Source organism: Physella acuta, unplaced genomic scaffold (genome assembly GCF_028476545.2).
Source record: "Physella acuta isolate Inbredline_101_S28 unplaced genomic scaffold, ASM2847654v3 ptg000580l, whole genome shotgun sequence".
In the NCBI taxonomy this organism is placed as follows: domain Eukaryota; kingdom Metazoa; phylum Mollusca; class Gastropoda; family Physidae; genus Physella; species Physella acuta.
Window position 1 is genome coordinate 501,952 of NW_026732099.1, and position 72,089 is coordinate 574,040.

The following is a 72,089-nucleotide window of genomic DNA, read 5'->3' on the forward strand; positions in this document are numbered from 1 at the left end:
CTCAAATGAGTTAAAGAAAACGACCAAATCTGTTTCATCAAATTTAGGAACTAATTTCCCAAATTTGGCAATCACTTGCCCCACCGACAACTTTTTTGGATCTACCAGGGAAGTGACATCACTAACTTTACCAAATTCTACTTCCAACCTCCTCTTATCTAAAGCAAGTTTAGCCTCTAACTCCTGTTCTTTTAAAGCCTTCTCTAAAGCAACTTTCTCCTCACGGAGTAACACTCCAGCCAACAAACTTTCATCAAATACCCCTTCATTAATAAAATGAACAACAATTTTATCTCTCAACACCTCTGATTTCTGCGTAACAGAATAATCCAATTTCAATTCCTTAACAACACTAACCAAAACTTTCCTACTCAACTTCTCTACCTCCTCAACAGTGGGATTAGATAAGAAAGACTCCATAACACTAACTTCAAAATCACAACAAGCCTAGATTCTCTAAATTAACACGGCCCAACGCTGTGTTATGAGCTTGACCTCCTATCGTGACACGTCTGGCTTATGACCTAGATACCTCTAGCCTTGCGCGCGTTATAATAACACGGCTTCTCTGGATAGAAAAACAACTAAATCCAACTAAACTTAGTGTTTAACTGATATAACCAACAACTAGAACGACAGATTAAATGCCGGCGAGACCCCACTTTGTAACGGACACCTATCTACCAGCCAGATAGAAGGTGAACGCCCCCGGATTCTTTTTTGGGGTTATATGCAAATGACTTAAAGCCTAAATGAATGGACATTAACTCAACAACACACTAGGGCTCGATTTCTATGTCTAGGGAAAACTAGTGATACTATTGAAGTTAACAACTCATTCAATCTGCATACAACCTTTAATAAGCGAACAGTTGTGGCAGATCACAAGGTTAAACAAGATAAAATATTTAGTTTAGAAAATAACAAAACCCAACTTACAAAGCGTAAGAAAAAATACTATCACAGATTCTAACACTGTATAAAAATAGCCACAGGTCACACAACACTGCTATAGCATCAAGAAATCACTTGGCGACAAGTAATATAATATTAGAACACTTTAACAACTTAGGAATGCATAGCACACTCAGGACTTAAGATCTCTCACGTTCAAATGGTCAGAATCTATTGCCGGACAAAATGGACGGCCTGGTCCTAATGGACCGCTTGATCAAGGTGGACTGCCTCGTGTCGCCTGTGGGCGATCTAGTTAAAGACTTAGGCGACAGGGGAGGTTACCCTCAACTCATGTGGCCATTGGTTGGTGTGGTCATCTGGTCTGAATCAATCAATCAGATCTTGATGGAAAATTTCTACGTCTTAGACACTCTTAGCAAGACAGTGGAAAAAACCCGGTTGTTACACCATCAATCCATATATGGTATTAACACAATGTCAAAATAAAACATGACGAGACCTAAGTAGGTCACATCCCGTACCTGCCCAAGACACAAGAGGCAGATGGAGTAGAGTTTATCTTGGATTGCGTAGCCTAGCGGTAGGGAGCAAGGCTGCTAACCCGAAAGTCTCGTGTTCGAGTCCGTGATCAATTCAGTAGAACATCACTGAGTCCACCCAGCTCCGATGGGTACCTAACTCAAGTTAGGGAAAGCAAGCCGGCTGGGTATAGTGCTGACCAAACTATCTTTCACAGGTCCTTGAAACTCATTGAGATTGAAACCTATCAAAACCATGATTTCGTCATGTGGTTTGTTTCATTAATTTAATTTAACTTCAGCTTAAGTCTACATACAAAAAGTCATTTGTTATGAGTAGGATTAATGACTAACAGCGGAAAATCGATTATACATATAAATGTACAAACAACATCCACGACAGACAACGTAAGTATAAACGTAGTGTAATCTATAAAACGAAATCTAAAAACACAACACAATTTTTTAGGTTGGGCTGCATTAAAAGTATTTCTACACTCACCAAAAATCAATGAGTTCCACTTTAGCTCTATAATTAGCATTACCATTTCCATAACATAATAAGACGTTTACACTAGTTATAAGAATTTTTTTTTTACCTTTATTTGAAATTAACTAGATTCTTTTTAACGTTTATTTACACTACCAAATTAGTCATAATATTCTATACAGCCCATTAAAGCAATAACTATGAAAACGTTAGGTATCACATACACTCTTGACTATTATAACATACACTGTATGAATTGGACTTACCCTTATTAATATCACATATCACACGTTAGATTTTAGAATGTGTGACAGATTTCGGTATATTATCTAAATTTAAGTTTACATATACATTATATATTATTTATTACTTAAATTTGTATCAGTTTTTTTTCTATGCATTTAAAAGCATTAATTTTCTCATTATGGAATTTTTTTAGTTTTTCGTATTTTATTTTCTCTTCTTTCTTAATTATTGATATTATCTACAAAGAATTCATCGCATTACGAATCACCCACTGCAGTAGCGAATTAAAGGAGGGGGCTGAAAGGACTGCAGTCGGGGGCCCCCGATTCCTAGGGGTCCACAAATTTGATGGATAACTGTTGGTTTTCACTATAAAAAATAAACGTTTTGTGTTTACATCAGAAGCTTTAATCATGTTGTTTTCAAAATACATACACACACTTAATTATAAAACACAATCTGCATACTTATTATACAATAACACATTTTTCAATTTTAGAGCTAGAGATTTCCTGGTTTGTATTATATCCCATAGAATAATCAAGCTGCTGATTCTCCTTTCATGCACCCTCTAGACCAACGGTTCCTATCTGAGGCACTGAACTCGGCCAGCGTTATATGTGCATTCATCGAGCCATATTGAATAGCAACAAAAAAAGAGATGATTTTTTTTTCTAATTCAAATCATTGTTAGGCCTATAGATCAGCCGCCCATCAAAATAACTGCCTTCCATGAACAAAACATTCCAAATTAATTTTCACACAAAAAACACATAATAATAAATATTTACCGCTAAACAGCACGACACGCCAGACGAGGATTGCTCAACTTGGCATCGCATATCATGCAGTTAGGACCCTTACTGCCATCAAGTTCTGTTATACATGTGAATTTATTTTGTATGTATTCGTCCGAACTTTTTGTTTCTGTCTCGACATATTTAAAATGAGGAGATTAAAGTAAAGAAATCACACATTTTTACCATCATGAAAGCCAGACGTCGACTACTTTTGTCACTACTGGAATACTTCAATGTATACGCAAGCATACACCACTTCCAGAACTGTTAAAATAGAAGGAATAAAAGTTTAATGATAGTGAAGTTGTATAAAAATGTTTGATCAATTTTAGAAAAAGAAATTATGCCGTGCATTGTTAAGATAAGGACACGTCCAGTTCTACAACTCTATTTGCCTGTTCTTAAGTTTAAAAACAAAAAAAAATTAAAGGAAGATAATTGGGTTAAACTCTGAATTATACACTTATATGAATTAATTTTATGTTAGTATTTTTTAAAGAAAAAAAAGAAAAATCCAAGATTGCCACCTTTCTGTTACAGTCACGAGACTTGCGAAGCATACCATAAAAAGAAGCACGATTTTGAAGCGTATGATACGCCGTGGGTCGGCTCGTAACATATAAATATGTAATTAATAACCACATTAAAGATCGAAACAATTGAGAGAATATAACAATGGTTTTTTTTCGTGGATATTCATTCTTTATACATTTTACTGATGCACAACATCAGCCGTGCATCAACATCACTTTAAAGAACAAAATATTAAAATTAATTTGTATACAAAAACACAAATAATAATGAATATTTATTGCACATCATTATGACATCTGCTAATGCCTTTTAGATTACTGATCAGAAATGCGCGGCTTTACCTTACATTCAATTAGCGTTGTGTTCTTGTATTTTCAAATTCCATGCATGTGTTTGTTCTCAAAGTTTTGCCGTTGGTAGTCTAGATTTGCATTGCAAATCATGCTGTTAGGACCCAACTCCCATCAAATTATGTTATAAACGTGAAGACCAAACGGGCTAAACCACAGATCCCCAACTTATTTTTAATTTTTCGGTTAGTGTTCTTTTTGTGTAGTACAAGTGCATATTTATTTTTATAAAGATATGAAAGCGAAAACCCATCTCAATACCGCAATATTTAGGTTTGTAAAAACACGCCACAATGAAAAAATACCGGATGTCCAATGTTTACCCCGCGAAAAAACCACAGTTGTCCAAGTTTTCCTATACCAGCCGATGAGAATCAAGGGGAAAAACAACACATGTCATAAGGTAGCACATAAACTGGACTAAAGTGATTTTACATAATTCTCAGTTTGAGTTCATTCCTATATTGAATATGATTGACACATAGCCAGTTTTAATCTAAATGAATGAATTCATAAAAAATTTTAACGACTACCAGAGAAACCCTGAGTAAGCAGCAGACAAAAGCCATAGCGTGATTCAGAATGTGAAACCAACGTGAAATTATGAAATTGACCATCTGATTATTTAATACTACAGGTCCATTGCTATTAGTATTAGAATAATAAATGGTTTTTAACACATAGTGTGTGACTTTCGGTGTCCGGTAAAAAAAAACCTGGACTAAAATCCCCTGGACAAACCCCCCCCCCCCCCCCGACAAAAAACCCTGGATATAAACCCCCCGCGACATGAACCCCCTGGACAAAAACCCCCCGCGATATAAACCCCCCCGGACAAAAACCCCCCGCTATATAAACCCCCTGGACAAAAAAAACCCGAATTAAGGTTTATATAAGGAAAAATCAAAGATGATGAGAACCAAAATTAATATATAAATACAAAACAAACATAAGAAAAAAACTGTTATATTTTTATTATAACTTTAAAAAGACAGATTGTGAGCGATGCTTTGCAAATACTCAATAATGGTGGACTCATTAAAATTTTTAACAACAGTTGAAATTCGAGAGCTGCTATAAATATACAGTTTTTTCTGTTTTGGTAAACAGTGACCTGAATTAATCTGTGTACAATAAACCTCTTGGAGCGATTGTTCCTTTTTAATAAGTCTATGAATTTTTAAATTTTTGTGTAGCAGCATCCCATATTCGACTGGAAACTTCTGTGCCAGCCTTCAACTGAGTTGTTTGTTTTTGGCATATGGTCTTCTGCACCGTGTGTGCATGTTCCACATATCAAGTGAAAACATAGGTTGTCTCAGACATCGACGTGGTCCTGTATTTTTCTGTATATACTAGGCATGCTGCCCAGCTTCGCTTAGGCTTTCGAAAACATTGAGAATTTGAATGCTTAAAATTCGCCCATCAGTAGTAAACGCAGGGGGGGGGGGGGGGCATTTTCAGCAAAGTGGCGCCTTTTTTTTTAAATTTTTTAAACTCAAAGTTTTAAACAATGATTTTTGTTAAAAAATTATTTTTGGTCGGCACATCTATGTAAATCACAAGATTTCTTTTCATGCAGCGATTAAGCAGAATTGTACTATTCTAGTAGCGTCTACGTTTACAACACGTATTAACAGCTGAATCAAGTTTGTCATTCTAAAAATAACCATTACGATGCATTGCAATTTAAAAAAAACCCTACGGGTAGTACCACTTGGCAAGAGGGTTGTTAAGTTTAAGGCAACTGTATAATGTATTTGCTTAAGAATAATTGATCTAGAAAATATTATACATAAATTATACATAAATTATACATAAATCTTCACACATAATTACTTTATATATACTGTTTTAATCGTGTAATTAATTTAAAAAAAATTACAATACAGACACAAATACAACTGATGTGGCACCTCTATTTAAATTTACTTATGGGCAAACTGCGTAGCGGTGGGGACATTTTGACAAGGTCAACAACGTCATCACGATGAAGTAGTAGTATTATGACAGTTTGGGCGATAGTGATTATGATTACAAATTATATAAAATAGTTACAACCCCCCTCCCCCCCCCCCCATGGACCCCTCTGTAAAAAGTGTCATAATACCACGGCTACTTATTTAAATCTATTTCTGAATCAGTATATATGTGTAATTGAATATGTATATTTAAAACAGTCATCTAAAAACTGACGCTATGTTCACTCTGTTCACCACACACACACACACCTCACCATCTGAATTGTGTAGAGCAACATTAATGTCACACCTAGGTAGGATAATTGACCTAAAGTGACCGGACAGTGGTGAATGAAGTTGACCCCCCCCCTCAACCTACCCCGAACTGATCTGTTAAGTACATTTGGGAAAACGCGTAACTATGTACCAAAGTACCATGCCGCCAGAATCATAGTTTTTGAATCAGGTAAAACTCTGTGAATATTCTTTTTGCAATTACCAGTGAAAGGTGTGTAATCAATACAGTGATCTAACCCATACCTGATCACTATGTTAAAAAATGATCTTTAAAGAACACAAAAAAGCAGTAGTTAATTAAATGATGTATTATCTGAACTATAAGACCGATAATTTTGTTAAATGTAAGCTATTATTCCGGATGTTTTTCCTTAATATTTACAGCGTATTTTTATACCAACTCTGATTTAAAAACCTTTCATTATGCTATAATACTTTAGCATTATGATGCCGATATATTTAATTCTGAATGTAGACAAAAAAAATGTGGAAAAAAAAAGAATACTGTTTAACAACTATATTACATTCTAAAGTAATTCTTGATAAATATGTAGATATATACATATTTATATTAAGAGCTTGATTATTTCCCCTATTTTGCTTGCCTTAATTAATGTCCCAGGAATTATTATGTAATTTTTTTTTACAAGAATTACAAAACAGATTGTGTTGCGTTTATTGTTTTTGGTTTTAGTGTATATATATATATATATATACATATATATATATATATATATATATATATATATATATATATATATATATATATTGTTTACATTGGTACATTTTTTGATTTGTCGGCCTACATTGTGTCTTCTTCTTCTTCTTCGTTCTTAATTATTAGTGTTGAAGGGGATCGAGATTTATCTGCCAGTGAACTCAAGACTGTTCGAATGTATCAATCATGAGCTCCAACACAATTAAGCGTTACGTGTCAACTGGTTTTCCGCTATTGAGCCCATTGACTCCGATTTCAGCCTGCTATTCTTTTTGGATTTGCTTCCATAGCCTTTGTCCAACCAGGAACTACAAGGCAGCAGTTGTTTAATTTTGGAGTTGTCTCTCCTAGAAGAGTGGCTGTCCCCAGCTAACAAGCCTCATCTGCCCGAGGGTTCGAACTCGAGACTTTTCGGTTTAGCAACCATGAGCTTTACCGACTCGACCACGCCGACCCCCTACATTGTGTGTTTTTTTTCTTACTTCTTCAAGTGCTACTTACAATCTATTTTACATCATAGTGAAGTAATGACATACAGCTAGTAATTTATATATATATATATATATATATATATATATATATATATATATATATATATATATATATATATATATATATATATTTAATACACGTACATAGAACGTGTCAAAAATTCGGCGTCTTTTTTTTTGCTCATTTCGCTCCCCCTACAACGAAAACCTGGATACGCCTCTGTCGCCCATATAAGGCGCCGGTCAGTCGAGGTCAGTTTTGACCCCCTCATCGTAGACTTTTCGGCCAACCGGCCCCCTTGTTTTGTCGCCCCAAGGCAAGATCCTGCCGAATTTGAAGCGCCTGCGGCGCCGGGAAGTGCCATGTCGGGCACCCGACAACTTAGCTTTATATATTATAGAGATTAGCAAATTGCATAGATAAACAAAGATTTAAATAAAGTAATTAAGGCCTGAAATACTTTAGTATAGAAATATATTATTTGAATAGATTCTAGATCTAGGTAGAGTCTAAATCTGTGTAAGTTTAGTTTTTTCCGTAGAATCTCTAGATCTAGATGATCTAGAATCTCTAGATCTTGAATTGTATTGTATAAATTAAATAGCGTACGTAGATCTAAATAATATTTGAATGAAATAGTTCATTTTTTTTAAATTCTAAACTCGGAAGATGACGTTATTAGTTTAGTTGTTTTTTTGTTTTTTTTAAAATACTTTTATTTGCAATTTATAACAAGTACATCAACATCAAATTCTTACATAATTTCGAACATCAAATGATATATAAATACAATATATTACAATAGTAATATTTCTTTCTTACTTGTAGCCTGCTTTCATTCATTTAAGATGGTTTACATATACATAGATGTAATACAAAACGTCTAAATATAAAGAAAAAATTAACAATTAAAAATCAAGCTGAAACTGAGAATGCAAATGTGTAATTAAAATTAAATGATGATTCAAGGGATTTTTTTTTCTCGGCGTGGTGGGCTGAGGGGACGAGGGGGGGGGGGGGGGGGGAGAGGGGGGAATTTGTTTTTTTTTTTTAAAGTAGAGCTGAAATGAATTAGGGATTACAGAGAATTAAAATGATACAAATTTTAAGCAATCGGAAAAGTTATGTTATTACAATGAGACACGTAAAAGCAAACACTCTTCTCTTTCAAACATCTGTATCTATACAGTCCTCAATTAGTTTTTTTTCCTTTTTATTTTTTTTTTGTTTTATTAATTCAATTGTTTTAAACCTTTAAATCAGTAATAATTATTTATTTGATAGATTTTACACAGCATCAAAGACATGAACATCAATTGCATATATAATAATCAAATGGAGAAAATAAAATGGCATAAGAGCTAGACTAAAATAAGGTGTGCAAACTAGGTTTCTCTTGACTGCTTAGTTTACTGTGCTTTGTCCTTAGCTGAGGAGTCAAAAGTTCACATTGTAGTCGCCCATGGACAGAAATAGAAACGACCTTGGGAGAAGTGTCTCTGCAGTACACATACTGATCCATCATTCCAAAACTTTCCATGACATAAAATTGACCCTTGGCAAAGAGATCACGCTACCTTGAAAAATCCGCCAGTTCGGTTGAGTGTGGGGAAGTGTGTGTGTGGGGGGGGGGGGAGGGGGGGGGTGAGGTGTGTATCTCTTTCTACCATTCAGGTTGTGCACTTTTAAAAACCTGGGAAACAGAAGACTGTTCTAATGTTAATTTACTTGAGGGCTGATCGAGTGATGTTTAGCTTGAGACTGTCGATATTAATTATGCATCTAGTTTATTTGCTTCTTCTGTAGTTCAAATGTTAGTTTCCTGTAAAAGTAGGATGTCAATATTGTGTTTATTTATTATGTTGTTTATATAATGTGTTTGTCCCTAGCCCCCCTGATGTTCAATGCTGCCAGAGTTAGCATGAATTATTTGGGGTTTTCTTTCGAACATCTGTTTCTGGAGGGCTGGATGGTGGTGGTCTTTTAACGCCAAACTTTCCAGCCGCTGGTTTGCTATCCCGTTGGGCCCTGGTCAAGACCCTTTGAGGTGGCTTTACTGTAGGTAATTGAGTTTTACTTGAACTGATTGCTTGACTATATGACAGTTGACCTGATACCTTTGTTGCTGATATACTTTGTGAGCTTTTAATTTTCTCTAGCGGTTTCGTTATGTTTTCTGAACTAGTGTTATCTTGAAGAATATCATTTATTGTTTCGTCGACAGCCTCCAAATTTTCTTGATTCCCATCTTTTTGAGACCCTGTTACTATGGAATTTCTGATCGCTATTGTCTCCATGGCTTCGGCCTCTATGGTGGTTTCTGTTACGCTTTCGTTAACTTGCTGTGATGCTGCAGTAGTATGATGTGCTTCAGTTTGGCCATCTACTCCAAAGGCATCTTCTACCTCTCTATGCCTTGCTTCTTTAAGCATTTCATTTTGTCTTTCTCCGTCAACATCATAACTGTCCCAATGCTTTAAGAATTTTCTATTGTTACTTAGATGCTCCCTAACTTCTTCTTTATCATTTGCATCCCAAGGCTCAATTGCCCTGTACTGTCCATCTACTAGCTGGACGCCGTCAAGAGCGCGAGTCCTCAAATGCTCACACATTTTAGGCAGGTGTCTGTGTTGCAGTGGCAACATTGAACCCTCCTCCCATTGAGGATTATAAGGACTCTGCTCTCCTTGTTGGCCTCATTTGTAAGTATAATATAGTGTGGCACACTCTCCACATCTTCTTTCTCCAGAGAGATGGTGAATTGGACCACATTTGATTGGTCTATTCTCTTAAATGTTATTAGTTTAGTGCTCTTTTAAAGTAAACAATAAGCGACATCATTGTTAAATGCGTTCTTGTCCAAAGTATAAACTCTTTTCCGGTTGCATAATTAAAAATTGTTTTTCTACATTCGAATACGCCTTTATTTTTTATTTTTCTTCTTTAAATAAAATTGTGGTTATACATTTAAAACATCTAACATATTATTTTCAACAAAAGTCCGTATAAAGTTCTTCATATATCGCTGCAGATTCTGATGTGATATCCGGCGAAAATATTTTGCGGACAGACACAGAGAGAGAGAGAGAGAGAGAGAGAGAGAGAGAGAGTGAGAGAGAGAGTGTGAGAGAGCGAAGAGTTGCGCACCTGGGCTATTATATATTAGGATTGTGGCTAAGATGGAAGAAACATCCTTTTACCTCACAATATGGAAATACCCTTTCAAAATTTTTATCACAGCCATTTCAAAGTCAATCATAATAGAAATTGGTTGCAAGTTTATGTTTAAGACCGTTAGCTGCTGTAAGGTGTTATCGGTCCCCGATCTTTGATCAAATACAACTAAGGTCACTCCTTGATTTCGAATAGCATTTTTTTAGGTAGAAGCTATTTTCTTAGGTGATAAAAAATTAAATTAATTTAATGTAATTTTTATTTATTTTTTGGTTCACATTATCGTTATTATTTCTTTATATAAACCTCAGTCCGGGGGTTATTATCCGGGCGGTTTATAACGAGGGGCGTTTTGTCCAGGGGGGTTTATGTCGCGGGGGTTTTTGTCCATGGGGTTTATGTCCCGGGGGGTTTTGTCCAGTGGGTTTATGTCGGGGGGGGGGGGGGGGGGTAATGTCCAGGGGGTTTAATTTATTTTTTGATTTCCTCTCTTAGGCTTGCACATACCACGTCCAGATCTGTTAAAATAGAAAGAAACATGTTTTATTATAATGATGTTATAATTAAAAATGTTTTATTATAATGATGTGTTTAATTAAAAATGTTTGATTATTTGAGAAAAAAAAAATTTAGCACCCGCACTGTAGAGATACGAACACGTCCAGTTGTACAACTCTAGGTGTCTGTACTTAAGTGCTGCTAATGAAATATTTTAATCTGTTTCGTTGAGATTCTGATGTTCTGCCATTTTTTGCACAGTTTTTTTACGAGACTGCACTATATTTACAACAATTTCTTTACACGTGTTATATTAGCGTGTAGATCATTGCCTAACATGCTAGTGTGTAGCTACATAATATTACGTTTGAGTCTTTTTAATGTTCTCTTCTATTTCGTTCTGTATTTTAATTTTGGAAGGGATCCCCTATAACACAATTAAGTATACGTGTCAACTGTTTATGCGCTATTGAGGCGATTTCAACCTGATTTTCGTTTCCGAATTTCTTCTATAGCCTTTGTCCAAGCAAGAACAAACTGCAAGGCAGCAGTTGTTTGATTTTGGAGTTGACTCTCCTAGAAGAGTTGCTGTTCTCAGCTATGAAGCCTCATCTGCACGAGGGTTCGAAATCGAGACTTCGGTTTAGCAACCATGTGTTTTACCGACTCGACCACGATGGCCCCTTTTTAAAGTAGAAATGTATTTAAATAATAACATTTCGACTTTAAAATATAAGAAATCTCACGCATTAGCATTATTTTAGTTTTTTGTGCACAGGGAGGTTTTTTATGTTTTTTTAACATATGGAGGCATTTTTAATAAATCAAGTTTGAAATGTAATAATAGTAGGCCTAATCGACTGTGTGATCCATAAAGGCGGTTAAGTTCTGAATGAATTTTTAAAATATGTGTTCCAAAAAAATTAAAGAAAGCAAATTAAATCAATACTTCAGTATCACTATTTGTTTATAAGATAAAGTTAAACAAGAGGAATAACGATCAATGCATGCACAAAAATGTGACTTAAGTACTTTTAGCACTGAACTCTTAAAGTAAACTTGAATAATTTTAAACAATGAAAAAAATGCTGCTTACATATAACTGCATTGATAATGCCCGCAACAATCAGCATTTTTGGTGCAATTAAAATTTGTCGTACCACACGAACAGCTGTTTGGGGAGAAGTAAACATTGGGTGAGATATGTTTAGATAGTTAACCAGAATGTAATTTGGAAGTCGGTAAATTTGTGATTGTGTGCTCATGCGTGTATCATTCTTTATAGTAAAGTGGAGAAAATCAAGTTAGATTTGCGCGTAAAATGTTGATATTTTCTCACAATTGTTTAAACATGAAAATACATTAATTTAATATTTAAACTAAAACAAGTTTAAAAACAAAAACTTTTTCAAGGAAGATACTCGTGTTTAACTCTGAATGATACATTTATATAAATTAATTTGATTAAAGTTTTTTTTAATGAAAAAATAAGATTGCCCACCTTTCTGATACAACCATGAGACTTGCGAGGCATACCATAAAAAGAAGCAACAGTTTCATTTTCATGAGCTACAACAAACTGAAGAATAGAATTGTATAGTGTTATTTTAAAAACGAAGATGAATAATTCTGAGCTAATCACCTTCTCTTACTTTATCACTAGGCTACATAATCATTCAATCATAAAAATAATAATGCATTAGATATGAAATTACTTTATAATTATCCATAAAACTCTAAACAAATACACTTTAATTTTAAAGTACGTTATCCTTGGAAAATTATATGAATTTGAAAAAAGTGAGTTAGGGCAAAATAAAACCGTAAAATATATAAAGTTAAATAATATTGTTCACTTGCTTTAAAGCAAACAGTTCGAGTTGTATTGTAGGCATGTCATGGAATATTTTATCTGTAGTCAAGCATTAGAATATTAAACGTGAGCAATTTCTATTGGTTGTTGTAAACAAGCTTAGTCATCAATACAATATGTTCACACGTATGCAATCAGTGATAATCGGATAACAAATTACACTGTGTATGTAGACCTAAGCTGAATTAAATTAACTTCAAGATGTCAAAGTTTTAGAAACGTGCTATTTGTTAAGCTATGTGAGAGGTTAGAGCAGTCCGATTCAATACAATATTTGAATCCTACTACCATATGGAGATATTTAACCGAGGGCAAGCATTATGCAATTATTCATCCAGACAACACATGTGACGACTAATGAACATGATGAAAATATGTTACTTCTTATTTTATATTTATTCTCGTACAGGAATCATGTACACTCTTTCACCGAGACGAAGAAAATCAGTTAGATCACCCACAATACCCAGCAACCAGTCTCTACACAAATACGCCACTATCACACTATGCGTTCAACCAGGGGCGTAGCGAGGGGGGGGGGCGGGGGTGCGGACCGCACCGGGTGACACCATTTAGGGGGGTGACACCAAGGCAAAAAATAGCAAAATATATAGAGAAAAACTCGAGGGGGGGGGTGCAAATCGAAAGTTTGAGAGGGGGGTGCAAATCAAAAACTTGAGGGGGGGGGGGGTGCAAATCGAAAGTTTGAAGGGGGAGGTGCAAATCGAAAATTTGAAAGTTTGTCCCTGGGAAGGGTCTCTATGCCTCTGGGGGGGGGGATGACACCATTAAGTGCCGCACCGGGTGACACCCGACCTCGCTACGCCACTGCGTTCAACATACCTTTCGTACCAACATTGACTCCTAACATGATCACCAACCTTAAACGTTCTTAAATGTCTACCGACGTTCATTTTAGATCTATATAGATTCGCCTTATCTTCTATGGATGCTTTAGCTATCTCACATGACCCAATGATTTGATGTCTCAAATGTATGACTCGTTCGTATGTCATTCAGGCACTTCTTTGGGGATGGTATGGGGGTGTAAATGTCAGTTTAATCCCAAAAAGCACGAAATTTGCCGAGTAATTTCTTATGTGAACTGGGATCCCCAAATCAGAGAGTATTGTATCAGGGAATCTAGTTCCTGAAAACACCTGTATTCAAAACAGTTCACAATGTCACCATAAGTTGTATTTTTGAGAGTGAATGAATCAGGCTATCTCGTAGCAAGATCGACAACGGTCAAGACAAACCTATGTCCCCTTGCAGACTTTGGTTGTTACGGTCCAATGATATCTGTTGCTATCTTTTCGAATGGCCTGCAAAACAAATGAGTTGTCTGTATAGGTGCCAACTGGGGCGTTCTAGTTTTATTCATGCAGACCCTAAAATATTGTATGTATCCTGATATATCCCTATCGGTTATAGGCCAATAAATTGCTGACTGAATTCTCTGCTTTTTTTCCCTCTTACCCATGTGTCCAGCAAGACACAGATCGTGAGCCTGACTGAGTATGAGGTTTCTTTATCTGTGTGATATCACCAGTTGTTTGCAGCGTTATATCTGTTACAACAAATACATGTTTTGTGGTTTTAGAAAAAGTTCTAGAGTTTTTCTTAGCTAGTCATTCCTCTGTTCCTCTTGAAATTGTGTAGGGGTCCACAGACCAGCATTATTCAATGATTCCTGGACGGTTGATGATCCTTCTATTATCTTTATCTCACTTATGCCACTAATAATAACCATGGCTCCCACCTCCTTTATAATTTCCTTCCTAGTTTGTTCCCTAGTATGTACCATGTTTATGTGATGTCTAGTCAGCCAGTCTGAAATCTGGTTATCAGATGGGTCAGATATTCCTTTTATGTTCCCCGGAATAAAATCACATGGTCCTTTAGTGAAAATTGCAGCCCTAAAACTACCCGGAAAGTAAGATGTCTTAATATTGATAACTGCGATGGACCACGAGTGAACGATTCCCCCACACCCTTCTACTCTTCCCTTGTATAATGAAGCGATTGCACAAGATTCCTTCTAACTCCACAAACCTTGAGTGTCTTAACAATTATATCCCCTACCCAGCACTGTATAGTACCTAATCTAGTATTTGTACTACTGTTTAAAACCAATGAGTCATCTACCACTATTTAGGGGATTAAAACCCCTGGAGGAAATACCCCCCTTACTACTTGGACAGTCTCTTAAAGTTAATAAAAACATGACACCCAAAGCATTGAATGGTCATGTCAATGTTTACCTCCCTATATATGCAGTTTACAGTTGTGTGTTACCATCTCCAAAATACCATCTGTCCCTGTTAATATTCTTAGTTTTTATGATGCTGGATTTTCCTAATGAGTCTTTTAGGGTGAGACTCCTGATAGTTCTGACATAGGTCTGTCACAGTATCCAGTTTTCGTTCTTTTAGATAACTAAACACACCTTTGCCCACTGAAGTTAGGACTTTATTAACCTAGATAAATTCTTTCAAGTTTTGCACAGTAGGCTCCAGCCGGGATGATTTGAACCACTTATTAACAGCTGTCTTGATGTTGTTGCTGTATATTTTAAAGTCCTCATTATTCTCAGGGAGTAAAACTTGAAATTTAATTCAATAATGTCTGTTTCAGGGTCGGATCGTTCTTCATTTCATCCTTGTTTAGGTAATGACATGCATCCAGATCTTCTCCCTATACAACTACGCAGGCTAAAGAGATAATCAGACTCGTTTTGCATTCTCACACTTCTTATCTTAACAGTCGTGCTTCACAACAATAACATATAAATATGTAATCAATAACCACACTTAAATCAAAATAATTTAGAGAACACCAAAAAGTTTCTTTTGTGGATATTTATTCTTTATAAAGCGCTCGAATAAGCTGACTGCAAGGTGGAAATAAATCTGCATTCTTGCACTGATCATTAATGTGTATGCACGTTGTTAGACCTGTAAAAATAAGCTGGCTAACCTCCCCCACCCAACCCTCTATTCTAAATAAAGTTGAAATTATTCACAAAAGGTGTATTTAGTTAAAGAACACACCAACACGATAAATCACCGTTTTTGTTTATGCAATGTTAAATATTAGAAGCTACACACCATGTCCTACTTAATTAAAAATCATAGCTAAAAACACAAACAATGAATTAAAAATACGGAAATTTCTACATTAAACTATACCTATATATTGTTGATACCAGCGACGAAATTAATTTACAATCACATGACCTTTTACATTTAACAGATAAAATTATTCAATTGTTCTAAAAAGATTTAAAAAATATCGTTAGTTCATTTTTAAAGTACCCACTGTCAGATAAGACAAAAAAAATGAACTAAGCAATGAGAAAAAAATTAGACTACAAAAATAAAGCGATGTTTAGTTTATTGGACCAAAAAATTACTTGGAGGTCTAATCATTGAACGGAGTTATAACTTTATTAAAAACTATTTACTGAAGAAATACTATAAAAACGTGTCTAATAATTGAACGGAGTTATAACTTAATAACAACTATTTACTGGAGAAATTCTATAAAAACTTAAATGACAAACTTATTTATTAAGTAGCTACATGATTTTCATTTTTCCTACTGAACGTTCAATCCTCTAAAACTTGCTACCGTCAATTTAGAAAAGCGTATCGATGCGTTGTTAAGGAAGAAAATGACAATTTTCTGCGAACGGTTCTAGAGTTGCTATAGTGTGTTTTGTCGAGCTCGGCATTTTTTGTATATGCTCATACATAATAAACAACTTTAGTGCTTTAACAGAAAAAGGGACCATTTTTCTGAAAATGCTAGTAAAAATTGAATTCGTTTTACCACTAATTTATATTTTTTGCTCTACATGAATGGATTAAGGTAAAGAAATCACACATTTTACCATCATGACAGTCGCAGGTCGACTACTTGGCCAAGGGACCCGGAAGTTTTCTGAAAGACACTTGTCCGAATGCGACAAATACCCAAATGGACACTGCCCGAATACGACCAACGACCGAATGGACACTTTCCCGAATAAGACAAATATCCGAATAGATACTTGCCGGAATACGACAAATACCCGAATGGACACTTGCCAGAATGCGACCGATCTCGGAAAGCCACTTGCCCGAAGGTCGTTTGCAGGGACAGATGTGAGCATTACATCATAAATTATAATGTTAAAATAGACATTCTTAATCGGGCTTTTGTCTTTCGGGAATTCGTCGTAGGCCCCTTGGCCACTACTGGATTTTTTACTTACTTTAATATATATATACGCAATCTTGTGTCTAATTTATTATAGAAAATGGCGTAGGTTGAACAGGGCATCTTTATGAATAAACATACGAACAACAAAAGAAATGAATACATTATAACATTGTTTTAAACTGAATAAATGTTAAATGAAAATAAATCATAATTATTTATTTCCTCTTGCTGGCTTGCAAAGCATCGCTCACAATCTGTCTTTTCAAAGTTATAATAAAAATATAACAGTTTTTTTCTAATGTCTGTTTTGTATTTACATATTAATTTTGGTTCTCATCATCTTTGGTTTTTCCTTATATAAACCTCAATTGGGGTGTTTTTGTCCAGGGGGTTTATGTAGCGGGGGGTTTTTGTCCAGGGTGTTTATATCACTGGGGAGTTTTGTTCATGGGGTTTATGTCGCGGCGGTTTTTTGTCCAGGGGGTTTATGTCGCGGGGGTTTTTTGTCCAGGGGGTTTATGTCGCGAGGGTTTTTGTCTAGGGGGTTTATGTCGCGGGTGATTTTTGTCCAGGGGGTTTATGTCGCGGGGGGTTTATGTTTTTGACCGGGGAGCCGTGATTTTCAATCATTTAACTTGAATTTAGTAGAATTACAAGGGAAAATCAAAACATGTTAAAAGAATTTATGTATTTTTAAAAATTTATTCTGATCACGTGGTTTGATCTGGCAACTAAATGAATAAACCTGCATATCAAGGATTGAACACTATCTTCATAAGAAAAATAATTTTAATTCTAAATGTAACACGTACCAGAGTCGGCAAACACTAAATTTCGTTTTCTCGAAAGTGAAAAAGTGTGACAATTTTGGTTTAGTGGTCTTCACGTGAATTCATTTTGTAAATATTCTTTTGACCCCTTATTTTTATTTTTTTACTCGACATAAGATGTATGAGGAGATAAAGGTAAAAAAATCCAACATTTTAGCATCATGACAGTCAAAGATCAACTATTAAGCCACGGGAGCCGGTAGTTTTCCCGAAAGACACTTGCCCGAATTTGACAATTACCTGAACGGACATTTATCCGAATGCGACAATCGCCCGAATGGACACTTGCCCGAAGGTCGTTTGCCAGAAAAAAACTTAACATTGTATCATAAATTATAATATAAAAATTGACATTCTTAATCGGGCTAGTGTTTTTCGGGAATTTGTCGTAGATCTCTTGTATACAACTGGAATCTTTACAAACTTTAATATATACGCTAGCATTTGTGTCTATTTTAGTATAGAACATTAAACGATGCCGTCTGATCTAAGTTAATTTTATTGTTTTTATTTATTAAATATTGTTTTTCGATCTTTAGTTTGCGCTCTTATGTCGGCGTTCTTATGTCGGCGCTCTTATGTCGGCACTTTTTTGTCTGCGCTCTTATGTCGGCGCTCTTTTGTCGTGCGCTCTTTAGACGGGTCACCATTATAGAAAACGACGTAGGTAGAACAGGGCATCTTTTCGAATAAACATACGAACAACAAAAGACATGTATACATTAAAATTTAAAGCATTGTTATAAACTGAATAAATGTAAAAGAATGAAAGTAATTTATAATTTTTTATTTCCTCTTTCCTTCAGGAATGCAGTGCCCACCTTTATCTCTGTTAAAATAGAAAGAAACATGTTTAATTATAATGATGTTATAATTAAAAAATGTTTAATTATTTGAGAAAAAAATATTTAGCACCCGCACTGTAGAGATACGTCCAGTTTTACAACTCTAGGTGTCTGTACGTAAGTCCTACTAATGAAATTTTTGTTAATCAGTTTTGTTGAGTTTGTGCTGTTCTACAGCTGTCATTTTTTGTCCAGTTTTTACGAGACTGCACTATATTTACAACAATTTCTTTTCACGTATTATATTAGCGTGTAGATCATCGCATAACATGCTTGTGTGTAACTACATATAACGGTTGAGTCTTTTTAATGTTTTCTTCTTCGTTCTTTTTTTTTAATTTTGGAAGGGATCCCTGCTAACACAATTAAGTATACGTGTCAACTGTTTATGCGCGGTTAAGCCTCTGATTGAAATCTTAAAATATGTGTTCCAAATTACAGTTGAATAATTTTAAACAATGAAAAAAAAAAGCTATTTACCCAAATATGCAATTGTATTTATCGCAACAATAAGATTGATTGATGCATCGAAACATTGTCTTACCACAATGGCAGCTGTTTGGGTAGAAGTAAACATGGGGAGATATATGTTTAGTTAGATAAACAGAATGTGATTTAGAAGTCGGTGAATTGGTGTTTTTTTTTGTTTGTGCGTGAAAAATACATTTTTTATATTTTCTCACAATTGTTTAAACTTGAAAGTACATGAATTTAATATTAGAACGTAAACCAGTTTTGAAACAAAAACTTTTTAAAGGAAGATACTTGGGTTAAGCTCTGAATTATACATTTATATATATTTTATTTTTGTATTTTTTAAAGAAACAAAAATCAAGATTGCCCACCTTTCTGTTGTAGTCACGAGAACTGCAAAACATACCATAATAAGAAGCAAAAGTTTCATTTTCATGAGCTACAACCAACTGAAGAATATAATTTTCATGTGTTATTTTTAAAGCGAAGATTAATAATTCTGAACTAATTACCGATTATTACTTTATTACTACATTATTACTTTATTCATAAAACAACTACGTATTAGTTATAAAATTAATCTATCATTTTCCATAAAACTCTAAACAAATACATATAATTTTAAACTACGTTATCCTTAGAAAATGATTTGAAGTTCAAAAAGTGAATTAGTGCAAAATAAACCCGTAAAATATATAAGGTTGAATACGATTTTTCACTTGCTTTAAAGCAAACAGTTTTGGTGTATTGTAGGCATACCATGGAACAGTTTTTTTGTAGGATAACATTAGCTATCAAACGTGAACAATTTCTATTGGTTGTTGTAAACAAGCTTAGTCATCACTACAATATGTTCACACGTATGCAATCGGTGATAATTAACAGCAAGGAATATAATATCATTCTAATACAGGGAATGTAGGTGATTCTTCGAGTCAAGATATGAAGATTATAATACTAACGAAGAGTATACATGACCCTCGTGGTATAGGAAACCAATTATACCCCAACTAGCTCGTGTGATTTGTTTTATTGATTTATCAGATGCTGTGTGTTGATTAACATCTACATTCGACTCCTGCAGTTAGTCATTAATCCTACTCATATCAAATTACGTTGTGTATGTAGACGTGAGCTAAAGTTAAATTTACCACAAGATGTCAACGTTATAGATTGTGAAACGTGCGATTTGTTAAGCTATGTGAGAGGTTAGAGCAGTCCGATTCAATACCATATTTGAATCCCACTACCATATGAAGATATTTTAACCGTGGGCAAGCATTATACAATTATTCATCCAGACAACACAGGTGACGACTAATCAACAAGATGAAAAGATTTCTCCACTTCTTATTTTCATCCTGTTACTGGACACATGTGCACCCTTTCACAAAGACTAAAAAATCAGACTTACTCACATACAATACCCAGCAACCGGTCTCTACACAAAAATGTCACTTTTACACTATGCGTCATCATTCCATGCGTTCAACATACCTTTCGTTAGCATTTCCCTTACGTATAATACCCATCATTAAACTTATCGTGCCATCAGGCGTTTACCTATACCATTCCTTTGGGGATGGTATGAGATATTGAAGGTATGTTTGATCCCCATCAAGCACGCAATTTGCCTAGTAATTTCTTATGTGAACTCGGTTCCCTTATCCGATAGTATTGTATCAGGGATTCTAGTTCTCGAAAACACCTGTATGAAACATTTCACAATGTCCCCATAAGTTGTATTTTTGAGAGGGAATGCTTCAGGCCATCTCGTAGCAAAATTGACAACGGTCAAGACAAACCTATGTCCCCTGGCAGAATATGGTTGTAACGGTTCAATTATATCTATTGCTATATTTTCGAATGGCCTGCAAACCAAATAAGTTGTCTGTATAGGTGCCAACTGGGCGTTCTAGTTTTATTCATGCAGACCCTAAAATATTGTTTGTATCCTGATATATCCCTATCGGTTATAGGCCAATAAATTGCTGACTGAACTTTCTGCTTTTTTTCCCTCCTACCCATGTGTCCAGCAAGACACAGATCGTGAGCCTGATTGAATATGATGTTTCTATATCTGTGTGGTATCACCAATTGTTTGCATTCCTTGGTTTGGTCTCTAAAGATTCTCATTAGCGTACTATCTTTAACAACAAGTCCATGTTCTGTGGTTTTAGAGAAATTTCTAGAGGTTATCTTAGCTAGTCTAAATGATTTGCTAAGCTAGGGTCATACATCTGTTCCTCTTGAAATTGTGTAGGGGTCCACAGACTAGCATTATTCAATGATTTTTGGACGGTTGATGATTCTTCTATTATCTTTTTCTCACTAATGTCACTATAAATTTTCATAGCTCCCATTTCCTTCCTAGTTAGTTCCCAAGTCTACACCATGTTTAGGTGATGTCTAGTCATCCATTCTGAAATCTGGTTATCACATCGATCAGATATCACTTTTATAATCCCCGGAATAAAATCACATGGTCCTTTAGTGAAAATTGCAGCCCTAACGCTACCCGTAAATTAAGGTGTCTTAATATTGATAACTGCGATGGGCCACGAGTGAACGATTCAACCAAACCCTTATACCCTTACTCTCCTCTCTGTGTATATTGATGCGATTGTACAAAATTCCTTTTAACCCCACAAACATTTGCCCCAGTATCCCTAAGTGTCCTCACAATTCTATCCCTTACTCAGCACTGTATAGTACCCAGTCTAGTATTTGTTACTACTGTTTAGAACCAATGATAGTCATCTACCACTATTAAGGAGATTAATACCCCTGGAGGACATACCCCCCTTCCCACTTGGACAGTCTCTCTTAAAGTGACTAAATCCTTGACACTCAAAACATTGAATGGTCCTGTCCATATTTGCCCCTCTATATCTGCAGCTTGTAGTTGTGTGTCTTGACTGTCTACATCGGGAACAATATCTCTGTTCTGGTATAGGGTTCCTTCTATTTATGTTAGTCTCCATGTGACGGCTACCCTCTCCAAAGGACTATCTGTCCCTGTTGACATTCTGGGCTTGTGCAGTAAAGATATTATGGTCCTGCATTTTCCTAATGGGTCTGTCAGGGTGAGCCGGCTGATATTTCTGACAAAGGTCTGTCACAGTATCCAGGGTTCTCGGTTTTCGTTCATGTAGATAACTAAACACACCTTTGTCCACTTAAGTTAGTACTTTATTAACCAGGATACATTCTTTCAAGTTTTGCACAGTTGGCCCTAGCCGGGATGCTTCGAACCACTTATCAAAAGCTGTCTTGATGTTGTTGCTGTATATTTTAAAGTCCTCATTATTCTCAGGGAGTAAGTCTTGAAATTAAATTCGACACGCTTCCTCGGTCAGATAATAAAATGTCGTGTCTGTTTCAGTGTCTGATTGTTCTGCATTTCATCCTTGGTTAGGCACTGGTAGGCACCCAGATCTTCTCCCTATACAACTACGCAGGCTAAAGAGATAATCGTACTAGTTTTGCATTCTCACACTTAGTATCTTAACAGCCGTTCTTCACAACAATACCATGTAACTATGTAATCAATAACAACATTAAAAATCTAAATAATTGAGAGAACACAACAACGTTTTTTTCGTGGAGATTTATTCTTTATTAAGGGCTCGAATAAGCTGACTGCAAAGTGGAAATAAATCTGCATTCTTGCAATGATCATTAATGTGTATGCACATTGTTAGGCTTGTAAAAATAAGCTGGCTAACCTCCCCCACCCCATCCTCTATTCTCCTATATCTAAATAAAGTTGATATTATTCATGAAAGGTGTATATAGTTAAAGAACACACTAACACGATATATCGTCGTTTTTGTTTTGTTAATGTTAAATCTAAATAGATTATAAAAATGTGTTGTAGTTCATTAATAAAGTACCACCTGTCAGATAAGACAAAAAACCATTTAACTAAGCAATGTGAACAAAATTAGACTACAAAAATAAGCCGAGGTTTAGTTTATTGAAAAATTACTTGGAGGTCTAATCATTGAACGGAGTTATAACTTTAATAATAACTATTTACTGGAGAAATAATATAAAAACATGAATGACAAACTTATTTATTAAGTAGCTACATGATTTTCATTTTTCCTACCGACTTTTCAAAAACAACTTTAGTACTTTAACAGAAAAAGGGACCATTTTTCTGAAAATGCTATTGAAAATTGTATTTGTTTTACCACTAATTTATATTTTTTGCTCCACATAAAGGGATTAAGGTAAAGAATTCACACATTTTACCATCATGACAGTCGCAGGTCGACTACGTGGCCAAGGGACCCGCAAGTTTTCTGAAAGACACTTATCCGAATGCGACAAATACCCGATTTCACACTTGCCCAAATACGACAAAAGACCGAATGGACACTTTCCCGAATGAGACAAATGTGCGAATGGATACTTGTCGGAATACGACAAATGCCTGAACGGACACTTGCCCGAATGCGACCAATCTCGGAAAGCCACTTGCCCGAAGGTCGTTTGAAGGGACACATGTGAGCATTACATCATAAATTATAATGTTAAAATAGACATTCTAAATCGGGCTTTTGTTTTCGGGAATTCGTCGTAGGCCCCTTGGCCACTACTGGATTTTTTACTAGATATGACGAATGCATGTTTGATGACGCGGATGAAAGAGAGTGAAGTTTTGCCATAGGAACGGGTTGTTATGGTATGCAAGCTAGATAGTTCGGACTAGGGAGAACGTGAGAGATACTTCGTGTAATGTCGATATCAAGGATAGTTTTATGTTTATTTATACGAGAATAGTAGTTGAATAATTATTGACCAAGAAAATAATAGGCTTTGTGTAAAGTGATTATCTTCTGAATCGTGGTGATGGGACATATGCCGACATGGACAAAAGGCCGACAAGACAAAAGGCCGACAAGACAAAAGGCCGACAAAATCTAATTTTCGTGCATTTTTGAACTAATGGTTGTTTTGTATAACGATTACCGTAGCTGCGGTTTGATTATATTTATTCTATAGACACCACCCCACGCTTTTGTATATCTCTTTCCCTTTGTTTTTAAACCACTGTGAAAGCCGAATCCTCTCTCTCCTACTAGTACAATGGACATTTACACTATTTTGCTTCCGCGTCACGTGATCCGGAGAGTTATTTTGTAAACATGGCCAATACCCACTATATTTCCATTGTCACATCGACGGTGTTTTTAAGCTGTTTCTCAATATTTTCTAATACTCTAAGTTATTTTTAACACTGCACATAAATGTGTAAACAGATCTGCACACAAGTCATGATAAAACAAGTTATCAAAGTAGATTTAATTAATAAAATTTAAATCGCCGGCTCTGCTCGACCGAGGACGACACAGACAAGGTTTCAAGTAGAATCTCGATCTAGCACTCTAGAATGCCTACAAATCTAACATGAAAGCAATCCCAAAAGCTGAAACGAAGCAAATGTTATTCTGTGAAGGTTAGAAAAATTAAAAGGTAATTATTTTTTTTATTTTCTAGCAATAGTATAATAATACCGATACTAGATCTAGATCTACTACTACTCTACTAGCCTATACTACTGCGTCTAGATTCTAGATCTAGATAATTTAGATATCTAGTTTTGATCGGCTCCATGTAAGCCTACATTTATAAAAATTGATCTAGATCTAGATTCTATAATTGTTAATTAATAGATCTAGAATCTTCTCAGATTCTAGACTGAGTCTAGATTCATACTTTAGATTTTAGATCTAGACTAGAGACTAGATCTTCCACTTCACAGCTAGATTCTAGATCTAGATCTAGAATCTAGATCAAGGACAGTCTAGATCTAGAGAATCTAGATTACATTATTATTTAAAATTTAATCTAATAATTTACTGAAACCTTTGGTAAAAAGTTAGTATTATAATTCTAGACTAACATAAGTTTGCAGATATTGACATTGTAGGCCTAAATAAAAAATAAATATAGTAAATTTTTAAATAGAATCTATAGATTTAGATTTCTACTAGATCTAGTACTATGGTAATACAGCAATCCTTGTAGATCAATAATAGAATATTAACTGTAGCCTGCTTTATAAAAGAAAGATCTAGATATCTAGATAAAGCTTAACTTTAATTATATAATTAATATTGTAATATATTAAGCTTTATTTTGGGGGGAACTCATTGTTCTTGTATTAGTCTTATAATGTTTGAGTGATGTCCCTTGCATGTTATGTTTTCCTTTTCCGATACAGAATAAACAAGGCGTACATAAAATGGCTTCCTTGTCTGTTGTATTATCTGTCTAGAATTATAAGATCTCAATCCACTTCAAATATCACTTTATGTATTAGTAGTATGTTAAATAAGATGCTCATGCAATTTTTATTGCTCTTTTGAACAGGTTTTAGATGGTTCACACAAGTATCTTAAAGGACTATCACACCATCCACCAGGTTAAACACATTTTGCAGCTTTTGCCAACTTTGCATGACTTCAACCGAAAAGATTATTGCTTTGAGTATTTAACTGTTCTAATCTCATTAAAAATAAAACCCACATATGTTCAATTTCAGTTGTTTTCTTATAACCGTGCCAACTGTTTGCTATAATATCATTAACAAACCTATGTTCATTGCAAATAGGGAATCTATGTAAATTTTATTTGTCAGATTTTTATTTGTAGGGTATTGTCTTGCTTTGTTATAGTATATGCGCAATCCCCAATAGCTTTAACATTTACAAGAAGACACAATTTCTTGAAGTTGAAGTAGTTTTCATCATAATCACTTTATTTGAATTGTTAAAGTGCTTGTCTGAACTGTATATAATTATAAAAGAAAGTTCAATAAGTGTATGCACCATAATCCACATTATACTTGGCTGCAGGTTACCAACAAAATATGAATGCCCTTTGTTTATGTCAGTAAATACATAGACGTACTATCTACAGCATACCAAGTAAATTACAAAAAAGTCTACTTTATTCTAAGTATACAGAGAAATAACAAAGACAATAAATTGAACAAACATTGTTAATTGATTTGGTTTCTACATTGTTTTGTCACAGGAACTTGCAACTAACTAGATCTCTAGATCTAAATCTAACACTCAGGACAAAAATCATATTTAATATTGATCTAACCCATTTTCAACTGTTTAGTACTATTTTACTTGAACAAAATTACTACATTTAAGCGCTAAATGTGATCTAGATGTAAATAATCTAGATTTTAGATTAGATGAAATACAAAACAAAACCCATTCACAAAGTTGTTCTGAGCGGACAACGATGTCGTTAAATCTAGAACTAGTCTAGAATCTAGACTGGTGTTAGAACCTAGATCTAGATTCTATTTTGTGGCAGCTAAATGTTTTAATAGTTGAATATAAACTAAACCTAAATAATCTAGAAGCTAGTTGAATTATAAAATCCATCACTGTTAAGTCTTAATCGGTAGTGCGGGGAAGCTGATAGTAAATAACCTGGTCACGTGACCGGCAGCCACTCAAATAAAGGTTCATTAAAATTAACAAAGATAAGCAAACGTTCAAACCACTTCCATGACTTATTTCCTTTTTTAAATAGTCAAATAGGGGTTATCATAAGCTCCTTTTAATAGATTTGTACTAAACACATTAAAAGCAATTACTTCTCTTACTTATCATTTTTACTTTCTCGTATATACGAAGTATAGAGAAAGTCTATCTGAAATAGTACTCAAGTTATAGGCTTTTGAAAAATTCAAAGTAGGAAAAGTACCACTTCCGGTTATCGGAAATCGCTCAAAAGTTGATACGGATCTACGATTTTGATTAAATACTTATATATGAAATTTCATCAACCTAGCTGTAACGGTACTCAAGTTATCGTGTTTACACACGGACACACACACACACACACACACACACACACAGACATACGGACAAGATTGCAAAATTATGTTTTTCCGTATCAGTGAGATGCAAAACGTCGAGATTTGCAAAAATCTCGATTTTTTTTTGCACGATTACAAGACTTTCTCTATACTTCGTATATACGAGAAAGTAAAAAACTAATAATATTGCGCACTATTATGCACATCTTTATTTAGCGTTCACTTGGTGTGCATTTCTTTTTTCTACGAGATTATATTCTATTTTTAAAAGTTTGAGTATTTAATATGGATTAAAAATCATGTCTAGAAGTCTATATCCCGAGTTGCCATCCCCCGTAGTGTTATATTAGAATATTCGAGAAAGTTTAGGGGAGATCACTCCCGGTTTATTTATAAAGTACTTACTAAAGAATGACATTGTACAAAAAAGAAATGTATTCTACATTAATAATATAAATACCAAAAAAAAAACCATAAAAATAATCAAAACACAAGACACCATTACTTCTACAAAATTTTCACATTTTATATTCTTTTGGCTTACTAAATGTTTGGAGGCCCTATAGCATAGATAAAAAAAAACTATTTTCTCAAAACACCAATGCACTTACACATATGACATGACGTAGTAACTTGTTTTAATTAAAAATAAAAACATTTTTTTTTCAAAGCGCGAACAGGCCAGCAATGAGTAGGCTATAACATGTTCGTATTTCGTGTTTGTATATATATATATATATATATATATATATATATATATATATATATATATATATATATATATATATATATATATATATATATATATATTTACGGGGGGGGGGTGGGGGGCTCAATAAATTTTTTTGCGGAGTGGCCCTTTTTTTCTAGTTCCGCAACTGATTTAAACGCGTGGTAGGTAAGCCAATAAGCGCCTGACTTTTTACAGTTCATGCCCAAGACACAAGGAGCAGATAAAGATTAATATCCCTGTTTCAATAACCTCGGTATACGAGGGGATACGCTCGTCAGTGCGCCATTTTTTCCCTATGGTAAGTCAGGTACCCTTTAGAGCTGGGTCTCTAAATACAGTATCATGCTAAAATTAATTACTTGTAAATAGGCTATAAGGGAAGTAACTTAATATGTGTTTTTTTTTAAAAAAGTAATCAAAACTTACCTCCCTTTTATTCGATTTAATAATATTTTGTAAGTGAATCCATACCAAGCGAATTATTTTAAAAGATAATAATTTGTTAGCTAAAGTAGGCTATATTCTTACTTTATAATTGCAATGTGAATGTCTAAACACATATTTAGAAGTACAACTAAAGAATTAAATTATATATATATTAAAATTTTATTAAATAAATTTTTAGAAAGAGAATGAAAATGACAATCTTATCTATTCATTAACTACTTTTAATGAACATGGAGGTCTCATAGATTTATATTTTCAATGCTTTTAAATAATTTTCAAAATGTTGCTCTTATATACACCAGATCCATTTTAAACAATTTGGATTTTTGGCAAATTCTACAAAGAATTTACGAATTATATGTCACAAGTGTTATAAATTAATTTTTGGCTTTAAACATATAATAATTAAAGTCTGTTATTAAGATATTTTCTTAGCATATAACAAAAATAATGTTTTATAAATTAAATACAAATTTGCAACTAATAATATAATACATATATCACAGAACGTGTTGAAATAAAAAAAACCAAAACATTTTATTTAGCCTGGCATTATAAAAATGTATCTAAGGTTTAAGTTCGACAAAATTATAAATTAATTATGAATTAAAGACATGATATAACCCTTCAAAATCTAAAAATGACAATAATTCTACGAAAGTCATGAAACACTATACAGCTTTAATAATGTTTTAAATAGGTCTTTAACTTTAGCTGAAAATTACAAACATAGGATAAACAAAAACATCCTTATTAGAATTTTATTAAGACTAAGAAAAGATCAGACATTTTTTTATTACACAGACGCTTTTTAAACGTTTCGTTGGAAATACAAAAATACAGTAAAACATGCTTCAAGAAACACATTACGGATATCAAAACTGTTATTGCGCGCAATTATTTTATTTCTTTTTAATGTTAACTTAATTGTCAGTCTTAAATATTTTATTAACTGTTTGAAAAAAATGTTTCTACAAACGGTGATAAGGAATAGAGTCATGAAACTTACATTTTATATCTTTGAATTAGACCAGTGGTTCCCAAACCTTTTCGAGTGGCGACCCCCTTTTATAAAATGTATGTGGCCCGCGCCCCCATAGAATTAAAAAGCCGAAATTAGTATGGAAATTAACAAGCACTAAAATAAGATTTGCTAGTAGACTTTCAATATGAACTACTCTTGATATCTGTTGTAATACCATGAGTAAAATTGCATCCTATTTACTAAACATTCGCGGTTACGTTTTTGTTAATGCCAACCTATGTCATCATCAACATTCAATTTATTTCTTAATTATGTTTTTAATCGGAGAATAGTGTTGAAAATATATTCTCGAAAAGTCAATCAATTTTACGTTTGGGTATGAATGGTGAATACTACACCAAAATTGTGTGCAGTTTTTCATATTACGCGAAATCATTCTGCAAATCAAAGAATTCATCTTCTAATTCATCGGGAACGCTGGCAAAATCAAAGGAAGCAGAGAATGGGTAATGTGTCAATGCAGATTCTTCTTTTTTTCAGCTCATAGAAATAGCGCTGCAGTTCGTTTACAAGAGATTCAAGATGCCCAGAAATTGCTTCTTTCAAAAATTTAATTATCTCACTATCAGATTCATCTACCACACTGCAGAGTTTCTCAATTTTACAATATTTCTTAGATTTATTTCCTTCGCCAATTTTGCAGCTTTGATAAAAATGCCCCGAGATTATCATGGAAAGTGATAATATTCTTTCATTTTTCCTGAAGCTTCGGCTTAAGCTTATGTTGATGTTCGAATATATCTGCTAGGTATGATACGCTCTCCAACTACTCTATGTCGTTTTAAGTATACTAAAAGGTTTTGATTCGTTTGCACTTCCAAGAACAGTTTTATTTCAGATTTCAATTCAAAAACACGATGCACAACATTTCGTTTGACAGCCAGCGTACTGTAGTGTAGAAAAGCCGAACCTCGTGATCTTTAATCCTGTATTTGCTAAGTTCTTTGCAGGCTCCAGATTTAATATAAATTATGACTTTTTCAACCAATGGAGTCTTGATGGCGAGGGCAGTGGTTAGGGAGCTAAATATTTTCTGTTTTCTGAAAGCCCGACTTTGACCTAAACATAGATGGCACACCATTCGTACAAACCCCCACAGCCGTTTTAACCCATTTTAATCATCCAGTTTTATAAAACGCATTCATTTTCTCCATGCTATCTTCACAAAATAGCAACTCTTCCTTGCTAACATATGAATGAATATATGACTAGCAACAGCGAACACGAACTCACGTCTGTTGATTTATCAACTTGAAAAGCAAACAACGGTTTAAAGCTTGATTTCATTATAACATTTTTATTTATTAGTATTACTAGGCAGAGATATTTGTTGCATCTTTACTGCACTGGAATTCCCAAGAATTAACTTCACCATCTTCAACATGCAGCGTTTGATGAGATGTTCTCCTATTGTGCTTTTTTTTTTGCTTGGCAATTTCTATCGCACCATCATTTGATGCTTGCACTAATGCTGTGTTTCCTTGGTGAAAACTTCCTGTTCGATCAAGTCTCTGACGTTTGCAACTAGCTTCATGCCGACGAAAGACCTCCATATCTCAAATGACGTTTAAGTTTTGGAGATTTCATAAACTCGTGACTGAGAACAATTTTGTATAGTACGCAAGGCCTCTTCCCTATTCCATTTCCAGTGATGTTAGTAAAGCCAAATTTCAGATATTTTTCTAAATATTTATGTTTTGTTTCTCATTACTAAGGTTTAGTATATCAGTTGGCGCCCCCCAGAAAGGCATTCGCGACCCCCAGGTTGGGAACCCGTGAATTAGACCATATCGCTCATGTTAGCAGTTTAAAATGGCGTATTGTATTATAAGAATCATATTTAAACATATTTAGAAAGTATATTGTCTAGAGACAAAAATATACATACATATCAGGAAAAATAATATTACTCTAAAGACAATAATAGTCAAGCAAAATCAAATTAAAAAAAATACAATGTATTTATTAGCTAGAAACTATACTCACAATTCTAATAATCACGCAGATATTCATTTGGTAATACAATCGGTATGAAGTTAGAAACTATATCATCAAATACGATTTGTTCTATTCTGGTAAAGTATTCAGGAACTGATGGCAGCCAATTTTTCATCGGCAGTGTTCTATGGGAACCAAATGCAATGACAAGTTTATCATTGTAGGGTATAGCACCCTGTAATAGGTTACATTGACCCCACAGTTTAAGAATAAATGTAAAGTCAATTTTTCTTCGAGATTCTACATTCGATATTTTCCATAAGTTACCGTTTGCCTGGAGAATAAAGCAGTCTGTGTCATTTCTGAAAGTGATTATATTATCTGCTGGCCCATCTAAATTGTCTAATCTGGTCCAAACGCTGGACGGAATACTATTCCTATATATAGCAGTCTCAGCAACGCCATTGTTTGTTTCAGCGCAAAATAATAAAATAAAATTTTCAAAAACTGAAGCGTGTCTGACGGATGCGTTTTCTGGAAACTCGTTGTATATAATTAATTTCAAGGTAACCGATTTAGGATTAATATTATAAACCTCTCTGTTAATTCTATCAAAAATGTAAATAAACTTTCCATGTGCAGCTAGAAGTACATCGTTGCTCGGCATATCAATCAGCTGCGTCCATCTTTCATCACACAACACAAACATTCGACAACGTCTCCGTGCGACATTTACCACCGCGTCTAGTCCTATGGCATACATTTCACTATCGAAAGCAACTAGCTTCACATTATAACGTAAATTACTGTTATCATAAATAACCGTATGCCTTTTTTTATTAGACATTTTCAGCACTTTAAACTGTCCATTGTCACAGGCATAAACACCAAAGTTTGAATACTCACTGCATTCTCTGTGTATGGCCGATGACGGCCAATGCCCATGTCTGTTATCGAGGACACGATAAGACAAAGCATTAACAATTATGTCTCTCGCGTCATTATTCTTAGAAATTAATTTACTATTATAAATATTCATGAGTACTGTTGGATTTACAAGACACGTTCTCACCAACTTCAACAGATCTGTAAATTTCTGTTTTCTCATATCGCTGCGTTGTTCATCGCTTATTGTGTTTGCTGTTCCTATCTTTTGTTTATGTTTTTTACATTTCTTTTGCTTTTTCTCGTTGCTAAGATCCCATTCGGTCCATTTTTGCACGGATTCTAAAACCACGTCCTCCGAACTAACAACGAGATCTTGGCTTGCAACAAACTCTTTAACTTTCTCATAAGGAAGTTTCAAGAACGTTGGAGTTATGCAAACTAGATCAAAGTTTCTAAGCATATATGTATGCAACCCTAAAATAACAGATTCGGAATCTAGTAGGTATGCTGTTTGATGAATAGCTTCCCATGTATAACTTGACAAGGAGCTCATTGCAAAATCTTCACAAAACTTGACCATAAACGGAATCTGTAACTGATGAACGGCTCGCCAAACTTGGATCAAGTTATCTACAGTTAAAATATCCACACCTGTGTAAATCTCCTTTAGAATTAAATTAAACACAGGAGCCGAAATGTCTTTTAACACAACACAGTTATCTTTTACCTCTCTCATTCCGGAACGGTAAACAGCTTGAAAGAAATCCGAACATGCACACAATAGAAAACGATGACATGGAATTGATTCGCCATCGATTAGAACGGTTAGGTCAAATAGTTGTTCTTGTGACCAAAAGTTCTCCAGACAAGTTACAATCTCTAAACAGACCTTCGAAGACTTCATTCTTAGAAGCTTAAAAAAATCAATAAATAGATACATAATTACATAATAAAAAAATACAGCTTTAAGATAGTGACTAGATATTCACAATACTAAAACCTATAATGCTTGTCTCTCTGCTTATAAGTATTTGATTTACAAATTTAATAAACATGTTATATATATATATATATATATATATATATATATATATATATATATATATATATATATCATGTTCGTTCAGTCTTTTATAATACCTTCCTTAAGGTGCGGTGTATGAAAAATACAACTTGAACAGAGATAAGAACATGTTTACAGGCCTAAGTCACTTCTCTCAATGGGAAATGGGTTATAATATATTACTACGCGCTATATCGCTAAATCGATAAATCAATGACTTTCGATCAACACAAAATCGATCCGTAAAATCATTATAAAGCAGCACTTCTATTGATCAAGTAGGTCTCACAAGCGTTCAACAAATCTAGTAAAAACATGTTCACAATATTAATTCACTAACGTATTTATTTAACCAAATAACGAACATAAATCTAAATAATTCTGCATACATCCCTTCAGGCTTTTATCCTTTGTTATTGTGTAATCATTGCATAAAAACAAAAAAAATATTTGCATTGAATGTGACTAATCATACTGAAAGTTCAATTACTTTTTAAAATGAGTTGTATATTATGCATGAAATAACAAGCTTGATAGTGCGTAACTCCTTTTGTTTCCATTAAAACTCTTTATACAGAAACCTACCGAATTTTTCTCGTGGGAGAAGAAAGTGTACCCTAAGTGAAGTTTAGATTTTAAGAATAATACAAATTCAAACAGACTTACCCTAACAACGAAGCGAGATGAACATGCTTTGTATGAGTAGCTAACCCTGCTGCAGTAAAAAAAAATCAGTTTTATTCTTGGAATTGTATTCTCCAGTAGAAAATGCAACTGCTTCTTTGCTGATGAGATATTTGTTTTAGCAACGGCAATATTACTGGTTGTACAATAAAGAGGTAAATAAAAGCCAGCCGCGTATAGGAATACTGAAAGTGATGTACTTGTAATTAAATTGTATTTGATGAATGCTGTCACACGCATTGGAGCTTGGTGTGTTCGAACAACATATTATTCTAACATAAAAGTTAACCTACGTTTTTTTCCTCTATTTATTATTTTCAAGTCATTAAAATTAATCGAATTAAAACAATTTTTTTTTTAATTTTGGAAAATATATTTTATTTGCAGTGTGCACATTGATTTAAAACGTTATAACATATTTGACTTAAACTTCATTAGGAATTTCAGAAACATTATTAAAGTTTGGAAATTTCTGTTTTGGTTTATACTGTAACTAGCTTTATCACTTCTATTTAGAAAAATAAAGCATAAGGCAAACTGCATTAGCGGAATATCGGATTTTAGTCCCAATAGCATATAATTCATGACGCTTACGTTCGTTCTAACCAGTGCGATAGACACTTGATACGATGGGGCGTTATAGTCGCTCACTAAATTCAATCAGGCGCGTACCATAGCACCTACGTTAGTTTTAAGGAGCATTCTACGATATTGACTAGGCGGCACACGGCATTCGATGATTAACCCGAGCCAGGGGCCGTACGCGATTTGACCCCGGGCTATCCTCGCTCTTGCTTCTATCCCTGCCCGTTGCTGGTCGTTTATAAACATTATAAATAGATCGCCAACTATTTAATCTTCAGGATAATAATTATCTCCTATTTTTCATCATTGGTGGTTGGCACACGGATTCAACATTCAATATCATGATCTTGTTAGACTAATTTAGAGATAGCTTTCACTTATCTCTCGTTTTTTTTATTGAATTTATGAACTTGGAAACGGATCAAGATTGTATTAAAAGATTTGATTACAACTAGAAAACCAGATAACCATTCAACTAACCAGGCAGCCTTTGACATTAATTGCAGTTTAAAATCTGAGTTTCAATTTAAAATACAAGTATGTTTGCGTGTTTAACTAGGCTTATGTGGAGTGCTGTATTATTTTTGTATGTGTTCATTGGTGTGGTTTTAATTTAATTTAGTTTTACAGATTGACTACTCCAACATATAACAAGGCAAGTGTTTCGATCTTAAAATATCCTTATATTTGTGTCTAAATATAAAAAAAAAAAACAACGAATGCAAAAAAATCAGATGAGAACATCTTTATTACGAATTTAATGAAATGTTAGAATACGTCTGGAACTATGATATATAATATGTACGTAAAAGAAACGTTATCACCGTTTACATATAAATATTTATTTCAGTTTTAATAGACTGTTTCAATGGTTTGTAAAATAACGTGTAGCTATTCCGAGAGTTACACTATGTAAGAGTATTAATTTATATATATATATATATATACATATACATGGCTTTTACAAATTAGATTTTTGTAATCAACAACAAAGTTTTATTTTAAAATGTTGTATTATTTTTTTAAAACAAAAATATATCAACCAACAAATAACGTTACATTATTTTTTTTTCTAAACTTTGTTATTTACAAACAGAAACAGTAACAATCTCTTAATTAAACACATGTATAATTAATTACACACATTTACAATTAATAAAACATCTATTGAGTGAATTAAGAATGGTTGTCTATTGATTATTTTACATATACTTTTATTTATATAACTAATTCATCAAAAACATTACGTTTAATTTAAGTTACATTTCTGGAACTGGCGCTTAATTGGACATCTAAACAGACAGTGCTGCAAGTTTTATGCCTAACCGCCTCTAATTTCTCAAACTTAAATTAGGTTTTCATCAGTTATGTGAACTTGGATACCTTTGACAAATTCAGTAAACTCTAAAAGGGACTATCGATGTTGAAGTCTTGTGCCCTAATGCTCAACGAATATGTAAATAGAATTTCAATTTAATGAGTTTAAAAGTATTTGTAAGAATGATTACCATTTTAATCTATTTGGTTTAATATTGTTGCCGTTGCTAAGGGAAGCAAACATTTCTTTTTTAAGGTAATTGGGATAAAATTTGAACAATAATTTTTAACACCCCAGTGTTTAAATTTTTTAAAGTTACCATAAACAGTATGTAACGCATTTGTTGGATCACTTAACGGACTGTTTCCAAAAATAATAACTTTGTTATTGTAGGTCAGGGCACCGAATAGCTTTTTTTCAAAATCCCACATTTTTGTTATAAACTTAAATTCAATACTATTCCTGACGAGTTTTACCGTCCACAAACTTCCATTCGTCTGCAAGATGTAAATGTTTTGGTCATTGTTAAAACTAATTATCTGCGTCGCTGGTCCATCAATATTATTCAAACGTGTCCAAACATTTGAATTAATATCCAACAAATGAACGGCTGTTTCATCTAGACCATTTTGGGCGACAGATTCAAACACTAAAATAAAATGTTCCACTGTCATCACATGCTGGATATCAATTATTTCAGAATAATCTGTGAATGTGTCCAATTGTTTTGTCTTAGGATTTACAGTGTATATTATACGATCGTCTTTATTAAAAACGAAAATAATATGCCCATGTGAGACTAACAGCACATTCCAAGTTGGCATTTGTACAACTTCAACCCAAGTATCGTTACACAGCACGCACAATCGACATACAACACCCTGACTATCAACAGATTGCACACCAATACCATACAACTCATTGTCAAAAGCAACCAATTGAATAGCTCGCTGTAAAAGCGCGGATTTGTTGATGCCGTACCATACTTCGTCTTCCGAGTTCAATGCTTTCAAATCACCTTTGCTATTTGCATACACTCCACAATGATAATATTCACCACAATGTCGATGGACGGCAGCCGAATGCCACTGTCCGTGTCTATAATCTATTACGTGATATAGACACGGGTTAAAAATTATGTTTCTTGCATCTTCATTTTCTGTAATTAGTTTCAGCTTGTAGACACGAGATAGAACTGTGGGATTTACAAGACATGTTCTCACCAGATTTAGAAGCCCAGTCAGGTTTTCTTTTCTGGTAGAGCAGCTACTGACAAATGTCTTATCCGGATGTTGCTCGCTATTTAAATTTAAAAATCCAGAACACAAGCTTTCTTCATCTGTAACTTTATTTTTCAAACTGTTTTCATTCTCCAAATCGTTCGTTTTGGTTTCATCATTAATCGGTGTGATTGATAAGTCATTGCTACTATTAATATCCTGAGCATTATCGACCCAGTTAATAACAGACTCCAGTACCACATCTTCTCTCCTGACTACCAGATCTTGACTTTTGATCAAATCACGAATCTCATTAAATTGAAGCTTTAAAAATGTTGTTGATTGACATATTTGTTCAAAGTTTTTTAACATAAATAGGTAAAGTTTTCCAAGAACATTTTCGGATTCTATAAGATTTGCTGTTTTGTAAATGTTTTCCCATGTTTCAGTTGAAATGAAATTGATAGCAAAATTTTCACAACATGTAACCATAAAACGAATCTGTAGCCGGTGAACAGCTTGCCAAACCTCTATAAAATTGTCTAACGTTAAACTATTTATGCCAGTGTATAATGTATTAAGAATCAACTCAAACACAGTGACCGATACATCTTGTAGAACAACACAGTTCTCTTTGACTTCCCTCATACCTGAACGAAAAAGTGCTTCAAAGTAATCCGAGCAAGCTTCCATGATGAATCGATGACATTCGATTGATACATCATCGATTTTAACAGTGAAATCAAGCAGCTGTTTTTTAGACCAGAAATCTCCTAGACATTTCACAATCCCAGTACACATCTCAGCTGAACTCATCTTTTAAATTAAACTGTGGAGATAATTTAAACAGAAATAATTATATTTTCTAATATTTAGAGCGAGATAAGTTAAATGTGAATATCGACTTTGTTTTGTGGAGCTAATTCACTGGACCTCACTCCAAAAATCACTCACATTTTCGTAAACAATCTTATTGTAGTATTGATTTATAAAACTTAAAAATGTTGTATAAATTTACTTATTTGGAGAAAAAAAACCTAGTAAAATGAACACTAAAAATACACAGCATGTGTTATTTAGTTATTTACATATTTGCATTTGTTACACTCGGCTTATTATGTATTTTGGGCTCGTTTGGGCCAGGTGTAACAATTGTAAATAAATACAATCCACAACGAGAATCTGTATCATGGGTGTATAATTATCATAAACCACAAGAACGAATTACAAGAAGAAAATATGATGAGTGGTACTTGATGTTGCCGCCACACCACATTGCTTCACACACTGCCTCGTTCACACACTTTGTCCCACTAGCACACAACTTACAAGGGGAGGCTACTCTAACATACACTATCTCCGTGCTTTCACATATTTTTGTTATAGACAATCCACGTCACAAATTTGTATTTCTATCTTTCCTAGTTAAAAGCATTAATCCTATTGATTATCGTATCAAACCATGGACTACTAAGGTATTTCTCACCCAATCTCACTAGTCACTCCATCATAATACAACTAGTGTTAAACATCAAAACTAATCTAAACTGCTAATATTGATAAGGTGTTTTCAGTGTTAGTTTCTTAAAAATGTCTTAACATTATAAGAATAGAAGCCCTAGAAGTAAAGGTCACTTTCATGTTAGAGGGAAGAATAGTCACTAAGAAATAACTGTCCCCTTCTATCCCAACAACCCACTCCCCAACCCCACCCCCACTCCGTCCAACTAATTTGAGTTAAAGGTATCAGGTTGTTTAAAATTATAATTATATTTATTATTTAGTATTTATTTAGTAATATTTATATTTGTTATTTTAATATTAATCGTAATCGCTACACCCAAGTCTCAAAATAAAGATTTTTCGCTGTGTCACTAAAGATAGTTACGCTAATGTATGTGTGTAATTCACATATAAAGCATGATATATAAACTTACCTATACAAGCGAAAGCGGTATGATTGTTCAGCTAAAACGTTCTACTCACTTTTGTGACACTGAATGACAAGTCACATATCCCTTCTAGTGCTGTAATGTGTAGAAACTGAAACTGACGCCGTGTTGTGCAGTAGAGATTTATTTATTGGCAACCACGTTCTAATTTTAGTAACAAGCTGTGTAAAGTGGTAGTTTTCACGAGCCAAGAATAAATTATCCCGAATTAAAAGTGTATGTGTTGTATAAACTTCACAAGGATTGAGTTGAGTATACATAATAATGTCATGGTATGAGACACCTCAAAGAAGACACAAAAAATTACATTTTATAACGATCCAAACCTAAAACCTGTCAAACATTTTAAAATAATTATTAAACTCCAATCGTATTTAAATTTGATTTAAAAGTGGCGATTTTTAAAGCAGAGAAAAATAAATCTTCCTACTACAAACCCAATATTAAATATATATTTAATTGATTTAACTATTAATCGAAGTAAGTAGTTCACCAAAGTAAAACGGCAACTGCAGAATATCCTGAATGTACCCGTTGACAGTGTGTGGGTCGGTGTGCATAACATTGAAACACATTATTTGATTCTGGATACTAGAATGGTATTAAATTACTGCTAACATTCTAATTTAAATAGCACACAGATGCACCCATAAACACTAGACACAAATCATGTTTTTTTTTATTATTATTATGTTTTATTATTAATTTTTTTGTAGATTTAATAAAAATTCAGAATGCTTGTAATTTGTCTACAGTGGCGATACAATTTAAAATTAAAATGTTCCAAAACTCAAGCTACTACATTTTTTTAACATGTAAAATGTATTTCGAAGTATTTAAAAATACGCTCAGATAACTTACATACGCACTGATATATACAACAACACCCTCAGTTTGTTTATTTTCTAAAGTTCACTATAACAACTTTCAAAATAACTTACAGTTTAATATTTGAAGTGGCTGTGTAGAACCTATAATTTATTGTAAACATAGTTTTACACAAATGCTGTACGATTATAGTAAATTGCACGTAAAAACTCTTTCTATATTTTCTGACGAATAATCACATTAATTAAATAGTATATCTACTATAAAATGAACAAAACCTAATAGTAAATTGCAACGTAAAACGTGTATCTGAATGTGTGATTGGTACAATTTATAACGATATAAGCCACACTTTATTATTGGGATGAAAACACAAAACATTTGATTACCAATGTTATTACAGTTAAAATTTAAAAAAAAATTAAATGATTTTAAAAAAATGTTTATGTGTCTGGCAGCAGAGATCGATTAGGTAGAGTCACAGGAATAAAATTAGAACAGTTATCATCAGATCCCCAATGTCTAACAGTTAAAAAATGATCAGAAACATTATACAATATTTTTTCATTTTTTGGATCCTTAGTAGGATTATTACCAAAAATTAGCAGCTTATCTCTGTAGGTTAATGCTCCGTACAACTTCTTATCAAAGTTCCATAACTTAACAATATACTTAAAATTCACTGTTTTTAAAGAATGTTTATATTCTATCATCCACAAACTGCCATTGGTCTGTAAAATGTAATTGTTGCGGTCATTTCTGAAACTAATCAGCTGTTCTGCTGGACCCTCCAGATTATCTAATCTGGTCCAAACTTTGGTATGAACGTCCAACGTGTAAACTGCCGTCTCATCTACACCGTTTTGTGTAACGGAGCAGAATATTAAAATATAATTGGCTAAACTCATAGCATGCTTGACATTAACTTTCGCAGGTGCATCGGAAAACTTTATTAATTTAGGTGTCCTCTGTTTGGGCTTGATGTTATACATAACATTATCACTTCTGTTTAAAATGTAAATACATTGCCCATGCGAAACCAAAAGTAAATCTCTGCCTGGCATTTGCATGACTTCCACCCAAGTATCCTCAGAAAAAACAAGCAAACGGCACATGACATTTTGATTGTTAACAGCTTGTATTCCAGTAGCGTATAGATCATTGTCAAAAACGACTAATTTAACTTCCCGCTGTAAATAATTACTTTTTGATGGAGTATACCGTTTTTCATTGCCTGCACCAATAACACGAATTGTGCCATCACTGTTAGCCCATACTCCAAACTGTATGTACCCATAACAAGACCTGTGTATAGCTGCAGATGACCATTGACCATCTCTAAAATCTTGGACATGGTATGATAAAGCGTTGAAAATGATTTCTCTTGCATCCTTGTCTTCAGAAATTAATTCAAGTTTGAATATATGTCGTAATAAAGTTGGACTTACTAAACACGTTCGAACAGCTGTTAAAAGCTCAGCCAGTTTAGATTTTCTATATAATATACTAATCAATTGATCTTCAGATTTAATATCAACATCTTTTTCAATATCCGTGTTCGATTTGTCACTTTTATTCTCAACAATGTCATCGGTTTCTCGTGTTTCTTCATTTTCACTTGAAGGCGTGATATACTGAACCCATTTGATCACAGCTTCCAGTACTAAATCTTCTCTACTGGCTACAAGATCCTGGCTTTTTATCAAATCCAAAACTTCTTCAAAAGAGAGGATTAAAAATGTTGAAGTTAAAGAAACATTGTCAAAGTTTATCAGCATAAAATTGTATAAATCACCCATTACAGTTTCGGAATTTAAAAGTTTTGCTGTTTTGTAAATTTTCTCCCAGGTAGTTGCTGATATCGATTTTGTGGCAAATGTCTCACAAATTGTTATCATAAACTTTATCTGTAACTGATGAACAGCTCGCCAAACTTCAATGAAATTGTCCAGTGTTAAAATATCTTCACCACTGTATATCGCCTTTAGAACCAACTTAAACACAGACACGGAAATATCACGTAAAACTACACAGTTCTCTGTGACTTCTCTCATACCTGAACGAAAAAGAGCTTGAAAGAAATCAGAACATGCCCATAGTATGAGTCGATGACATTTAATAGACTCGTCATCAATCTTGACTGTGGTATCAAACAGCTGATTTTCCTTCCACACATTCTCCAGACATTTCATTACTCCCGTATATATTTCTGTAGCACTCATCTGATCAAGAACATACATGCCTTAGAAGTATATATATATATATATATATATATATATATATATATATATATATATAAGTTGTATATAACCTAAACATTTAACATTATATTAATAGCACCACTTACCTTCGTACACGTCTTCAATTCTACGGTCTGCTAGGCTTTGTCGTTACTATGTTCTATGACACAGTTTTACCGGATCAAGCACACTTAGTGGTCCTATTTTTAGAATCACCTTGCGAATCGAAACTGAAACTACACACCTGGTTCACCTTACTTATTGATTTTTCGTTGTACATTTAGATCCACTAACAGTTTGAAGCGTGTATTGTCCTTTTTAAACATAGCGTGTTGGTATAACAATATTTTCTCTAATTTGTTATTTAAGTATATTCATTGGAACATCTGTAACGCTAGGGAATATGCGTTAAGATATTTTAACGATTTGAGACTTGTATACGCCAGCGATACCAGCAAAGCAAACACATCGTTATCGAGCAGCAAACATGTTAGCTCTCTTCATTTAAGCTTTCGTCTCTGGCTTTACAAGCGCAGAATAGCAAGACATGTTAAGATTATGTTCTTATGTTTTTGGTTTTATATAAAACAGAAACCCTGTGAGCAACTCATCCATGCACCTTCTTCTTCTTCTTCATTCTTAATTTTTAGTGTTGGAAGGGTTCGAGCCTTATCTGCCAGAGGGTTTGAACTCGAGATTTTTTTGAATGTATCAGTCATCAGCTTTTGCCGACTCGACCACGCCTCCATCACAATTAAGGATTACGTGTCAACTGGTTATGCGGCATTCAGGTCATTTACTCCGATTTGTCTAACCAAGAACAAACTACAAGGCAGCAGTTTTTTTATTTTGGAGTTTTCTATCCTAGATGAGTGGCTGTCCCCAGCTAACCCGAGGTTTCGAACTCGAGAGTTTTCGATTTAGCAATCATGAGCTTTACCGACTCGACCACGCCGACCGCTGATCCATGCACCACAACTACCGCGCCCCCCCCCCCCCCCCAACGAAATGAAATTTATATAGAAAATATATACTTTTAACAGTGTCCACCCCCCTTCCCCCCGAAGAAAGTCTACCCCCCCCCCCCCCGAAGAAAATTTCATGTGCCCCCCCCCCCCCCCGGAGAAAAAAAGTCTGGAAGAAACACTGGTCCTAACCGCTTTAATTCAGGCGTTCACCCACGAAAGAATAGTGTAATCCCAGGCCTAAAATTGTATTGTGTAAATAATAGGTCAAAATGTTGTTCAAGCATTGGTAACTTTAAGACACACAGCTGACAAATCAACATACATGTGTACATTAAGTCGATATTTTTATTCATTAAGAGAAGAAGTCAAGAATTTGAAACTGAAAAAAAAATGTTATCTGCTAAAGAAAGTTACAAAGGCCTTGAACTAAATGTAGGACACCGTATACCTAGACAGTACGACAAAAACAGGAATTCAGCTGTGCACATTAACTTTATTTAACCGACCGTATCATTTACTTGTCTTTAAAATCTTGTCTTACACGTATAATTAAAGAAAAAATATATAAATATAAAAAGGTACCTCGTCGGATCAAAGGATGCATTGGGCAAATAAAGTGCATCTGTTTCACTGACCTTAACATATACAGTTAAATGTGTGGTCAGCACTATCACCACGCGCTTTTATTTTTAATGACTTATGTTAAGACCCATTTCTACTGGACTATTTTTCGTGAATCAAACTCGAAACTTGTTGATCAGATATTGTGCGACCTTATGTCGGTCAAGCCGTTCCACATAGTGTAGAGAAAAGCATTCAACAGAAAAAAAATATTAGTAAAATAAGTTTTATAGCCCTTGAACTAAATTTAAGCCACAATGTAGAATGTCAAAATCTGGGACTGCCGAGATTAAAATGCCTCTATTTAGATTTGTTGAAGTCAGCCAACCATATCCTTTGCAGCAATGTTAGACAGAGAACTCGCTGTTCGTACAATTACACTCTGTATAGATGGGATTTAGTTGTACCTAATTGCTTAGGACGAAACACATTGCCTAATCGCCCCGTTGATTCAGTCCACAAATAAAATCAATTTAAATTTGATCAATGCGATTTAAGACGTTTCATTTGAAGTTCACAATAATAGTGATTTCCTATGTGTAACAATCTAAAGGAAAAACGTATAATGCTTAAAATAGTCTTTGAATTAAAATATAGCTACACAGTTATAATACAAAGGCAACGCTTCACAAATCTGTTCTCGAATGCAGTTGTTATCCTTCCACATTTCTTTTACAGCTTGATCAGGAGTCTAACTGACAATCTGATGGTCAACAACAGGAAAACATTATTGACTAATCTTAGCCTGTTTCATTAATTGTAGCGACTTATATCTTTAAAACAGACAGTTTAGGTATTATTAATGAAATGTGGTTGTCTACTAATGCTGACATCTTAAGTCCAATTAATTATAGTAACTGTATATATATATATATATATATATATATATATATATATATATATATATATATATATATATATATATATACTAATATATATACTACTTCGGTCACCGAAAATTACTCAAAATTAGAGAGAATTCGATATTTTAATTAAATGTAAAATTTCATCTTTCTATCTAAAACAGTACTCAAGTTACAGGCTTTTGAAAAAGTAGAATAAGTTCCACTTTCGGTTACTGGAATTCTCTGAAAATGTGTGTCTAGGACTAAGTGTCGCATGGCTACCGCGTTCCCTCTCCACCCCTATGTAATTAATTACTGTTATAACTGAGTCTATTGCTGATACTAGTTGGGTATTCCTCATTCCCCCACCGTCCACCGTCACCGACTGAATTGGGACAGGGAGTAATTTGCATCCCCATTCCACCTAGCTATGTACAGGCTAGGGGTAGTACCTGTCGCCTGGTCTTTGACCTGAGTCCCACCCAATTGTCCTGTCATGTAAATATAGGGAAACACGAAATGAGATACCCTATTGTATTCGACGTTAGTCTGGGAATAGACCTAAGGATGGATAGTGAAGGCCAGATACATAGGCAGTGGCGTAGCTAGGATTTTCGGGCCCCTGTACAAAAATAGTCAGTGGGCCCCTTCGTCAGCCGCTAGACAACAACAGAGTTAAACGTGGACATCTAAGAAATCGACTGCTACTTACGAGGGCGGAGATTTAATATTGTACATTTTATATTTTAAACTTCCCCTCTAACGTAAAATTCATTGCATAACAAGGCAAAGGAGAGGTCAGCATCGGGTAACATTATTTAGTCGTGACACCATGCCGAAAAAATTGTAAAATGTACTGTCAAAAATGTATGCAGTTAAAATAATAAATCAGTAAGAAAAGAGGGGTAACACCCAACCGAAAATGCAAAATTGTTGAAGGGGAGGGGAAGCGGTGGGGTGACTGACACCTTCACTAAACGCACACTGGGGACGCCGACCTTGTCATCACTAACGGAACACAATTTTTAAAACATTCTTATGATTTGTTTTGATTTCTTTTTCATGTTTTGAAGTTTGCAAAATGATCAATGAGTTCCCTGAAATACAGTTTTAGCTGGCCATATTACTGACCCAAAGGTCAAATCTACATTTTATTTCATAACATCATCATAATGAGCAAATAATTAGTTTTAAAAATTCCATTAGAGACAATAAAATTTCCTTCTCGATCACCATAGAATGCTACAGAAGTTTTATACCTTGGCAACACCGACCAGCTGTGCAGGACGCCCAATCAACGGAAGATAGGACAGACAGACAAACACAAATCTTATAATGTTAGTAGATCAGCAAACAAAATGTCATTAAGGTTAAAACTAGCAGAAAAACATTGAATGTTTTTTAACGTATCTTGTTGTAAAAACACTGCCCACGGTTTGTTATAAAAAAAAGTCTCATTTGTAATCAAGGATGTTTAGTAGGATGGAATTTTGGAGAGGGCAGACAGAAGGAAAATGCAAGTCTCTGGGAGTGGTGTAGGGATTTTCCCAGTCAGTTATTTGGGGAATTTAGCGATACATGTAAATGTACGAGTACCAGAAGTCGTATCTCACAAAAGAGTCTAAGTTCACCTTATTTATAGGCTAACTCTCTCATTGGCTTGCCCGTACTGTCTACACTATGAAATGACTGGGGGACTTTTTGAAATTATTATTTATTTCAACAGTAGAAAAAAACTGAATTTCCATTTTCTTTCTTAAATATATATATATATATATATATATATATATATATATATATATATATATATATATATATATATATATATATATATATATATATATTTAGCTCCATTGTCTGACGATTTTTTAACTTGGGAACGAGGAAATAAAAATGTGCGTTCTAAAATCACTTCCGATAAAAATGCTTCATTGATGTGTTAAAAAAAACTATAATAAAAAGAGCGCATTGTCTGTTTAAATTAGTTCGAACGTCAGTACCAGTTCTGTAGTCATCGGCAATAATAATGTTGGGATTATGGTTGATGTTATCGTTGAAATTGAGGATAGTAAAATAGCTGCTCGTACGTCTTACAAAATCCTACAAAAATGGCAATTTAAAAAGAAAGTGTCATTAGTAATTAGTACCAACGCCTGCTTCCAACCCCTCTACATGCTTACCAACAAAAATGAATCAGTGTTTACCCAATTAGTTTATTGGCTTACACTGGCTATTATCATTTTCATTTCACGTTTGTGCCCAAGACTCATGAGGCATACAAAGTAGAGATCATTTCTTACATTGATTTCGGCATACAAGACGTATCCATCAGGTATCCATCAGAGATTTTTGGACTACAGACTCAAGCCTGGAAGCCGCTAAGCGGAATCATGCTCTACCATTTGACTATTACAGCCATAAATTAATACATAGAATAATTTTGATCAAATATTTTCTCGAAACATAATTAGAGGAATTACAAAATTTCCTAAATTGCAATAATCTCCAAAGAGATGTAATCACATAACAACAACAATGAGAACACGAAATTAGTAATAAAAAAAATACTTTAATGGATCCTGTAATCATTCTGCATAATTTTAAATAAAGTAAAATATTAAATGCAACACGCACAGGACTGGGCTAACATACACATATATATTTATATAAAAATGTATGGGAACTGTGTCTCGATTTAGGCACATGCGAATAGAATGTATTGGAAATTTAACAATTTTCCCGCATTTATATAAAAATAGACGGGATTTTATTTTCAGAGGTTTATCTTCTTAGATTTTCCAGAAAAGTATTAGTTGATTTTTAAAAAGACTAGTCACTCTATTATATCTCTTTCTCGTGCAAAAGCATCTAAGTTATTTTAAATAATTATCTTTTCAAATACACAAGTTAAATGCTTTCTTGTTGATTTTCTAATTCTAAAATATAATGTTCTCATGTATTACAAATCATGAATGCTTAAAAACGTGTATATTATTTGTAGTAAACATTTCAGGATGTATGTATGATGAAAATAGTTTATTATTCGACTAGTCCCAATAACAAATTTTACTTTGGTGTTGTCAATTTATTAAGAGCTATTGCATACTTTATAATTGCTAAGTTGGTCTCGCCCATACATTTGTAGAAAATGTACATGTCCAAATATATTTCAAGGACGAATAATAGAAATTAAACATGCAATTTGCATATAACAAGAAAAGTAAGAAGGATTAATATGCATGTGCGTACATTTGGACTAAAAGAGACATAAAACGTATGTTGTATGTATATAAATATAAATATAAATATATATATATATATATATATATATATATATATATATATATATATATATATATATATATATATATATATATATATATATATATATGGGGTCATCTATAACTGACGTCACGCTTTTTTGACGATTTTTACCTTCCCCCTCCCTTCCGTCACACGTCGTCACAAAAAGCCAGACCCCCTCCCTAAAATGACGTCACACCTCAGCCTACAACCCCCCCCCCCCCCCAATTCCAGTTGAATTTTTTTTAAACATCGATATTTTTCTAAAATCTTGTCTGAACTCGTTTTCTAACATTGCTTTTTTATAATGCAAAAGTGTGACGTCACACCATCTTAACCTCCCCCCCTCCCCCTCATCACACACGGTCACAAAATTATGGACCCCCCTTCCCCCTACGAGTGTGTTGTCATTTATGGACGACCCCTATATGTATATATAATTTGTAATAGTATGCAATAAGTAGCACTGGTTAATTATGTCCAGGTATCTTCGCTGAGATAAATCGCGGGTATAGTGATCGGTATAAAATTTGAACATTTTCCACCATTACCAACTAACCCAACTGTTTTAAAGTGGCCAGGAATTTCACCTGATATACTATCGTCATCTGTTTGGTCTTCTTCATCATCATCATCTGTTTGTAATACTCCAACAGGTACATCTTTAGGGTGTAGTCCATTAAGTATCAGTTTCCTTTTATAAGTCAACGCACCATATAGTACTAACTCAAAATTACAAAGTTTTTTAAGGAATTTAAATTCAATTTTTCTGTCTTCAGACGAATGCAACAGCCAAATACTTCCGTTGCGCTGTATAATGTAGTTGTGTTGGTCTTTTCTGAAACTAATTAAATATTTTGCTGGTCCATCGATGCTTTCTAGTCGGGTCCAAGCTTTTGACAAAATATCAAATAGATAAACGGATGTCTGAATAATGCTGCCTTCACTTTTAGAGCAAAATAATAAAAGAAAATTGTCTATAACCAATGCATGCGTAACGTGTAATCTTTCAGGAAATTCAGCAACGTGTTTTATACAAGGACTTGAGTCTTTTGGATTGATGTTACATATAGCTTGATCATCTTTGTTTATGATGTAAATAAACTCTCCATGTGAAACTAATAGCAAATTGTAGCTTGGCATTTCTTTCAGCTCATACCAGCTGTTGCAACAGAATGCAAACATCTTACACGGCTCAGATGGGACGGCTGCTTTTCTTCCTGTGGCGTAGAGCTCTCCATTAAAAGAGACGAGTTGGACATTTTTTTTTAGGTATTCACATTTAGAAATATAGTACCACTCTTCCTCGTCCGCGGTTAGAACGCAAAAGCCTTCATAACTACTGAAAATTACCCCTGCTTGAACGTAACCACTACACGATCTGTGGATAGCTGCTGTTGGCCACTGACCGTGTCTGTAGACTTGCACGTGACTTTTTAAAGCGTTCAAAATTAAATCTTTTGAGGCAGTGTCGTGTGACAATAATTCCATTTTGTACACATGAACTAAAACAGCAGGACTCACTAGATACGTCCTCACTTGCTTCAGCAGTTTTGTGAGTTTTTCGCTTCTGGTGGAATGTTTAGTTACACAGTGGGAAATTGGTTCATTAGAAATTATTTTATCCAAATCAAGTTGAGTGAATTTGTATTCATTTTGAGTTCCACTTTTGCTAACAACTTTCTTAAGTTCATCTATACTCGAGTTATTATCGGAACCTATGTCAGGTGAGTAGTCGACCCATTGGATTACTGACTCAAGAACTAAATCTTCTTTGATGGCAACTAAATCTTGGCTTTTTATCAGATCCTTGACTTCATTAAAAGATAATTGTAGAAATACCGTTGAACGTCTAATTTCTTCAAAGTTTTTCAACATAAATATCTGGAGCTGATTTATGACTTTTTCTGAACATAAAAGTTTTGCATATATGTAAATATCCTCCCAAGTGTCCATTGTAATAGCATCAAAAGCAAAATCCTCACAACGTTCAACTAAAAAACCAATTTGCAGCATATTTACTGCTTTCCATATTTCACAAAGATTTTCTAAAGTTAAGACTATTTCACCAGTATAAAGTGCGTTTAGAATCGTTCGGAATACTTCGCCAGAAAAATAATTTAAAACACAAAAGTTCTCATTAGCTTCTTTCATACCAGAACGAAATAGCGCGTTGAAAAATTCAGAACATGCTGCTAACATAAGTCGGTGACATTCGAAGTTTTCATCTTCGATTTTGACTACATAGTCAACCAGTATTTTGTCTGTCAGACAGTTGAAGATCTTTCTGCAGATAATTTCTTGCGCATTCATTGTGTTATTGCACCTGTGGTAGAAAATTTATAAATTGCAAGGAAGCAGAAAAAATAGTTTTCAAATAACAATACACCCACTTACACCATATACATAATATATATAATAAATAAAAAAATAAAAACATAAAAAAATAAAAAAATAAAAAAAATAAAAAAATAAAAAAATAAAAAAATAAAAAAATAAAAAAATAAAAAAATAAAAAAATAAAAAAATAAAAAAAATAAAATAAAAAATAAATAAATAAATAAATAAATAAATAAATAAATAAATAAATAAATAAATAAATAAATAAATAAATAAATAAATAAATAAATAAATAAATAAATAAATAAATAAATAAATAAATAAATAAATAAATAAATAAATAAATAAATAAATAAATCAATAAATCAATAAATCAATAAATCAATAAATCAATAAATCAATAAATCAATAAATCAATAAATCAATAAATCAATAAATAAATAAATAAATAAATAAATAAATAAATAAATAAATAAATAAATAAATAAATAAATAAATAAATAAATAAATAAATAAATAAATAAATAAATAAATAAATAAATAAATAAATAAATAAATAAATAAATAAATAAATAAATAAATAAATAAATAAATAAATAAATAAATAAATAAATAAATAAATAAATAAATAAATAAATAAATAAATAAATAAATAAATAAATAAATAAATAAATAAATAAATAAATAAATAAATAAATAAATAAATAAATAAATAAATAAATAAATAAATAAATAAATAAATAAATAAATAAATAAATAAATAAATAAATAAATAAATAAATAAATAAATAAATAAATAAATAAATAAATAAATAAATAAATAAATAAATAAATAAATAAATAAATAAATAAATAAATAAATAAATAAATAAATAAATAAATAAATAAATAAATAAATAAACAAATAAATAAATAAATAAACAAATAAATAAATAAATAAATAAATAAATAAATAAATTTAAAAAAAAAAATGTGTGTGTGTGTGTGTGTGTGTGTGTGTGTGTGTGTGTGTGTGTGTGTGTGTGTGTGTGTGTGTGTGTGTGTGTGTGTGTGTGTGTGTGTGTGTGTGTGTGTGTGTGTGTGTGTGTGTGTGTGTGTGTGTGTGTGTGTGTGTGTGTGTGTGTGTGTGTGTGTGTGTGTGTGTGTGTGTGTGTGTGTGTGTGTGTGTGTGTGTGTGTGTGTGTGTGTGTGTGTGTGTGTGTGTGTGTGTGTGTGTGTGTGTGTGTGTGTGTGTGTGTGTGTGTGTGTGTGTGTGTGTGTGTGTGTGTGTGTGTGTGTGTGTGTGTGTGTGTGTGTGTGTGTGTGTGTGTGTGTGTGTGTGTGTGTGTGTGTGTGTGTGTGTGTGTGTGTGTGTGTGTGTGTGTGTGTGTGTGTGTGTGTGTGTGTGTGTGTGTGTGTGTGTGTGTGTGTGTGTGTGTGTGTGTGTGTGTGTAAAGAAATTGTTAAGACCAGAGGACAAGAAACCTTATAATTAACACCTACATGTTATTATAGGGGCAATTTGATTTGTTCTTCCCAATAGCCTTAATGGCTATATATATATATATATATATATATATATATATATATATATATATATATATATATATATATATATATACTGGGCATGCTGCCTAGCTTCGCTTAGGTTTTAATAAACGTTGAGAATTTGAATGCTCAATTAAGTAGTGATTGGCTGTTAAGTTTCAACGACCAACCATAATGTTTCTTTCCGACGGGGAATAAAGTTCTTTTTTGCTACCCTCCAGGGTCGGTCTACTATCACACAAAATATCAGGGGGATCGTTCGGCAATTTAGTTTTATGTATAGCTCATGTAAGAAGATTTTCACTCCTGGTCACATTTTAGCCCATGCCATGCGAGCAGAGGATGACCGATACTATATCCATAAGACCGATTCATTTACTCAGTTGCATGCAAAAAATGAGCCAGGAGTTATGATTGGGTTTGTACATCCAGATTGTTGTATTTTGTTTAACAAAAAACAGTACTGTATTTATAAAAGAAAATTTGGCCTCTGGTCAGTTAAAACATTGTTCCGGAATTTTCCCGAGGGTAGAAAAATGTTTTTCCTGAACCCCTGGCGCAGATGTACATCTCCAAGAGTTTTCAGACATTTTTTTGATATATAGCTCATATAAGGCGCCGGTCAGTCGATGTAAGTTTTGACCAATTTTTCGTAGACTTTTCGGCCAACCGGCACCGGCCCCCTTGTTCTGTGGCTCAAGGCAGGATCCTGCCAAATGTTAAGCGCCTGTGGCGCCGGGGAGTGCCATATCGGGCACCCGACAAGTTTGCTTTATATATATATATATATATATATACATAAATATATATATAGATTAGCAAGTTGCATTGCTAAACAAACAAAGATTTCAATAAAGTAATTAAGGCCGGAAATAGTTTAGTATAGAAATTTATTATTGGAATAGATTCTAGATCTAGGTAGGGTCTAGATCTAGATCTTTAAAAGTCTAGTTTTTCCGTAGATCTAGAAGAATATCTAGATTAAAAATTCTAGATCTAGATCTAGAATCCGAATAGATAAAGTAATTTTTTTAAGTTTAGGTAGAGAAAATTGTATTGTTACATTTCATAGAGTACGTCGATCTAAATAATATTTGAATGATTTAATATCGAATTGAGTAAAGGAATAATTGGGCATTAAATGAACGTAAACGTTTCACGTGTAATTGAAAGGGAACATAGTACTTTTAAAAAAAAACTGTAATACATTTTTGAAAGATAGTTAAACATCTATTTAAGTCAACTTTTTTTGTCACATTATATTTTAAACGAGTCTTGCTTGGATTACGTGAAAAGTTTGCAAAAACTCATTTTAGTAAAAGTGATATTTTTTTGGGAAATCGAAAATAACGTAAAGTACTACTTTCATTACTCGGAAGCTACTCACAATTTGACACTATAAAAGAATAAGATCTTATATCTATTTGTAAAATTTCGTTGATCTAACTGAAACAGTACTATTATATCTGTATTTTAGAAACTGGAAGTAGTGTAAAGTAATACCTACGGATATTGTAAGGCAATCAAAATTTTAAAATAGTCCAAGTATAAAATTGTATACCTCTATTTTAATTTACGCCATCCTAACTAAAACAATATTCAAGTTATCGCGTCAACAAGAAAAGAGCAACTTACCGATTCCGGTTATCGGAAATCTTTCAACGAAAATTGAAATAAACTTTGCTGACAATTTATAAGGGGGTAGGCGCCGGTAATAATGGAAAATTATTACATATTTGTTAGAAAAAAAAAATTCCTTTACAGCTTTTTAAAAGTGCATCCGCATTTGAGTCTCTACTAATCTTGGTAACTATGACAACGGCGGCTATCTTGAAAAATTAACTCCTTCGTAGGTTTTCCACCATTTATTAAATACTAGCCGTCACGGCCAGGCCCTGCACTGGCATCTCTGAAAAACGTATCTGTAAAGGACCATAACTCGTGTGTTTAGTAATCAGCGTTTATCAGGCATTGCCCACTCTAACCACAACCAACCAAAACACACAAAAAAACACAAACATAACACTAACACAAAACAAACACAAAGGAAAACACAAAATCAAACGCAAAGACAAACTTAACCACAAACACAAAGAAAACACAAACACTAAAGCAAACAAAAAAGCAAACGAAAACAAATCCAAACGCAAACACAAAGACTATAGTAACCTTTCTTATACATAGTCTATCGCACTGTTTAAAACAAAATTATGCAGCATAGCGCTCACATGATAGACCAGGGCGCCAAATCGAACCGTGCAGGGGCGATGGCGGACGCGCCTGTTTCAATTTAGTGAACACAATTATAATACTCCAAGCTTATCCGTAAATGGAAAGAAGTAAACATATAGGATTTGTAGGACCTGGCTTATTAAATGTTATTGATTTAAAAAAATAATTAGTGAACAGTATGTTCAGTGTATAGAATAAATAAAAGGCAGTATTAAAAATACCAACGACATTGCACTTAATCAATCCCCGCTAATTATGTAATTTTTTTTTTCTTAACACCAAATCATAGTAATAAAAAGAAAATTCTTTCTTCCCCCGATTTAATCATTTTTTTTTTAAAGGGAAGTAACTGTGCAGTCAATACATTTCAGACACAATTTTAGAAATTTTATAAACGTTGATACACTTTTTAAAAATTTTATGTAATGTTCATAACTGAAAATTATTATTCTAAGTATATGAAATGAAAAATGTTTTTAAAGACTTTCAATAGTAACTTTTTAACTCATAAATTTAGACTATGAGCACGATAATAATCTAACATTTAAATCCATTGAAGTATCCACGACAAACAAATTTATTTTTATATATTACAAACATGTTACATACAGAATTCAGCTTTCTGTATTAGATTATATATTTTAAGCCCAATAAACAATGAATCCATAATTTTCTATCATATTTTGGGGTTCTCAGCTAAAACTTTTAATTGCTTTTCTTCAAAGTTATTCATTATCCATTTTCAAAATTTGTGTGTGTTCAAAACACTTTATTTTTTGGAATTGTGTGGGCTTAAAACTAGTGTTTTTAACGGAACCACAAATTGAAAATTCAAAAAACATAGTTTAAAGATATACACAAACTATACCATTAATCGTTTCAGTAAGTATTACTATCAGTTTAAAAAAAGAAAATTATTTCCCAACACTTTCAAAAGTAATTTTTTAACTCATAAATTTAGACAATTAGCACGATAATAATCTAATACTTAAATCCATCGAAATATGTCCACGACAAACAAACTTATTACATGTTACATACAGAATTGAGCTTTATATATTAGATTGTTTCAATAAGTATTATTGCAAATTTAAATGCATTCTTTCTAAACTAACACCAATTTTAATCCTAGACTTCGCGTTTAGAAAAATAAACAATATACTGCGGTCGATCATAAAAAAAATATCATTAATTCTTTTTAATTCTTTCAGGTAAGTTTTATTGCAAATTTTAAAGATATTCATTCTAAAGTAACACCAATTTTTAATCACTGACATTTGAAAATAAACGAAAAAGATGTACTTTTTAAAATTCATTGTTTTTTCTTCTTTTTCTTCTTAATCTCGTTCGTGCCCAAGACACATGGGGCAGACGAAGTAGAGTTCATCTGATTCATTGACCTCGGCATATGAAAGGATAGTGTCGTCAACACTATGCCCAGCCATCTTTGTTTCCTTTACGTGTTAGGTACCCATCAGAGCTGGGTGGACTCAACTTATTTGAACGCATATTCGAACTCGACACTCTCGAATTGGCAGTCTAGTTCTCTACCTCTAGGCCACGCCTAGTTTCTTTCACAAGCTATCGAGCCTCATCTGTCCTGGGGTTCGAACTAGGGACAGTAAACAATTTAACAGCATATTGCCATATTCAGCAATCAAAATGTATCTATCTAAAGTTGGGTAGAAATATGGGTTGTTATATTTTCTAATATCTAGTTTTTTACATGCTTTTTCCGAAGCAATAATGTGTCTTTCTTGCCATAAAACATTTTTTAATGGAAAACTTTTTTCCGACTCTAGATTCTAGATCATCCAATAGACGGCTAATCAGCCTAATCTAATCAAATAAGATTCAATCATTAGTTAATATGTTGATTACTTCTAGAATCTATAACTTGTTCTACGTTTAAACACCTTATAATACAGCTAGCTGATCGTTTAGAGTTTCTAGCTCAATTCTAAACGTTTATTTATCTTAGCAGTGACACAAGTTTCGCTAATATTGTCCATCTTACCTGTTTATTTTGATGGAAAGACCTACTCTCCTGTTTCCTGAAACCTTAAAGGCGGAAGTAAACAATGCTTCCTACTGCTGACAAAATGAATGTGCGCCGCTTGCACGACTAAAAAAACATTCACAACAATGAACGGCGCGCAAAACACAAACCATTGTTAAACAAATCATAACCAAACATCGTTGAATAAGTACGAAACCATTACTGTAGCGCACATGTATACATATGTATATGTATATGTATATATATATATATATATATATATATATATATATATATATATATATATATATATATATATATATATATATATATATATCTGATAAAAATGAAACAAAACGAGCAATAAAATGAGAACATAAATGTTTTTAATACATATTTTTTCTCTAATATTCTTACGTGACACTTGGGAGGATGGCAACTCGGGATATAGACATGATTTTAATCCATTTTTACTTTCTCGTATATACGAAGTATAGAGAAAATATTGTAATCGTGTAAAAAAAAATCGAGATTTTACAAATCTCGACGTTTTACATCTCACTGATACGGAAAAACATAATTTTGCAATCTTGTCCGTATGTCTGTGTGTGTGTCTGTCTGTCTGTCTGTCCGTGTGTAAACACGATAACTTGAGTACCGTTACAGATAGGTTGATGAAATTTCATATATAAGTATTTTATCAAAATCGTATATCCGTATCAACTTTTGAGCGATTTCCAATAACCGAAAGTGGTACTTTTCCTACTTTGAAATTTTCAAAAGCCTATAACTTGAGTACTATTTCAGATAAATAAACGAAATTTCACATGTAAGTAAAAGATCTAATTCTCTACCAGCTGTTCAATTTTGAGTCATTTCCGTTGAACGGAAGTAGTAATTTACGCTACTTCTGATTTCTCAAAAAACTAATGTACATTTTAAAGTACTAATAATATTGCGCACTATTATGCACTTTTTTATTTAGCGTTCTTTTGGTGTGCAATTCTTTTGTCTACGAGATTTTCTTCTATTTTTAAAATTTTAAGTATTTAAAATGGATTTAAAATCATGTCTATAGCCCGAGTTCCCATCCCCTGTTATTTTATATAAAAATATTCGAGAAAGTTTAGGGGAGATCACTCCCGGTTTTTAATTAAGGCTACCGAGTAAAGTCCTTAATGTATTCGAGAGGCCCATTAACTATTTAAAAAATCATTCACGAAGTATTTATATTAAATATGGTTATAAAATCCTGTCTGGTTTTTTCGGACTTTTTTAAACATTGGATGTATTTGATGTTTTTAATATTTTCCGTAGCCAAATAATAAAAAAGGAAAAACTATTTGGTTTTTACGTGTAATGGCGACATAAACAATGGTATCCTGCTATTCGATAGGCTGCCATAAATTTTATTGTACACGTTGTAAGCGAAAAAAAAGAAAGTTAGGTCATGGGTTTGAATTTGCATTGTTTTTTTTTACTTTCTCGTATATACGAAGTATAGAGAAAGTATTGTAATCGTGCACAAAAATCAATTAATTTTCACCGTATTACATCTCAGTCCTTCATTACATCCGAAGTATAGAGGACTTATTTTAATCGGGCAAAAATTATCAATCCAGATTTATCAAAATTAAGAGGTTTTATGCGTAATCCAGTCTGAAAAACTGGGCTTTGCAATTCTGTCCGTATGTCTGTGTGTGTGTGTGTCTGTCAGTGTGTAAACACGATAACTTGAGTACCGTTACAGCTAGGTTGATGAAATTTCATATATAAGTATTTTATCAAAATCGTAGATCCGTATCAACTTTTGAGCGATTTCCGATAACCGGAAGTGGTACTTTTTCTACTTTGAATTTTTCAAAAGCCTATAACTTGAGGATTATTTCAGATAGATAAATGAAATTTCACATGTAAGTAAAAGATCTAATTCTCTACCTTCTGTTAAATTTTGAGTAATTTCCGTTGACCGGAAGTAGTAATTTACGCTACTTCCGATTTCTCAAAAAACTAATGTAAATTTTTAAAGTACTAATAATATTGCGCACTATTATGCACTTTTTATTTGGCGTACACTTGGTGTGCACTTCTTTTGTCTACGAGATTTTATTCTATTTTTAAAACTTTAAGTATTTAAAATGGATTAAAAATCATGTCTATAGCCCGAGTTCCCATCCCATGTTGTTTTATATAAGAATATTCGATAAAATTTAGGTGAGATCACTCCCGGTTTATTTAAAAACTTTATCTGCAAAGTTTTGTAAACAAACAAACTATGATGTTTGGCTTTCAGAAATCAATCACAGAGTTCCTGTACAGCCCATCAATGTTTGTCATACGAAAGTGAAACATCGAGTTATAACTTAAGCTTGATGAAAATAAATAGAAATGTAGCCTTAAACTCAACAATTTATTTTCTAGTTCTCTGGTTTGCAACTTTTATAACATTGATTCTAAAAATATTGGATTTCTATTTTTTTAGGCTTACTTTTTTATTTTTTTTTTATTTTTACTGTCGCTTTGATTTCAAAATTTAAAAAGCACATTAATCAATGTCAATAATATAATGGAAGGATTCTTGTCAACTTGGTCGCTTCCATTGCTTGAAGGTATAAAAATATAATAGATCTTGTAGAAAAATGAATTGCGCACCAAGTGGAAGCAAAACAATATGTGTTTAATAGTGCGGAATATTCTTAGTAGGCCTACTTTATACATTCACTAGCGGTTTTTGATAAATCGGAAATAGCGTATATTACTTCTTCGGGTAAATGAAAATTTCTTAAAATTTGAAAGATGGATGAGAATTAGATCTTTTACTCATATGTGAATTTCCATTTACCTATCTGAAACTGTACTCGAGTAAAGGCTCTTGATAAATTGAAAGTAAAAGTTCAAAATCCGGTTACCGGAAATTGCTGAAAAGTTGATACAGAACTACAGATTTGACATAAGACTTACACATAAAATTTCATCAACTTAACTGTAAAGGTACTCAAGTTATAGTAATAAGAGACACACATACACACGCACTTACACACATACATACAGACATACGGACAAAATTGCAAAACTATGTTTTCCGACTCTGGGAGGTGTAAAACGTCGAGACTTGTAAAAATATTGATTTTTGTTTTGCAAGATTACAATACTACCTCTATACTTCGTATGCGAGAAAGTAAAAAAGCAGTTTTGCACCCATATATCACATATATGTATGGGTGTGTGAGAAAACTTGATATTTTCTATATTGTTTCAGTTATTTCGACTTAATCTACTACGTACTATGTAATATTTTTTTCAACCCGGCAGTGATTTCCCATAACAGGAAAAAGCACTTTTTAAAAAAAAGGATAGTTTCTGTTAGGTTGACAACATTTCCAATACTCGTTCTATTTCGTATAGGATGTTTTTTCCGTTAACCAAAAGTAGTATTGTAATTAATTTTGAGTTAATAAAACGTGCGTACCGTTTTTATCAACGTTTGGGTAATTTCTGTTAGATAACCGGAAGTGGTACTATATTCCGATCTCTCATAAGCCTTCCGTATTTCAAAATTTTATATCATATTCCCCTAAACCAGGTAAAGTCTACTTCACCTGCCCCTATTTCCAGCCAGGTTTGAAGGCAATTAAAAGACATCTAAAAAGTAGTCACACATAACCTTACATGTTTTTGTCTTTTAAAAACATCGATTTATTTAAAAAATTAAAACGAAAAAAATTAACCCTGACATTGGGTGTTTTGAACCCATACCACTTACAGGGTAACTCTCGCACTGTCATCTCAGCCAGCTCAGCACATAACGTTTAATGAAAATACTTTGTATTATTTTAAATTCTCTCCGAGGTCACAACGCCAGAAAGTAAAATTAAGCAAAATATTATTTTAAATTAAAGTATATCTTAATTTAACGTATCCCATGGTTATGAAACAAAGAATTATATGGTAAAGAATGAAATGAATTTCTTTAATTCATTGTTCTGCAATATTGACCCTGTTATTTTTAGACTTTCATACCATTGACACCCTCTGGCACCCAGGGGCTCACCGTGCCACAATACCCCAGTCAAATAATATAGATTTATATTAAATCTTATTCTACCTTCTTTGTATATAGGCAGTTGACTCAATTTCAGCATTTTATTTTTTTTTATTTACTTCCAAACCCTTATTTCATATACAAACAAACTTAAAGAGGGCAGTTGTTTCATTTTGGAGATTTCTCTCCTAGATATCCTTAGCTATCGAGCCTCATCTGCCCAGGGGTTCGAACTTACGATTACAGTAAATAGTTTGAACTCGATTAATATAAACGAGAGATAAAACACGTTTTATATTAGGGCATTTAATTTTTTTATTCCCAGAAGAATCAATTTTAAAATATGTGTACAAAAAGATAATACATGTACTATAAATTAAAATATTTTATGATGGTTTGTGTTTGATAAAATAAAATAATAACTCTTTTTAATGTGCTATTTACTTATTTTACAAAAAAAAGGTAACATCAAGGTATGTGTGAGAAACGAAAGAATGGGAATAAGCCCGGTTTTTTTTTTTGAACTTATTTTCCGCCGTTGGGGTGTAAAAACTAAAATCCCAGAACCTTATTGACAGATGATTACTGGCAACAAGGAGATAAGGACAGGATAATTGTATTTGTGTCTGAGTCAGTAGCGTAGCGAGGGGGGGGGGGGGGGCGGGGGGACATATGTCCCCGGGCGCCGACCTTTGGAGGCGCCAAAATGAGTTAGAAAAATAAATTGAAAGGTTAAGGGGGTTGCAAATCGAAAGTTTGAGGGGGGGGATGCAAATCGAAAGTTTAAGGGGGGGTGCAAATCGAAATGTTTGTCCCCGGGCGCCGGGAAGGGTCGCTACGCCTCTGGTCTGAGTCCCTTTATCGGGAAGACAAGAAGGCGGGGCACGTTTTTGTTGTGTGCTATATTTTTATCTTCCATAAATAGTTTAATTTTATAATGTAAACTAAAGCAGTGCTTAATTAAAAAATTAAAAAATTCGTTTCTTCCTGAATAACATTAACAAATTGTAAAAAGCACGAAATACAGCGTCATATCATGGTAAAAGGCGTTTAATATCGGAAGGCTAAAATTTTCAGTACTGAAAACTTGTTGTTTAGATTAAAATTCAACTATTTAAAATTTATTGATTAACCGAATTTACATTCTTATTGTTACTGTCGCAAGTAAATTAGTTTAAGCCCTTGCTTGCATTTAGACGTGTCTAAGAAACGACAGGTGTCTTTGTGATTTGAAACATCACATGGTATCAACATTTTATATTTATATTTTTTTTACCACTGGGAACCGGACGTATTCACGAAAGACACTTGCTCGAATGCCGTTTACCCGAAGGCTGATTTCACAAACAGACACTTGCTCGAATGCCGTTTTCCCGAAGGCCGATTTCCCAAACAGACACTTGTCCTAAATGCGACAAAAGCCTAAATGCACAGTTGCCCGAACAAGTCTAAAGACCGACATCCACTTGCAAGAATACGTCTAAAGACCGACATCCACTTGCACGAATACGTCTAAAGACCGACATCCACTTGCCCGAATACGTCTAAAGACCGACATCCACTTGGTGTTTGTAAGTTATCTGTATATAGTAATGATAAAGTTGACGAAACAATTAATATTTTGAATTACAAAACTGCATTTTTTTAAAAATTGATTTAATTTGCTTTTTATTGTTATTTATAGAAACAAAATATATATATATATAAAAATAAAAAAAACGTATTTAACATATAATACTATATATATATATATATATATATATATATATATATTTATTTATTTATTTATTTATTTATTTCTTGCAAAGTATAATAACAATATTCATCTAGAAAAAAAAAAAGGTGGCACAACAGTTTAACGGCTTTCTATAATAATCAGCATGCTTTCCTATTCGTTAACGTGACAATCAACAACCAATTATTTTGAAACTTATAAACACTGGTATCTCCACTGTAGTGAAAGTAAAATTGACTGATAGCAGTGAATCACCGTCTATTTATCATCCTCTCATTCAACATAAGATTTGGGCAGCACAGCAGGGATAAAATTTGAGCACGATGTATCAGTGGACCAGTATTTAATTACGCTGAACGTGTCCAAGTTATCCACAAATGAGTCTAATATATTCTCGGGGTTATAATAAAAGATGACCAATGTATCACCGTATACGACGGCTCCCTGAAGACGTAAAACATGGTCTAACTTCCACAGTGTCGCTACACGATTGAATGTGAACATTCCATCAGATTGGTTTAAAACCCACAAGTTGCCGTTTGTTTGTAGCACAAAGTGGTTGTCGTCGTTACGAAAACTGATGGTGTTTTTAGCTGGTCCCTCGAGGTTGTCCAGTCTTGTCCAGCTTATGGCCTGAAGGTCTAACATAAAAACTGCTGTTTCCTCGATACCATTGGCTGTTTCAATACAGAATAAGATAAGTTAGACTTGGTAGCTCATAACATGTGTTACAACAGCACTTGTTGGAACATCAGTATATTTAACGAAATTCACATCTGTATATTTTGGATGCAGTTACATTATCTGAAACACTTGTAATGTATATGTACTTTTCATTACTGGCTAGGTATAATTCTGTACCTGGGAGTTCGATTATCTGCTTCCAGTTGTTACCGTAAACAAACATTTTACTTTTGATTTGAGCTGTTGATTGACAGCCAACATAAAGTTCATTGTCAAATGCAACTAGCTGGACGTTTTTTCTTAACGATTCGCATTTCTTCATTTTGTACCACTTTGCATCAAAGGGGTCCATTGCTTCAAATGTACCATTACCATACAAATTGCAAACTCCATAGTTCCCAATCTCATTAAACTTTTTGTATACACCTGCTGTTGGCCATTGACCATGTTTGAAATATATTGTCTGATTTAATATAGCTGAGATAATTATTTCCTTTGCGTTATCATTATGTTCAATACATTGACGCTTTAAAGCATTCACCAAAAATGGTGGACTTATTGTACACGTTCTTATACGTCTCAGAAGGTCTTCGAGTTTGCAATCTCTGTCGTTACTGTCATTTTCTGTAATGCTGGAATTTAAGTTGGAACTATTGGAGTGTGATGTGTCCTTACTTTTATAATGACTTGAATTATTATCATATTTGTTTAAACAGTTAGGTAAAGTTTTAAAATCAATTTTTCTGTCAGTGACTTTTGTAGATTTTTCTTCTAAACATCGTTCCACAATAACTTCTGTTTTGATATTATGTAAACGATTGACTTTTTCTGTATGCATCTTTTTGTTTGGTTTATTGGTTAAATCTAACACACCAGAACCAGGTACAGCTGGTTTGTATTCAGCCCAGTTGAGAATAGTCTGTAGCACAAAGTGTTCATTGCGAACATTGAGTTCATGACTGTCAATCACAGAATACAGTTCTTCAAATGATACATCTAAATACAATTTATCTGCATAAATATCGTGAAAGTTATTTATCATATAGTTTTTGACTGACGCCTAGACAGGATCAGAATTGAATAGCTTTGCACTTGATAATATTTGTTTAAAGTTGTACAGGTTTATCCTTTCAGCTGCAAATGCTTCACACATGTCAGTGAGAAATTCAATCTGAAGCATGTGTGAAGCGTGCCAGATTTCAATAAAGTTGTCAAGACTTAACACGTCTTCACCGGTGTACAAAGTTTTCAAGATTAACTGAAAGGTGGAGACTGATATATCTTGTAGAACTACACGTCCCTTGTTGGCTTCTTTCATTCCAGATCTCAGCAGTCCAAGAAAAAATGGCGAACACGCTCCGAGAATAACGCGATGGCATTTTATGGAAACGTCGTCAATTTGAACAGTAAAGTCATAAAGTTCTTGATCCGTCCATAATTTATCAAGACATTTGAAAAATCCATTGCAAACTTTGTCAGAAACGAACATTTTGCAACTGAAAAAAACTGCAACGTTAAAAAATTAGTATTAGAATAATTTCGGTTGTATTATTCTGAAAGCGGAATGGGCTGAACTTAGTAGATCTCAAACTTCATAATTTTCTGTTTAATCGTAATTATGGGATATTGGAGTGGGGGGTTAAAAAGAATGGTATAAAATGTGACAAGAGCCAATATAGCATAAAATAATTATCAGTAGAAGTTATTCAGTGGTTAGAGATACTCAAATCGCTACAACATTATCCAACTAAAATGTGTCGTTACCGCTTAGATGACAAGCGTAGTGTGTGGAGACTTCAATTGAGCCTCCATACTGCTAATTACTGTTTGAATGCATACTGCTTGATTACTGGCTATATAAATACTACTTGATTACAGAGGCGTAGCGACCCTTCCGGCGCCCGGGGACAAACATTTCGATTTGCACCCCCCCCTCGAGATTTCGTTTGCACCCCCACTCAAACTTTCGATTTGCACCCCCCCTCCTCGAGATTTCGATTTGCACCCCCACTCAAATCAAACTTTCGATCTGCACCCCCTCAACTTTTCAATTTATTTTTCCAAACCATTTTGGCGCCCCCTAAGATCGGTGCCCGGGGACATATGTCCCCCCGCCCCCCCCCCCCCTCGCTACGCTACTGATTGATTACAGTCTATATGCTTACTGCTTGATTACTGGCTATGTTCAGACTGCTTGATAAATGTCTATCCACATACTACTTAATTACAGGTCCTATGCATACTGCTTGATTACTGGCTATATTCAGACTGCTTGATAAATGTCTATCCACATACTACTTAATTACAGGTCCTATGCATACTGCTTGATTACTGGCTATATAAATTTATATGTATATATATTTATTTATAAATATATATATATAGGCCTCGATAGGATATATATATATATATATATATATATATATATATATATATATATATATATATATATATATATATATATATATATATATATATATATATATATAATTTTAATGACAGACACCCTATTTGGTAGTTTATAAGTATTGACAGTATGTAGCAATATTCCATTTATTTAGATCTTATTAATTATTTCAATATCGACCTTTCTATGTGTTAATTGTTTACTAAATTGAGGAGACAGTTGAATACAGTTGATTTTTTTTTTTACAATAATTACATTCACCATGATAAAGAAAACCTATACCGAAATGAAAATTGTTTATAAAAATAATTAAACTTGTGCCAAATGAATCATTTTGAAACACGTTTGCATTGGTAAACTGCCTACAGACCAACCTCACATCATAGCCATGTATTTTGTATCGACAAAAAATCTTTATATAAATACCATACTCTACCCTTTTTTAAAACTCACCGACCAGATATTAAAAAACACACATGCAGTTTAGCATATTATCGAATAGAGGTATTTCACAGGTTAAGGGCCAAGGTCACGTATAAGGTGAGGGTTACGATAAGGCTTAGAGTAAAAGACAAGGCTAGTATTTTCATTAGGTTTAGCGTTAATAGTTAAACATGTAGTAGTATTTAAACGTCTTAGATTCTAACGTCTTAACTACTAACGCTAGACACATTCGCGTAAGCTTTAAAGTTATCTCCCTTTATTTTTAGTAATGATTTCTAAATGTTATAAATTACAAATGCACACATTCAACTCCAGTTCTACGATACTCAGTCAATTTATCTTACGTCATATGATTTCTATACCTTGTGTACAAATACAATATTTTGAAGTTTCTTGTAAAGCCGGAAGTAAACAATAGCCTCACTGAACTATTATGATCGCGCCTTTTGGCGCGGTATATAGTCGAATATTTCCAAATAAAAACAATGCGCAAAAAGTTTGAGGTCACTATATATTTTAAGGTTTTTTAATTTTTTAACCGATGCAGAATAGTCTGAAACGTAAGATAAAAAGATTGCTATGTGATATTAAAGCAGATCTGATTGTAATACATAAGCAGTTTGTAAAATTTTAAATTCATCCAAAGAAAGAATCCCTATTTCATATATATAAATTAAAAACTAAGGTTACCCTTAATAAACCTAATTAATAAAAACACCGACACGCGAAGGGTTTAGACAGTTTCAGATATCAAGAATAAAAAGTTTGATTTAAAGGGAAATAAAGCGTGAGTGATTTTCCCTAAACTTTTTTGAATATTCTTGTATAATGCTACTTGAGATGTTAAATTGGGATATAGACATGATTTTAAATCCATTTTTAATTAATTAACCTTTTGAAAATAGAATAGAATCTATTAGAAAAAAGAATTGCGTACCAAGTGAACTACAAACAGCGCCAATTACTTCTTCTAAATGGAAATTTATTACAATTTGAAAGAAGACGGAGAATTAGATTTTTTACATACTTGTGAAATTTCATTTATCTAACGGAAATAGCAGTAAAAGAATAGGCTTTTGAAAAAGAAAGTAGAATAAGTTCCACTTCGTTTTCCGGAAATCGCTGAAAAGTTGATACAGAACCATACATTTCATATCTGAAATTTCATCAACCTAGCTGTAACGGTACTCAACTTATCGTGTTCACAGAAATACACACACACACACACACGCACATACATACACATGTATACATAAACACACAGACATACGGGTTTTTCCGACTCAGGAGTTGTAAAATGTAAAATGGCGAGATTTGTGAAAATCTCCATTTCGATTTTTTTTTGCACGATTATTATTTTTCCTCTCTACTTCCTATACGAGAAAGGAAAAAATAATAATGAGGCTTTCCAATCAATTATTGGGTGTCCTATCGATTGGGTGTGAATTGTAAAAACAATGCAGGAACTGATTTAAATGAACCATCCGTAAACCAGTGCTAACTAACCTTTATAACCCAAGGTTGTCCTTAGTTCCAAACAAAAAGATCCTACCCGTTAAATCAGCACCAGAATCTTAAGTCATTTTATATTGATCAGGAATTATTATATCATCCACATTCCTGGATCAGACAGTGGGTGTTTTAACGTTTGACGTTTACGCCTGATGTTATGACGTATGTGTGGAACTGATGGCAGCTTGGCCTTGGCATCTCCACTAATGGTAGTAATGGACTGAGTGATGATCTGCTGGGGTGTTGCTTCCGTTTCTTCTGCCAGTTGTTTCATCTGCTGTAATACTTTACACACTTCTAGTTGAGATGGATCTGGTCCATACAAATGCTCATTACAACGTCTACAAGCTGATTTCACACTCAATCTTTATCTTAGCATTGCATTTTGCATTGTTCCTTCTTTTCGCACACTCAAATGACACAACGCCGTTCGTCAAATCTGTTGCTTAACATAAACATTGCCTTCAAATGTCCCATGTTTTTTGCCTTTATTAGATTGAACAAACTCTGTTCAAGAAATTACAAGATTTGTGGAAAAATAAATTTGATGTCATATTTATACCACGCTTATGTGTGCCAATGTGGATATAAACCAAGCTTCCGGTAATTCACACCTTTTGTATTGTGGATTTTTATCTAATGTGTTGTCAGTGCCCGATCTTTGAGCAAATACAACCAGGGTCACTACTTGACTTTCGAATCGCATGCTTTTAGTTAGAAACTCTTCTGTTATTCGTTAAAAAATACATTAATTTCATTTCATTTTGTTATTGTGTTCGCATCATTTATAAACCTTAGTCGGGTGGTTATTATCCAGGGGGCTTATGTCGCCAGGGTTTTATGTCCAGGGTGTTTTCGTCAGGGGGTTTATATCAAAAGGGTTTTCGACAGGGAGCTAAAATATTGAACAACCAATCAAAATTTATGTCTCTAAATTGAACTACCTGGAAATTTTTCCGATTTTTTATGCAAAATTACGAGAATTCTTAAATAGTAGAAAATGTAATTTCGTTAAAGCTAATTTTTAAATATATATTTTTACGTTAGTATAATATAAATAAGGGAGCACGAACTTCGATTTCAGATTATGGGCTGTGCATGTCTTACCAAATCCTACCAAAAAATAGCAATTTAAACAGAAAGTGATATTAGTGATTAGAACAACGCCTGCTTTCACCCCCACTATACGCTTACCAACAAAAATAAATAATTTGTTACCCAATTAGTTTATAGGCTTACACTGGCTTGTATCATTTTTATTTCACGTTTGTGCCGAAGACTCATGAAGCAGACGAAGTAGAGTTCATCTCTTATATTGACTTGGGCACAAAAGGGGATAGTGTGGTCTGAATTATTCACAGCCGCTTTTGTTTCCCAAACGTGGCTCTGGTATCCATAAGAGATTTTTGGCGTACAGACTCGAGCCTGGATGCTGGTTCACAGTTTAAAGCCCTACCATTTGACCATGTCTCATGGCTATTATATAGCCATAAAATAATACATACAAGAATTTTGATCGAGCTAAAAAATAACGGCTACTTTCCTGAAACAAAAAGTTAGAGGAATTACAAAACTTCCTAAATTGCAGTAATCTTCAAAGGGATTTATCCACATAAAAATAACACGGAGAACACGAAATTAGTAATAAAAAATAACAATACTTTAATGGATCTTTTAATCATTCTGCATAATGTTAAATCAAGTAAAATATTAAAGGCAACACTTCTAACAACACGCAAAGGTTTTGGGCTAACATACAAATATATATTTATATAAAAATGTATGGGAGCTAAGTTTTGTTAACATTGAGCGTGACAGGCTCAATTGACTGAGGCACACCGCGAATAGAATGTAATGGAAATATAAATATTTTCGTCATAATTCCTTTGCACAATTATATAAACGTAGTCGCGATTTTTTAAAACATTTATTTTCAGCAGTTGATCTTTTTAGATTTACCCGAAAAATCTAGTTTCACTTAAAAAGTCTACTCACTGTATTATATCTCTTTCTCCTGTAAAAGCTTCAAAAGAAATATATATCATATTTTTTTCAAATGCACAAGTTAAATAATTTCTTGTTAAGTTTTCTTTTTGTAAAATTTAACGTTCTTATATATTTCAACTTGTATATTAATTGCAGGAAACATTTCAGGATGTATGTAGGATAAAAATAGTTTAATATTTGACCAGTTCCAATTACCAATTTTACTTTGGGCTTGTAATTTAATAAGAGCTATTGCCTAATTTAGAATTCCTGGTCTCGCCCATATATTTGTAAAACGTTTAAAAATATCCAAAAACATTTATCGGACGAAGACAATAAATGCAATAGGCATGTAACTAAAAATGTAAGAAGGATTAATATGCATGTGTATGTTTAGACTACAAGAAACGCAATACATATATATATATATATATATATACATATATATAAATATATATATATATATATATATATATATATATATATATATATATATATATATATATATATATATATATATATATATATATTGTAACTGTATGAGATAAGCAGCATTGGCTTATTATCTCCAGGTAGCTATGCTGAGACAAACCTTGGGTACTGTGATCGGGATAAAGTTAGATTTATTTCCACAGAAACCCCAATATATAACTGTATCAAAGTGGCCAGGGACTTCGCCTAGTCTAGCCCCTTCTTCGTCATCGTCAGCGAAATCTGTTTGGAATTCTCCAGAAACTATCAGTTTACCTTCATAAGTCAACGCACCATTTAGTGCGGTCTCAAAATTCCAAAGTTTTTTAAGGAATTGAAATTCAATTGATCTCTCTCCAGGTGAATGCAATAACAGCCAAATACTTCCGTTGGTCTGTAAAATGTAATTGTGTTGGTCATTCCTAAAACTAATTAAATGTTCTGCTGGTCCATTGAGACTATCTAGTCGGGTCCAAACTTTGGACAAAATATCAAAAAGATGAACGGATGTCTGATTAATGTTGTCGTCACTTTCAGAGCAGAATAATAAAAGGGAATTCTCTACAACCATTGCATGTGTGACGTGTACATCTTCTGGAAATTCAGCAACGTGTTTTATACAAGGACTTGAGTCTTTTGGATTTATCTTATATATAGCTTGATCATCTTTGTTGATAATGTAAATAAACTCTCCATGTGAAACTAAAAACAGGTTATCGCCTGGCATTTCCTTTATTTCATTCCAGCTGTTGCAACAAAAGGAAAACATCTTACACGGCTCAGACGGATATTTTTCGCCTCTACCTGTGGCATAAAGCTCTCCATCAAAAGAGACGAGTTGAACATTTTTGTTTAAGTATTCAGAATTTGAAATATGATACCACTCTTCTTTGCATGCAGTTAGAACTCGAAAAATAGGATCATAATCAAGAACTATGTCTACTCCTGCTTGAACGTAACCACTACATGTTCTATGTATAGCCGCTGATGGCCACTGACCGTGTCTGTAGACTTGCACGTGACTTTTTAAAGCTGTCAAAATTAACTCTTTTGAGGCAGTGTCGTGTGACAATAATTCCATTTTGTACACATGAACTAAAACAGCAGGACTCACTAGATACGTCCTCACTAACTTCAGCAGTTCTGTGAGTTTTTCTCTTCTGGTAGAATGTTCAGTAACACAGTGGGGAACTGGTTCATTAGAAATTGTTTTATCCAAATCAAGTTGAGTGAATTTGTATTCATTTTGAGTTCCACTTTTGCTGACAACTTCCTTAAGGTCTTCTATACTCGAGTTATTATCGAAACCTATTTCAGGTGAGTAGTCGACCCATTGGATTACTGACTCAAGAACTAAATCTTCTTTGATGGCAACTAAATCTTGGCTTTTTATCAAATCCCTGACTTCATTGAAAGATAATTGTAGAAATACCGTCGAACGTCTAATTTCTTCAAAGTTTTCCAACATAATTATATGGAGCTGGTTTAGGACTCTTCCTGAACTTAAAAGTTTTGCATGTAAGTAGATGTCCTCCCAAGTGTCCAATGTAATAGCTTCAGTAGCAAACTTTTCACAGCGTTTAACTAAAAAATCAATTTGAAGCATATTTACTGATTTCCATATTTCAGAAAAATTTTCTAAAGTTAAGACTATTTCACCAGTATAAAGTGCGTTAAGAATCGTTCGGAATACTTCGCCAGAAAAATAATTTAAAACACAAAAGTTCTCATTAGCTTCTTTCATACCAGAACGAAATAGCGCGTTGAAAAATTCAGAACATGCTGCTAACATAAATCGGTGACATTCGAAGTTTTCATCTTCGATTTTGACTACAAAGTCGACCAGTATTTTGTTTGTCCAATCAGTGTTTAGACAGTTGAAGATCTTTCTGCAGATAATTTTTTGTGTTTTCATTGTGTTATTGCTGCTGTGGTAAAAAAAAATAGTTTTCAATTAACAATTAATTAACAATATATATATATATATATATATATATATATATATATATATATATATATGGAAACAGGGCATACCCCCCTCTAATTACCCCCCAAACATTTCCCCCTCCACCGTCATTACCTCGGAGTAATTACCCCCCCCCACCTATCAGTAACCACCCTGTCAACTATCCACCCCCCTCCCCAGTAGGTTAATACCCCCCGGATATAGGTTAAGTTTTAGCTAGGGTTAGGGTTGAGGTAAGGGATAGGGTAAGCCTAGGGTTAGTCTTAGTATCAAGTTTAGGCTTAAATGAATGTCTAGATTTGGGTTTGATTTTGGGTTAATTTTAGAGAGAGGTGATTTTTTTCAGGTTTTTCGTCTTTGTCTTTAGGTTGGGATTAAGGTAATATATAGGTATAGAGTTGGAGTTAGAATCAGGATTCTATCTTGGTGGATGGAGGGGGGGGGGGGTTAATTCCCCATGGGTTATTGAAAGGGCGTAATTGCTCCGAGGGTAAATATGGGGGGAATGTCTGGGCGGGTAATGTCTGGGGGGTAATGTCCTGTGGCCATATATATATATATATATATATATATATATATATATATATATATATATATATATATATATATATATATATATATATATATATATATATATATATATATATATATATATATATATTAAAACTAGTTACCATATATTGTTTGTACATAGGGTGTTTGGGTACATCTGAATTTTGTAATATGTAAAAAGTTTCCTATGAGTTTTCAATAATGATAAATAACGTAACAAAATTTAATATCTGTTTTTTTCTCGGTTCGAAAACATTCTAAAATGATCCATCCAACTTAGAAGCTATTGTAGACCCTAAATTTTTGTAAACCTTAATGAATGGTAGTCGCACTTTTCTTTAAAATTATACTTTTAGTCTTACATTATTATATTTATTTAAAGAAAACAATTTGTTTTATAATTTTTGGTTCACAATTATATAAAAACTTGTT

General features: G+C 33.4%; 4 protein-coding genes and 2 long non-coding RNA genes across 10 annotated transcripts; all 6 read right to left on the reverse strand.

Moving 5' to 3' along the window:
• Window positions 1-10,939: 10,939 nt before the first annotated feature.
• Window positions 10,940-12,580, reverse strand: LOC131947040 (uncharacterized). The gene is made up of 3 exons (XR_009387824.1): window positions 12,498-12,580; window positions 12,093-12,167; window positions 10,940-11,016 (listed from the first exon to the last, which is right to left on the reverse strand). It is a non-coding gene; the product is annotated as an uncharacterized LOC131947040 (long non-coding RNA).
• A 5,912-nt stretch (window positions 12,581-18,492) lies between these two features.
• LOC131947065 (uncharacterized) lies at window positions 18,493-20,102 on the reverse strand. 5 transcript variants are annotated; one of them, XR_009387828.1, is made up of 4 exons: window positions 19,984-20,102; window positions 19,596-19,673; window positions 19,231-19,305; window positions 18,493-18,734 (listed from the first exon to the last, which is right to left on the reverse strand). It is a non-coding gene; the product is annotated as an uncharacterized LOC131947065 (long non-coding RNA). The 5 variants fall into 5 exon arrangements; XR_009387832.1 differs by lacking the exon at window positions 19,984-20,102 and adding an exon at window positions 19,934-19,964; XR_009387830.1 differs by lacking the exon at window positions 19,984-20,102 and adding an exon at window positions 19,909-19,952.
• An 11,195-nt stretch (window positions 20,103-31,297) lies between these two features.
• On the reverse strand, window positions 31,298-32,869 carry LOC131947051 (uncharacterized). Its single transcript, XM_059308136.1, has one exon. It carries the CDS (start codon window positions 32,867-32,869, stop codon window positions 31,298-31,300), a length of 1,572 nt encoding a protein of 523 aa, XP_059164119.1.
• Window positions 32,870-32,963: 94 nt separating this feature from the next.
• LOC131947052 (kelch-like protein 41) lies at window positions 32,964-37,819 on the reverse strand. Its single transcript, XM_059308137.1, has 2 exons — window positions 36,271-37,819; window positions 32,964-33,046 (listed from the first exon to the last, which is right to left on the reverse strand). The coding sequence occupies exons 1-2, from the start codon at window positions 37,817-37,819 to the stop codon at window positions 32,964-32,966; spliced, it is 1,632 nt and encodes a 543-aa protein (XP_059164120.1).
• Window positions 37,820-40,136: 2,317 nt separating this feature from the next.
• LOC131947074 (uncharacterized) lies at window positions 40,137-41,851 on the reverse strand. Its single transcript, XM_059308153.1, has one exon. It carries the CDS (start codon window positions 41,835-41,837, stop codon window positions 40,227-40,229), a length of 1,611 nt encoding a protein of 536 aa, XP_059164136.1. The 5' UTR covers window positions 41,838-41,851; the 3' UTR covers window positions 40,137-40,226.
• Window positions 41,852-48,234: 6,383 nt separating this feature from the next.
• LOC131947054 (kelch-like protein 2) lies at window positions 48,235-50,073 on the reverse strand. The gene has a single exon (XM_059308138.1). It carries the CDS (start codon window positions 50,071-50,073, stop codon window positions 48,235-48,237), a length of 1,839 nt encoding a protein of 612 aa, XP_059164121.1.
• Window positions 50,074-72,089: the final 22,016 nt, after the last annotated feature.

What these genes read in the sequence shown, in the direction of transcription:
- LOC131947052 (XM_059308137.1), bottom strand. Translation starts at nt 37,819, where the DNA reads ATGAGTTCAGCTGAGATGTGTACTGGGATTGTGAAATGTCTAGGAGAT. An exon ending in CATCTTGCAGACGAATGGAA is followed by an intron (nt 33,047 to 36,270) that starts GTTTGTGGACGG and finishes GATTTTTTTAAG; the next exon opens with CTTCTAAGAATGAAGTCTTC.
- LOC131947054 (XM_059308138.1), bottom strand. Translation starts at nt 50,073, where the DNA reads ATGAATGCGCAAGAAATTATCTGCAGAAAGATCTTCAACTGTCTGACA.
- LOC131947051 (XM_059308136.1), bottom strand. Translation starts at nt 32,869, where the DNA reads ATGAGAGAGGTAAAAGATAACTGTGTTGTGTTAAAAGACATTTCGGCT.
- LOC131947074 (XM_059308153.1), bottom strand. Translation starts at nt 41,837, where the DNA reads ATGAGAGAAGTCACAGAGAACTGTGTAGTTTTACGTGATATTTCCGTG.